This window comes from Spinacia oleracea, chromosome 5 (genome assembly GCF_020520425.1).
Source record: "Spinacia oleracea cultivar Varoflay chromosome 5, BTI_SOV_V1, whole genome shotgun sequence".
Classification (NCBI taxonomy): Eukaryota; Viridiplantae; Streptophyta; class Magnoliopsida; order Caryophyllales; family Amaranthaceae; genus Spinacia; species Spinacia oleracea.
Window position 1 is genome coordinate 61,754,323 of NC_079491.1, and position 72,089 is coordinate 61,826,411.

Here is a 72,089-nt window from a genome sequence, read left to right on the forward strand (position 1 = left end):
AGCAATCAACAAGAGAATTAAGGATCAAAGTAACTAAAGTAAAATCAAGAAGAATTCAAGAATTGAAGGAATTATAGAACAATCAACAATCACAACAAAAGCAAGAATTAAGAAATTGAATTGAATTGCACAAAATTAGAAGAAAAGTTTAGAGAATTACAAATTGATGCTTCAATGGAGGAGAGTTTCTCTCTCTACAAATGTTGAAAAACTAACTTTGAGAATCTAAAAATTGTCAACTAAAATTCTATACTTAACAAAATAATCGAAAAATCTATTTATAAGTTTCCCCAAATAGAAGCCAAAATTCGAATAAGAGCAGCCCGCGCAGCCATTCGGTCGCACAGACCCTTTGTGAGATCGAACGTAAAAGAACCATTCGAGCAAACACTGAGACCTGTGCGAGAGAAGGCAGCAAAGAACACTTCCTTCGTCATGTGCGACCGAACGAGGAACCCTGTTCGGTCGAATGGGGTTTCTTTGGCTCATATCTCCTCTGCAGCATGATTCGCTCGAACAAAAGGGCATGTGTGGGCGCACAACTCTTGTGCGGTCGAGTAGAGAACCTTGTGTGGTTACATCCCAAATTAGAGACATTCTGCCTCCAAAAATCAATCTTGTGCGACCGAACAACAGAGCACGTTCGATCGCACAAAACCTGTGTTGTCGAGTAGAAGATCTGTGCGGTCGCTTTCCAAATTTGAGATATTCTGCCTCCAAAAATCCATTCTGTGCGACCGAACAACAGAGCACGTTCGACCAGACATAACTGAATATTCCTTGATGCCCATTTGCAGTCCTCTGTTCGGGCGCACAAACCATCACTCGATCGCACAAGCCCTGTTTTGGCTTGATTCTACTTGTTTTCTATCACTTTTCATCATAATCACCTATAAAGCACAAGATGGAACAAAACTTATAAAATTCACACAAAAAGCTATAAAACTTTAAAAAAAAGTATAAAAACTAACATAAAATCCTAAGCTAAGAGCGACATAAATGTCGCTCATCAGGAATAAGCTAGGGGAATTGGGGATCAACTCGGTTTCAATGGGAAAAAGCGAATAGAATACGACCATGACAATGCAACACATGAAGTCAAGGGGGCAAACCAAATAATATAGCGTTTAACGCCTCTCGGTTAGAACGCAATGTCAAACTAATTCCAAGAGCACACTCTCGCGTTACCTCAAAACTAGCATGACTCATGAAACAACAAGTTCACTCATATGTTCTCACCAATTCTCAATCTCTTGACAAATTAGTAATCAAAACTCCAATCAAATAACCATCATAGCATTTGCAACCACTATTCAAGCTAAACATGGAAATCCTATCCAACACATCACAATTTAATCACAAAATCATCATCAATTCAATTCTAATTCCCCAAATACTTTCCAAGATTCACCGCTACCCCTAGCATGAAACTACTCAAGAGCCATGGAAATGATAATGAACATCAATCTAAGTATGGAATTCAAACAAAGAAGCATACTAATTAAGCAAAAACGAAATTGAAATCACCAAAATCAAACAAGCAAGCTTTTAGAGAATTCAAAGTATGAAGAAAATTAACAACAATAACAAAGAGAACAAAATTGAAGAGCAAAATTGAAAGAGCAAGATGAAAGAGGAAAGAAATTACTTTAAGTTTCAAAAGATTCTACACTTGAAGTTGGATTATCAAAGCAATAAAGCTAGACTAAGTGTTTCTTTCTCTAAAACTTCTAAAATCTGGAAAATAAGAACAATAATAGGATGTCCCCAAAAATTGGGGGGAAAAGGATCAATGGAATAATGCCCTTGGTCCAAGTTTGCATTTAATGCTAAGTCTAATAAATGCGGTTCATTTATCTAACCATGTCTATCAATTAACGATTCTAATCTAGCCACGACCTCAGTTGCTAGACTTCTTGTAAATGTCTCATTGGTCGCATTCATAATGTTTTTGATATCAATTATAATTCTACCTACCTACCTTGATATTGACTCCCTAGAGAATTTAGATAAATTATTCAGTATAATAGTGAAAGCTCTAGAAGTCTCCTTGGAAAACATTCTGTGGTTAAATTGAACTCTCTGACTCTCCCTAGTCTCAGCCAACATACCCTTTTACTATCTCTAAGTACCTTTTGTATAAGGTGCTTATCATATTTTTTGGCATTGACATAGTCATGACTCTTTCACATAGGAGAGGATTTGTTGGACACTTTTTTGGGATCATCTTGTGGCCTGTCATTTTCAAGGACATTTGGGGAAGAAGTATATCATCCTTATGAACAAGAGTTGTAGGTCTAGGGAGTTTCTCTAGAGGGATATCGTCATCCTCTGATTGATTTCCTCTCTTATTCCTCATATTCTTTGGTTGCATTTTTTATGAATTATTATGCTAATATTTTGTAAAATATTTCTTAAGTTGTTAATTATCTTTCCCACCATGGTCGCAAAAAACTTATTGATACTAACAACAAACAAACAATAACACCTTATCTTGTAGGGCGATCAAGGTTCCTAGGGGTATGCCCCTGGTGATGGATTCTCTTACGATGAGAGGTCTCGTTCGGGAACGAGTAATTTCTTGGGAAACTACCACTTTGAACCCAACAAGTACTAATAAATGCGTATGCTTAACAACAAATAAAGATGAAAAATATCATTGATTGATATGTAAAGAAAACTAGAAAAACATTAAATCACGAGGGCGTTATCTCCATGGTTGAATGCTTGGAAAAGTACATTGGCGTTGGAACTAGAGTTCTTCAATAGTCCCTCCGTCTGGAATACCCGCACTACTTTCCTTATAAAGTCGTCCCGAAATACTTGCACCGTTTCTATAAATGACAAATTTTCAAACTTTTTATTGTTTCTCTCACTTACCTAAGGTCCCACTTGTATTCCTAACATCTAAAAAAGGATTCAACCCCCCCAATCTCAAAAAGTTGGCACATTTCCCACTAACTATATTAAAAAAACATATTCAATATCAACTACCACCTAATTAAATAATAAGTCAATTAAATTGCCTTAAACTATGTGCCGGTCAAACTGGTGAGAGTATTCCGGACGGAGGGAGTACATTAAAACGCCAAGAACTAAGCTACACCATTGGTAGGCTACTAAACCTACGACCATGCTACACGCTAAGGCAAAAAAAGCTAGAGAAAAAAAAAAGAAATGTTATGTGTTGTTTGTTGGGTGTCCTTTACTCGATTTCTGTTGTTGGTTATTTATACTTCTCCTCTCTATACCGGTTAGGAGGGAGTTGTGGAAAGATGAAAGTTATCTCTCGACAACTGCCGTTGTGGGAAGCGGTTCCGGATACATGGCAGTTGTGGCCATGGTCATCCATTTCTCCTTCTTCTGACCTAGTCTTTATGGCCTTTGTGTTTTTTTTGTTGTTGGGTTCTGAATTTCTAGGCTTTTGTGGTTTTTATTGGGCAAACCTTGAGTCTCGCTTCTGGACTTCCGCGGATTTGGGCTTGATCTTTGTAGTCAGACGCAAGTCTTTGTTCATTGGGCCTTTAGGGAAACAATGTACCTTTCCTAAGGGTAAAGTTCAATTGTGTATAAGGATGAATTTATCCCTAGTATGAAGGGGAGTCTGGAGCCAAACTCTTGGATAATGTGATAAAAGACTACACCTACTCTGGAGGTTTGTTTGAAAATCACAGACTCACTCAAGACTTCACTTTTTCCTCCCACTAAATCAAATAATACCACATCATCAAACTTAATTATTATTTTTACCCCCCTAAAAAGATTTAATTATATTTTATTTATTTTAGATGCATTTAAACGACTATATTATTTTTGTTGCACTTCCGAATTCTTTATCAAACTCAATGTCATCAAGTTCATCGTGACTTAATGGAACACATTTGGTCACATTTTGGAGGAGATGCTAACTAAATTATTTTGCTTTATGTATTACTTGGTTTCATTTGCCTTTAACTTGATGCTCTAGATCTTTTTAATTTATCGTATTGTATTATTGTTTCTAATTTGTACGGAATATATTCCAATTTCCAAATTAATATTTAAGTGTTTTTTTTGTTTTTTTTTTCTTCTGAATTATAAATTACTTTATTGTATATAAGAAAACATAGTTTTAATATTATTTAGAAAATGTACCAAAAAATAGATATATACATAAAATATTATTTTAGGAGTTTAGGTGAGTTCGAGGATAATTTGTAAAAAGAATGAGAGTCTTGTGTGAGTTTGAATATTGGAAAGGTAGATAAAATTCAGTGGAAAGATGATGTGACAGAGTTTGAACATTGGTGTTGAATCTGTGGGATAAACTCACCCTAACAACGATATTATTCCAAGAGTCCGAGGCCTTGTTCTTTTGAGCTGAACTAAACTGAACTGGACTGAGTAATACTTAATAAATAATAAATAATACTCCCTCCGTTCCTAAATAAGTGTCACATTTCCATTTTTGACGTTCCCTTATAAGTGTCACATTTCTATTTTTGAACATGTACTTTTCCCACTTTTCCATACACTTTTCACACTTTTTCATACACTTTTCCCACTTTTCTATAAATCATAATTACTTTTACTTACACATTCTACACTTTTCCACTTTTCAATCCCCACATACACTTTTATTTGTACTTTATTCAATTAAACAATTATCTACTTTATCCTTTCCCCAAAAAAAACATTCTCAATCATTAACTCTTACACACTTTACAATTTTATTAATTACTGTGCCCGAGCCCAAATGTGACACTTATTTAGGAACGGAGGGAGTAAATAATAAATAACGGAAATGCTCACTAGGCACCCTGTTTTTAAATTAACATTTAGTTCAAATATAAAGAACATAGTTTTTATGGTAAATGAACATATAGTTCAAATCCGAAGAACATAAATTAAAATATTTCACTTGTATGCGTACATGGAAATTATTCTTCATGTTCATTAGGGTGCATAGTTGATATGTGCATTTAATATAGAGCTTTTCCCCCGTCCCTTAGTACTTTTTATGCATCAAATGAGCTCTTAGGAGCCGTTTTTAGTACTAATATGTGTTATTAAGTGTGCCTTGAGTTTCAGGATTACTTGGTGAGAAATTGGCCTTTTTAGGCTCGTTTCATGGTGATTTAGGCCACTACATGATCCCGTGGGAGTTCGGGACGACTATCGTCGACTTGCGGGAGCCTTAGATGCTTATGGTTGAGCCCCGGAAGTTAGACTCGGTGTGACGGGCGAGATTCGAGCTTTCCGCCCGGCGGGCGGATGTCTGCCCGACCGGGCGACGACAACCCTGGGCGGGCATTTCGCGGTTTTCTTTTGTTATTTTGGGCAAACTATAAATACTAAGCCCTATTTTTTTAGTTGGCATCTTTTATTCTAGTATTATACCCTTAGTTTATTTCTCTTAATCTAGTTTTCTCTCTAAATTGGTTCCAAAAACTTAGTTTTAATTTCTATCAAAATTCAAGCTTTCATATTTCATTGTTCTTCATTTAGGTATTATTTCTTACTTTGATTTATTATCTTGCTTTAATCATGTTTTCAATCATATTAATTGTTTTGTTCATTGATAAAATGTGGGAGTAGTCTATTTTCTAGGGTTTGGGGATCCATGAATTAATATGAAGGGATGATTGAATGTTGTTGATTGTTGGTATTGTGATTAATTCCTATTGATTGGTTTCATTTACTATCCAATTAGATTTTCGTAGGTTTAATTGTACTAGTCAAGCACTATCAAGTTAAGATTCGAGAGATGCAATTTGATGTTTAGGCTTGTGTCAATAGGTGGAATTAGGATTAATACGTAGCGAGAGCCCGTTAATTCTAAGTCTATGATTAGTATCGATTCGAGATAGCATGCTAGTCTAATTAATTGCTTTATTGATTATTGTCAATTGTTTATCATCTTGGATTGTTGTTCATTGGTGAACCTATGCCATAGATCTTTTAATATCTGAATCCTTATTTGTTTAATTATTGTCGCAGTCTTAGTACACAAATCAACCAAACTCTTGTTTCCCAATAGTCTAGACTAGTTGATTAATAGTAGAAAAAGCGCCTGTTTCCCTGTGGATACGATCCCTACTTCCCTTACTATTTTTTTAGTGGACTTAGGTTTATCTTTGATAAGGTGATACGACTTTAGCCTGTCAAAATTTGGCGTCGTTGCCGGGGAAACAGTTTTATTTTATGTTATTTATTGTTTATTCTAGATTATTGTTTGTTACTTCTCAAGGAACCCCCGTTCCTTGAGACCGGATCTCACACATGTTTGTAGTTTCTTTGTCTATGCCCAGGACCGTAGGTACTAGTAATCTTACTCCATTCGATCCTGAGCCCGAAAGGACCTTTCGTAGACGAAGAAATTTCATTGCACAGTGTGGGAATTACTCTGATTCTGATCATAATATTGGCGGTCTTTTTCCTTTAGATACAGATTCTGTTTCAGAGATAGAGATGGGTGACGAAACACCACCACCACCTGAGCCAAGGCTTACAGACTATTCTAAACCAAGCCTGTCTGTGCTACCAAAGGCAATCATGCCTTCTATTGCAGGTGAGACCTTCAAGATCGAGCCTGCATTGATTAACATGATTGAGAGACGCCAGTTCGATGGGGAAGTAGGTGAAGATCCAAATCTTCACATTCAGTCCTTCATCCAGTACTGCTCTACCATTAAGCAAAAGGGATTGACTCCGGAGCAGACTATGGAGATGCTTTTCCCGTTCTCTCTGAGTGGGAAAGCAAAGTTGTGGATCAATGGGTTGAATCGGGCAGCCATGAAAATCACTACTTGGGAGTCTTTGGCCCTTGCGTTCTATGTGAAATATTTTCCACCTGAGAAGACAGCTCGTCTGAGGGGTCAGATAATTTCTATTACTCAACAAGCAGATGAGAGTTTGTTCGAGGTCTGGGAGAGATTTAAGGATTTGCAGAGAGAGTGCCCGCACCATGGTTTGAGTGACTGGTTCTTGATTCAGCAGTTTTATAATGGTCTGGGTAATGAGTCTAGACTTATTTTGGATTCAGCTGCTAGTGGGAGATTCATGCAACTTGCTGTGACTAGAGCTATGGAGGTGATTGAGGAGATGGCCATTCATAATGCCCAGTATGGGAATCCTAGAGGCCTATCTAACAAGGGTGGTAAGCATGATTTGAATTCCATAGAACAATTAACTGCCCAATTGACTGCTTTACATTATAAGTTTGATAATATGCAAGCAGCAAATACTCAATCTGCTCAACCTGTTAGTGTAGCTGCAATGAATGCTCAAACTATCAATGTCTGTGATAGTTGTGGGATGTCTGGTCATTATGCACAGGAATGTAGAATCTCTATTGAACAATGTAATGCATTCCAGGCCTACAAACAGAATAACCCGTACTCCAACTCTTACAATGAGGGGTATAAAAACAATCCCCTACTATCCTACAGAAGTACTAATGTTCAGAACCCCCCATCAAGTCCAACACCCACCACCACAACAATAACCATACCAACCCCCACCACAACAATTGTACCAACCACGGAGCAACTACAACCAACAGTCTAGTGGACCACCTGGGTTCCCTAGACAACACACATCACCTCCACCACCACAACCTCAAACTATACAGTCTGACCCTATGCTAGTAGAGATGAGGAATATGATGTTACAGATGCAGAAATCTCTAAGTGAAAAGGATGCTAAAATTGATGCGCTTACTGCTCACAATAAGATAATTGATACACAGTTGGCACAGATGGCTACTACTCTTGCAGGGAGACCCCCGGGCCAACTCCCTTCACAGCCTAGGAAACTGCAAATGCTATTACATTGAGGAGTGGTAGGGGTTATGACGGTCCTTCTATACCCGTTGAGGTTGATTCTGGGGTGTCTGCTAGTGGTCTGGTTAGTGAGGAAATCCCAAAGATAGTAATGGATGATAAGGAAGTTGAGAAAGTAGTCTGTGAAAATGAGGCTACAACTGAGGTTAAGAAAGGGACAGATATTCAAGTACCACCTATTGTACTCCCCTTCCCAAACGGACAACTCAAGAATAAGCTAGACAAACAGTTTGGCAAATTCTTGAAAGTGGTCAAAAACTTGCAGGTAACGGTTCCTTTTACTGAATTAATTTTACAGGTTCCTGCATATGCTAAGTTTATGAAAGATATTTTGACCAGGAAACGTGCTTTTTGTGAGGTAGAGACTGTAGCTTTTATTGAGGAATGTAGTGCTTATTTACAACAAGTCTCCACCTAAACTTAAAGACCCCGGGAGTTTTTCCATCCGATGTAACATTGGCACTGTATTTATTGATAAGTCTTTATGTGATGTAGGTGCTAGTGTGTCTGTTATGCCTTTGTCTGTCTGTACTAAACTGAATATGGGTGAGCTTAAGGTTACCAATATCACTATGCAAATGGCCGACCGTTCTGTTAAATACCCCTTAGGTGTTTTAGAGGACGTCCCTGTTAGAGTAGGTAAATTTTATATACCTGTAGACTTTGTAGAACTGGACATGCAAGAAGACTCCCAAGTTCCCATTATCTTAGGTAGACCCTTCCTTCACACGGCGGGGGCGGTCATTGATGTTAAAAGTGGGAAATTGACTTTGTGTGTTGGGGATGATAAGGTGACTTTTAATCTGAATAGTGCCTTAAAGAGTCCCATACTAGAGGAAGAACAATGTTATCGAATTGATGTAGTTGATTTTATTATGCGTGATAACGTCTCCCAAGTTCTCGAAAGAGATCCTTTGGAGGCAGTGCTTTGTTGTGAATCTTCTGCAGGCGATAGCAGTTCTTGGAGTGCTGAAGTGGATGCTCTAGAGTTGTCTCTTGATGGTGGAGAGTCTGAACCCGAGGAGAGCACCAAATTGAGGAGGTTAGGTCGGTCGGTCTGTTCTGTAAAAGAGGTAAAGAAACCCGAACTCAAACCTCTTCCTGCTAATCTCAAATATGCATTTTTGGATGATGAAACACTAGTGGAAAAAACCCCTATTGCAGCCCCCTTGTTGAGGGGGGCATTTTAAACCGTGCCTCAACAACCACTAAGTCAACGCGGGTCAAAGACTTAATGAGATGTTGGGGCGGGTTTCTAAAACGTTCGCTTCAAGAGACTCTGTTGGGGCGGGCCGTGGTGTTGTACGCCCCAACAGATTAAGGCAGTTGAATGGGGCATTGTATTGTTCGCTTCAAGAGACTATGCTGAAGTGAACATACGTGGGCTATGCCCGCCTTAACGAATTCTCCAGCCCAGAAATACTCAATCCACCTCAACGAATGACAAAGTTTAGGGTTTCTTTATATCCTAAATTCCTCTTTACCCTTTATTCCCTTAGCCGTTTTTTAACATTATCTCCTCATTTTCAAGATCTTTTCTTATCTTGTCTCCTTCATTTTCTTGCGATTCCATTCTCTCTTGAAGAAAATCAACCATGGATTATACTTCCTCCACCCTCCCGTTATCTTCTCCAATTCGATATTTGCGATTCAAAAAATATGGAGAAATGTAAGCTTCGAATCGTCATCTCTATTATATCGAGATCTTAATACTAACAAGGTACCAATCTCCTTTTCGCATTAATTTTTTATTGTAATTTGTTTTTTGCCCTGTTTTTTCTTAATTTGTTCATGATTTCTTTGCTAATGTCAATTTCTTCACTAATTTTTGATTGAAATATGAAGAAAATCAGCCATGCTTCGATTTCTTCGCTAATGTTGACATTATGCTGCTTGTTCATTTAATTCGATTTTTTGGTGAAAATTGGTTGTTCTGCTTCTTGATTTAATTGGATCTTCAGCTTAATTCGATCTTCACTCAATGATGTTCGTCTCTGACGTGAGCGGTAACAAAAGGACAACGGCGTTAGGTTACCATCTGATATTCTTAGATCTAAATGAGCAAGTTTCATTGTATTGTCTTATTTTCTTCCAACAAAAAGTCATTTTAATGTTAATAAAAGTTTAGAATCTGAATATTTTTAAAAAATTAATTGTCTGATCTAGAGTTTAACTTATATCTAAATTGTTGGGTTGGTTCATTTTCAGATAATTCTTGGAAAAATAAAATAAAATTACTCTGTATTTTGTTTCTGGTTTATAATTGTTCATGAAAATTGTTTTATAATTTATTTTTCTTATTATCGCATGGTGTATATATTTCTTATTGTAAGGATCTTCAATTTCGTTTTACTGTTATTGTTCATTAGATGATGTGTTGTTTTTTTTTTCTTTTGCAGGTGTGTCATGGATGAGAGATTCATTCATTAGTTAGAAGACGGAAAACATACAATGTCAATTTGTTTAGTGCAGATTTGCTTACATTACTTAGATTTATTCAACTTTGTAAATAATACTGTGTATAATGTAATAGTATAGAAACTCAGATCTATAATTCTTGTACTCCTTATTTGATTAATAATAATTATATTTTCAATATTTCAAGAATTTTGTCTCCAAAACTTTAATACTTTGTATTATGTGCGCACTTATTAACACCCAAACAATAAGAAATATAAAGTAATTATACAAAAATGCAGCTTTCCCTCAATCTGTTGAGGCGGGCAAAATGTATGATACTGACTCAACAGGGCCCAATTATTATGCATAATAATGGGTTTGTAGAGGCGAACATTAGCTAACCCCCCTCAACAAGTCACCTATTGAGGCGAACAATGCCCGCCTCAATAGTTATGGACCTGTTGAAGCCCCCTCTGTTGAAGCGAACAATGCACGCCTCAACAAGGCCCAAAAGCCCGCCTCAACAGGGTTTTTTTCCACTAGTGAAAAACTTTGCCCTGTAATTGTCAGTACTGCACTTGATGCAGACCAGTTGTCCCAACTTCTTACTGTGTTGAAAAATCACAAAAAGGCCATTGGGTACATTATTGATGATTTAAAAGGTATTAGCTCTGATTTTTGTATGCATAGGATACATCTAGATGATAATAAAAAACCATGCATTCAACCCCAACGTCTTTTGAATCCCATCATGCAAGATGTTGTTAAAGCTGAAGTTATGAAATTGCTTGATGCGGGTATTGTTTATGTTGTGTCTGACTCTAAGTGGGTAAGTCCTGTTCAGGTAGTGCCAAAGAAAGGGGGGACAACTGTGGTTAAGAATGAGAAAAATGAGTTGATCCCAACTAGGGTAGTTACAGGTTGGCGCATGTGCATTGATTATAGGCGTCTAAATGTTGCTACTAAAAAGGACCATTTTCCCCTTCCCTTTATTGATCAAATGTTAGAAAGGCTAGCCTGTCACAAGTTTTTCTGTTATCTGGATGGTTACTCTGGTTTTTTCCAAATTCCCATACATCCAGACGACCAGGAAAAGACCACTTTTACCTGTCCCTATGGTACTTTTGCATATCGTAGGATGCACTTTGGTCTGTGTAATGCACCTGCTACTTTTCAACGATGCATGATGAGCATCTTTTCTGAGTTTATTGAGTCTATCATGGAAATGTTTATGGATGATTTTAGTGTCTATGGTACTTCTTTTGATTCCTGTTTGGTTAATCTGACTAAAGTCTTGAAAAGGTATGAAGAGTGTAACCTGGTCTTAAATTGGGAAAAGTGTCATTTCATGGTTACTGAAGGGGTGGTCTTGGGGCATTTAATATCTGATAAGGGCATCCAGGTGGATCGAGCTAAGGTCCAAGTGATTGAACAATTGCCCCCTCCAGTTAATGTGAAGGGTGTTAGAAGTTTTCTTGGTCATGCGGGGTTTTATCGCCGCTTTATCAAGGATTTTTCTAAGATTGTTAAACAACTATCCCAGCTCCTCCTCAAGGATGCCCCATTTGTGTTTACTAATGCTTGTCTCGAGGCTTTTGACAGGATTAAACAGGCACTGATTTCGGCTCCTATCATCCGTTCTCCCGAATGGGATCTTCTGTTCGAGATAATGTGTGATGCAAGTGACTATGCAGTTGGGGAAGTTTTGGGTCAAAGAAATGAAAAGTTCTTGCATGCCATCTACTATGCCAGTAAGACCTTAGATGAAGCTCAGGTTAACTATGCTACTACTGAGAAAGAGCTTCTAGCCATAGTCTATGCCTTGGACAAGTTTCGCGCTTATCTGATTGGGTCCAAGGTGATAGTCTATACTGACCATGCGACCCTTAAGTATCTTCTCTCTAAAAATGAAGCCAAGCCTAGGCTTATTCGATGGATACTACTTCTACAGGAGTTTGATCTAGAGATTCGCGACAAGAAAGGGGCTGAGAATTGGTTGCAGACCACTTGTCTAGATTGAGGTACGATGATGGTACAGTGTCTACACCGATCGATGATTCATTTTCGGATGATCACTTACTTGCACTTGCCAGTCAATCACCATGGTTCGCAGACTATGCGAACTACATTGTAGGAGGCATTCTTCCGTCCGATATTACATATCAACAGAAGAAGAAGTTCCTGCATGATGTTCGGTTCTATTTTTGGGATGATCCTTATTTGTTCCGGGAAACTACTGAAGGTTTGTACAAGCGATGTGTTCCAGAATGGGAAGTCCAGGGTATTATCAGTAGGTGTCACTCTTCACCTTATGGTGGTCACCATGGACCTTCAAAGACAAATGCTAAGTTGTCGCAATGCGATTTCTACTAGCCTACTATGTTCAAGGATGCACAGGCTTTTATTATGGCTTGTGATGCGTGCCAGAGGGCCGGCACTATCTCGGGGAGGTATGAGATGCCACCAACGGGATTCTTGAGGTCGAGATTTTTGATGTGTGGGGAATTGACAACATGGGACCATTCCCATCGTCCAAGGGTAATCTATATATCCTTGTTGCTGTAGATTATGTGTCCAAGTGGGTGGAAGCCGTTGCCTCGCCTACTAACGATGCTAAGACAGTCATTTCTCTATTCAAGAAAGTCATCTTCCCTAGGTTTGGAGTTCTGCGGGCTTTGATCAGTGACGGAGGATCACACTTCCATGAGAAGCATCTGGATGCGCTCCTGCGCAAGTATGGGGTCTATCATCGCACAAGACTAGCCTACCACCCTCAAACGAGTGGGAAAGTTGAGGTCTCCAACCGGGAGATCAAATCTGTACTTGAGAAAGTGGTGGCGAAGTCTACGAAGGATTGGAGCGATAAGCTGGATGATACTCTGTGGGCGTATAGAACTGCCTTCAAGACACCTATTGGTACCTCCCCGTATCGGTTGGTGTATGGCAAGGCGTGCCATTTGCCAGTAGAAATGGAGTATAAAGCTTATTGGGCAATCAAACAGCTCAATATGGATGCTAAGTTAGCCGGGGAGAAGCGGCTACTTCAATTGAGTGAGCTAGATGAGTTCCGACCACAGGCCTATGATAGTGCCCGAATCTACAAAGAAAAGACTAAGCGGTGGCACGATAGTCGCATTCTGCATAGAGAGTTCGTGGTGGGTGACAAAGTTCTATTATTCAATTCTAGACTTAAGTTGTTTCCTGGAAAACTCAAGTCTAGATGGTCTGGGCCGTTCACCGTGACTATGGTAAGCAAGTTTGGGTCAGTTGAGGTAGAAAACAATAATGGTGAGCGATTCAAAGTCAATGGGCAACGTCTGAAGTTGTACCATGATGGGGCTACTGTAGGAGTAGTTGTGGTTCGTCACCTCAATCCTTCCGCCCCATGATAGGCATACTTGAGGTAAAAGAGGTCGAGCGGGACCTAGAATTAAACCAGCGCTTTGCGGGAGGCAACCCGTACTTTATTGCTTTTGGTAGTGTAGTTTAATTGTGTGTGTTTCTTAGTATAATCCTTACATTAGAGAGGTGAGGAGAGGGATTTTTACTGTTTGGGTGTTTGATGATGTGCAGATTTTTGCTCCCCAAGTTCCAAAAGTTTGAAAATAAGTCGTAAAGACCGAGTGGAATTTCGCCGGGTGGGCATCGGGCGAAAGCCGCCCGACCGGGCGCGTGTTGAAGGATTCAAAGATATCTTTTCTCGCCCGGCGGGCGGACCGGTGCCCGTCGGGCGGGATTCGAGCTGCATGCCCGGCGGGCGAAGCTCTGCCCGGCGGGCGGTTGATTTTGGAGTTGAAGTGAGGCGAAGGAAGCAAATTTGCAAATCGCCCGGTGGGCTACCGGGCGCGTGCGGAAAGACTCAAAAATGTCGCTCTTCGTCCGGCGGGCGGACCTGTGCCCGTCGGGCAGGTTTGAGCAGTCCGCCCGACGGGCGGGCTTCGGCCCGGCGGGCGAGGAGAGAAAGGTCGAACAAAAGGCACGGTTTCATCACCAAACCCTCCACTTTTCTTTTTCTTCATCTTCTTCACTCTCTCACATCCTCCATTAAACCTCAAACCCTAAGATCTTCAAAGCTCCATATCTCCCTCATCTCTTACCCAAATTCATCACCCCACATACCAAAATCATCCTCATAACATCATATTCAACCTCCACCAAACCAATTCCACTATCACTCACTCCCTACAAAAAAACCCAAATTCCACCAAAACCCTCAAAAACTCTCACTCCATCAACCATGGGTTCTAGGCCAAAGAGGACTTGCAAGGGAGCTTCTAGGAGGCAAGAGGAGGCTTCCACAAGCCGTGCACCACCACCACCGCCACAGTTCGCACCCGATCCGGCGTTCCCGGACATTGTCCTTGTTAGTGAGGAACAACAAGCTAGGCTTGCACACCTCAAGCTTCGGAAGGTAGTCCCTACCCGTTTTATTTGTCAGAAAACTTTGAATGATGTGGGTATTGAAAGGGATGTTAAGAAATTATTCTATGGGGTGGGCATGAAGCATATGTTTTCCATGCTTAGGTTGACATTTAGAAATATTACTCTTGAATTTTTGAGCTCCTTTAATGTCAAACGAAATGGATACAAAGATGTTACTAGAGTGTCGTTTCGGTTGTTGAATATGAGTTTTGATATGCCTATTAAGGATTTTGGTATGATATTTGGTTTGTCTGTTGAGCCCACTAGGTACCCCGGGGAGGGGCATAATAATAGTGAAGTGTGGGGAAAGTTGACTGGGTAATTCAATCCCAATAGCATGCAACATTTGCACGCCTCTAGCGTGCAACACCCCGTCCCTTTTGTTTGGTTCCGGTTTATGGCATTTACAATTTTTGGGAGGGATCAAAAGGAGAATGTGAGAAGCACAGAGCTGGAGGTGCTTGGGGGATACTTGTTGGATGGGGATGATGGTTATAGGATGAACTTGTCCCATCTTTTGGCCAGTCACCTCCTTGCTACTACCACCCACCGCTATCTGACCGATATTGCTCTAGGGGGCCTTGTCACCCACATTGCCATAACGGTGGAAAACTTTGCTGAGAGGGACCATGCTGCTGTCCCGGGTAACAATCTGCTGGATTTGGAGTATTTTGGGAGTCTTTACAGGGTACACTCTGAGTACGGGACACTTCTTCCCGGTCAGATGTCATGGATGTTCCAGAGGAACACCCTTTTTACTCTACCTGACACTTCAGGGCTCACCCGTTTTGAGAGGGGCCAGACCCACTATCTGTATGTAGGTGAGAAGGCGCCACCCCTACCTGAGCCCCAGCCGCAGCCACAGCCCGAGCCCGTGCCTCGCACTTACTTCCGTAGGGGTGGGCGCAGAGAGAGGGAGGCGAGACAGAGTGGTAGTCCGACTCCACAGGGGGAGGTATTTGGAGGAGCGTATGGATAGGTTGGAGATTCGCTTTGATCACTTTGAGAGTGATCACCAGAGGGCCATGTTCCCCATCTATGACCACTTTGCTCGAGAGGGTGTCGACTGTCGTGCCTCAGGAGGCCCAGCATCCTTCATGGTTTGGATACCCGGCGGAGGGCTATGGAGTCCCGGGAGCTAGGGGCACCTTTACACCCACTCACTACTACGGTGAGTATGGAGAGGGCCCTAGTCACGGGCATGGTGATGACGATGATGATGGCCAGGGCCATCAGTGATGCTGTTGATGATGAGGATGGTTCGGTACCCCTTGAGCCAATGAGGACATTGTTTGATTTAGCTTGGGGAAGAGGGGTGTTTCACTTACATGTACATATTAGGTATGTTTTCTTTTCATTTCGTATTTTCTTATTTTGGTGTGTTTATTTTGGTGCGTTATTGCTTTCTAGATTAGTTTATCGCTTTGGAAAAAAAAAATTATACAAAAATACGCTCCGATGAATGCAAAATCATGCTTCCCTGTGCCCCTTTGATTGAAAATTGTTTTGATTCTTGGTATTTGATGACGAGCAATGTGGATGTGTTAGCCGTTGATATTCGATTACTTTGATGCCATGACATGAGTCAACTCTGACTAACTATTTGTGGACTTGGTGCTTGACTAGTTGACTTGGTTAGGAATGTGTGATAGTTCCTGGTGTGTCGTTGATTTTGAGTATTGGTTTGCAACTATTAGTAGTGTTTTATGATTCATATACATGCACATTGAGGAGGACGAATGCATTTTTCTATTTAGGTAGCCTTCAGATGAAATTAGATACATTTGTTCCCTCTTTTTCTACCCATGTTGTTGCTTGTGCCCTTTATTCGGTGACTAACCATATTACAAGCCCGTGAAAGCCCCATTGGTTACTAGTCCCAAGCCTAGCTTGGGGGAGCTGATAGTAGTGAGGTGAGGGAGTTGTAGTGTGGTACATTTCGAGCATAGTGAGTAGTGAAAAAAGGGATTTCTTCTTATCATGTTGGTTGTTTGAAAAAGAAAAAAATGAGTTGAAAAATGAAAGAGATGATAAGAATAGAATGTGAAGGTTTCTAAAAGAAAAAAAAACAGAGATGGAATAATAGATACAACCCTATTCTCTCTATTATCTCTCCTGTTTATTCATAACACGTTATCAGCACCAACCCTAACCGACTGAGCATCAGAAAGAAAGGAAGGCATCCATCGTTGAGGTAAATGTTATTATACCCACTAATCTTATTACTGAAAATTTGATATTTTTATAGGGTATATGCGGCAATGTGATTACTTTTGTATAATGTAATTTTTTTTGTTTGGAGTTAATCGATTGGACCGATAATCCGTTTGCCGCAATTGTCGAAAACTTATACTACTGCAATTGTCAAAAAAACTTATACTGCCGTAATGATATTCGCATATTTTTTTTTGTATTGTTGTCAATTCATTAGTCTATTTCATTATACAAATTAAGATTAATGTCCCCAAGTCTGAATTTTGTAAATAGAGATTCGTACCAATTTATCATTGGAAATTCTTTAGCATTAAATTTATTTTTAGACTTTCAGATTACTTTTGTGGGATAAACAGGATGCTATTCTGTAGGTAATCATTATGTATGATAGACTTGATTTCTCATACGAGGGTCTCGTCACTTTGTTTAATATTGGACTTGATTTCCTTTGTTCGTGCGATTAAAACATATTGTTATATTTCTTGAACTACGATATTGAATTACAATTTGATATGAATATGTTTATTATTTGAGTCCTAATTTACAATATTCAATTGTAGTGTGAATTATGTCGAATCTTACAAAATTTGAATTTGCGGCTCTTGATATTATTGGAAAGAATTATTTGTCTTGAGTGTTAGATATCGAAATTCACCTAGGTGCAAAATAATTTGGTTATACAATCAAAAGAAGTAAATAAATCTGGAAGTCAAAACAAGGCAAAGGCTATGATTTTTCTTCGTCATCACCTCCATTAGGGTCTTAGTATTTAGTATTTGGCCGTAAAAGATCCACAAGTCCTTTGGAGTAATCTAAAGGAAATGTATGACCACCAGAAAACTGTGATATTACCCAAAACTCGTTATGATTGGTTACTTTTAAGACTACAAGACTTTAAGTCTGTAAATGAATAGAACTCGGCTATGTTCAGAATTTTTTCACAGTTGAAATTATGTGGGGAGAAAATCATTGATGCAAAAAAAATGATAGAGAAAACCCTATTCTAACTTTCACTAAAATAAGTTGTCCTGCAGACACAATACAGTGAAAAGATATTAAGAAATATTTTGAACTTATATCTTGTCTCCTTGTGTTCACGTCCAACTGGTCCTGCTACATTCCCTTAAGCGAATGTGACATCCCATAATGGGAAAGAAAATACCACACAACAAAAGTGGTTGAGGACATGGTCATGGACGTGGGCGTGGATACGAATATGGTCGAGTTTGAGGCCGAGATCGTTCTCTAAATAACTCATATCCCCACCAGAAGTGGGACAAAGATGTCAACAAACAAGATAAAAATGATACTTGACCAATTTATGTTACCGCTATGGAGAAAAAAGGTATTGGTCTACTAAAACAAGTAGAATTTATAATAGAATTTACTAGATAATATTGAAGAACTTAAATATGTGGTCTTGCTCTTCCCTAAAGAAAATTATTTATCAAGGGTGTTATATGTTGAAATGCAAAGGTACCCTTGACTGTTGTTTATAAGTCAAAATAGGTTCACGACTTAAGTTTAGACTTTTGACTATTAAAGGACCGCAGACCTTTTGGAGAAGTACAAGAAAATATGACCCAGAAAACTATAATAGTTTATAAATCTTGTTGTCAAGATATCCTACATTTCTTTCATGAAACTAGCGTGGTCCTGCAGACACGATATTTTTTAGAGAGATTTAAGTGTGTTTTTAAATAATTATATATTGTCTTTTTGGTGGATGAGACAAATAATGAAATCCTGAAGAAAAGTACTATGATCACGTTCAATTAGATAAACCATTCCCAGAAGTGAATGAGAAATTGTATGACTAAAGATAGTGAAGATAATGTCAACAGTCATGATCGAGGATGTGAAAGTAAAATATAGTATAATCATGGGTGAATAAATGAGTACGAATGTAATTTCAAAATACACATATACACACCAGAAGTGAGATTGTAAATGATGAAAAGCATGTGAAAGTTAATGATGAGAAAATACAAATTTTATATTTTTGGTTGGTTGCAGAGGAAAAGGAACAAATGTTTGACCCATTACACCAAAGCATCTTGTTGAGATTTATTAGCACCCATCAAAAAGGAATAAATTGTAGATATACATGGTGTATGAAAATATATAGTCTAGTAAACATTGTAGCGCTCTCCAAACCAAATTTATACATGAATACATGCAAGGATTAGTGGGAAATAGCTCTCAACATAATAAAATTAGTAGTATATGATCAGGATTATAATGCAATATGTTAAACTTGGTACAAATACTTGATCATGTCTTATTGACTCGCTCTATGAGCATGAGTAATATACTACATTATGAAGATGTATACTTTTGTGATATGTACCAAAGTTGTAATGGATACTCTTGAAGAGTACAAGCTATCTTCCATAAGTTTTGTTTAGATTGTCTTGCCGTTATAATTGAGACACCAGTGTGTGCCGTTATATCACATCACAATATGTTCAAATTATAGTATTCTATAATTACAGTGATCACTTTGAGAAGATAACCAGCAGTTATCGAATGAAATATTTATATGATATTATATGCACATGATGTGACAATTCAGGCCATCCGGGTTTAAGAACACCCGTTATGAGAATTTGAAAATTCTTATCAAATAAAATTTTATGTGCTGACACTCCCTCATATGTTGTATATATCCAAAGGCAGGACAAAATGATGAGGTTGAGTTGTATTTCAATCGAATAGTTAAAATGAATCGATTGAGAAAATAAATACAAGAGATATTAATGATTTTGAAAATTTGTATAATGATAGGTGATTTGAAGTTCACCATGATAGTAACTGACCTGAAGTTCACCAGAATGATAGTAGGTGACTTGAAGATCACCAATAAGTTTACAAGTATTTTGTGATTGATTTAAGTATCATAAATAAGCATCATAAATCTCTTGATCGGGGCAATCATACATCAGCACGAAAAGAGAAAATATAAAGAAAACAACTGCATATTATATCTACTCCCCATAATCAATGTTGATCTCCAGAAGAGAACAAAAGTATGTAATATTTATCAAAATACACGTTGAAAAGTGTATTATTTAGTTGGTGAAATTTTTTATGCCCCATAACATATTGAAAATATTTTCCCAACTTAGGGGGAGACGAGCAAGAATAAGTTGGCAAAATTGAAAGATAATAAATTGATCCCCATATGAGTAAGTGTACATGCCACCTTTATGTCCTCGAAGTATGTTTGGACATAAATATCTATGACTTGATTGTGTTAAATTGTTACATGTTCAAAGGCATAAATGTGTATGATAGTCATAGTGCTCGATGTTAATATAGTAAGTGTTGAGAAATATATATCTTGCCAATATTTATTTAAATCTCTACACCCGAAGTGTAGATTATATATACGGTTCCAACATAATGATGAGATATATATATTTATTTATATGAAAAGGGCAAGATAATGCAGTTGATGATATTATTGAAAATAAAGAAAACACTAATATATAGTGTATGAAATACCCTTGAAGTGGTATCGATATCTGAACTATAATAGATGGCCCGTGAGAAAAGATGAATGGTACCTATTGAATAATTATTCAGATATCATTGATGAATAGCATGCGAAGTATATGTTGAAGAATTTTGATGATACCGGTATATGATGGAACCGAAATATAATGCATATGCGAGAAATAATGGATTGAATAGGGGATTGTAAATTTATGTCTATTTCGATGTAGACATCATTATAATGATCAAATGAGCTCATGGACCTGAAGTCCAACAAGATATGGATTTAAAATATCCACACTGTACAGTGTTTTGCATTTTGAGTCTTATTCGTATACATGTGTAGTTAATATGTAAATGCATCATTCATCATACATTTAGTTTGTTTTGTGTTTTATCATGATTGATTTTCATTTATCAAGTTATATATGTTTCAAAATTATTATGATGTCATATATGAATATGCATCCAAAGAATAGTAAGACGGATTTGCAACTTTATGAATATTATAAGAGGAGTTTCTTACTCCAATGGGCGAATAGTTGCGAAAGAAGTATATATATATAATATTGATTTAATAGCATGTTATGAATCATGCAATAAGAAGAGTTCCTGAAGAACTTATACATGATGTTCTTACACATCTAGCCCTTTAAGTTTTACATATGAATGTCATAACATTGATCAAATATTATCTAAACTCTTGAAGAGTGTTTTTGAACTGTCGTTTCAACCAGTAGTTTGAGTACTTGAGAATTATGAAATATACATATTAGTTTATTTACGGAAGAATTCTTGTACAAATATGAGTTGATTCAAAATTTTAAGATAAGAGTATGTAATGTCCTTACATTGAGTTTATTTTATGGTCCAGAAGAACCATAAATTACATTATACCCTTAGTTGGACAGTGATATTATTATTTATCATGTATTATCATGAAAGTATGACTAGAGAAATTTTGATCAACATTGATGACTACTACTTATAACCTCCAGAAGAAGGTTTATATTTGTCCAATATTTAAGGATACATTTTGTAATATTATGTACAAGAAAATATATTTATTTCAGGTATTATTGTCAAAAGTCTGGTGATATAAATACTCACCTAGTGCATACAAGTGAACGTTTGAAAATACAGAATATTTCTTGGCGTTCCATGAAGCAAACTATTGCAGCTACTTCTTCTAACCATGCAGAAATTTTAGCTATCCACGAAGCTAGTCGTGAATGTGTATGGTTAAGGTCTGTAATTCAACATATACGAGAAGATTGTGGCATATCCACAGGGAAAGAAGCTCCAACAGTTATGTATGAAGATAATGCAGCATGCATTGCACAGCTCAAGGATGGATACATCAAAGAATGGTGATGTACAGGTTCTGCAGATTCGTTCAAGTGAAAATTTGGCAGACCTATTTACCAAGGCGCTTCCAACTGCTACTTTCAAGAAATTAGTTTACCAGATTGGATTGCGTCGTATCAAAGATCTCAAGTTATGTAATCATGAGGGGGAGTAGATGCGCGCTGTACTCTTTTTCCCTTAACCATGGTTTTTTCCCACTGGGTTTTCCTGGTAAGGTTTTTAATGAGGCAGCATCGTTCGCGTATTAGGCAATATTTTATTTTAAGAGAGAAATTTTATTTTTGTATAATGGACATCCAAGGGGAGTGTTATGAAATATAATATGGATGCCCATTATACCCCCATTAGTATTTCCGGAATATTTTAGGGTTCAGTCAAACCCTAACTATTGTATCCTATATATACCCAGTATTATATGGAACTAGTCTTATATGCACGCGATGCGTGCGAATATAAAAAAAGTAAATTTGATCTCCTTAAGCAAGCATAGTGTAAGATCAAGATCAAATCATCAATATTAACAAATAACACAAAAATTTGTTATTGATTGGGTTTGCTGAAGGTTTTGGGTTAATCGTTTTTTTTAAATGATTTTCCTGATTTGTTGAATTAAGTTTTTAAAATGAATTAATATCCAACATTTTTTAAATCAGTATATAATCAGATTTTGAATTGAATTTAGTTGTGCAAGTATAGAGGGTATATTAGTATTTTTGATTGGGGACACCAAAAGCGTGATTACGCAAATAACCCTCCCCTCTTCCCTTATGTAATAGAGATAATAGATACAACCCTATTCTCTCTATTATCTCTCCTGTTTATTCATAACAAAAGTAGAATTAAAAATGTCGTTACACAGAAGCATAGTCGCAAAACTTGCCAATATTGAGATCTGACTCCGCTCTCATTTCATTATACTCTGCTCTCTGTTCAAATCAATCTCATCTTCTTTGGATTCTCTCTGAAAACTGAAAAGCAATGGATTCTTTCAGAAGACAAGCCAGCAAATTACGAGATCAAGTTGCAAAGCAGCAACAGGTTTTACCAAATTCATACTTCATCAATTGTTCATTTCTTCTTTCAATTCATTCAGTTAATATAGTGTAGTTGAGTTGCCAAATTACCTCATCAATAATAGGTGATAAATTTGTTCATATGGGTTTTATTTTAATTTCTAATTTTTTTATTTATGAAATGGCGATTGAATATCTGGGTTCTACATATGTGAATATAAATGATAAAAAGGGGTATTGTTACTTACAAAATGTAATTTATCAAACCCGTTTCTTTACACAAATTCTTATTTACAAAGGTTGTACACCAGAGTAAAAGTTAACTCAAAATGCTTAAAAGTTAAACTTATATATGTAAAAGTTATCTATTTTTAAGTAATTTTTTTTTCATTTTAATAAAACTTATTTCTTCTAAATCACTAATAATGTATAAAAATAATCATTTAACACTTTAAAATATTTATCTATCAAATTTTTTTTACTAATATAAAAGTTAATCAAAACTAGGTTAAAGTTACACAAAAATGAGTAAAAGTTATTTTGATGTACAATAAATTTATTGTACACCTTGTGCGCACAAGACCTTTTGTTTTCTTTATTAGTTTATTTCTCCATGTCTATCAATATGACACTGGATTTTTTGGGTTGAGATTGAGGAAATTGGGTAAGTTGGAGTTGATAATGATTTTGTGTATAGGGAATCAACTACAGATTATTACGGGTTTATAGAAAGATGTCCGTTTCTAGGATATCGTGATATTGGAATTGGACTTTCATTGTTTCCTAAGCTGATCAAATTTTAGGACCAGACGAAAAAGAAGAGCTTACAAATTTCTCGGAGGATTCTTAGAGCATCCTCAAATGGTAAGCTAATTGTTGAATTAGCTTGTCATGCCAACTAAGATTTTAAGCTAATTTATATTTTACTCTCTCCGTTCCAAAATGATCTTTACGTATTCTATTTTGGGTATCCTAAAATATTCTTTACATTTCCTTTTATATTATCACATATATGTTTTAATATTCTATCAAAATTTGTGTCCAACGATTATTTTAACCAATTAAATTTATTGGGTATTTAATCTCTCGCACTTTTCTATTGGGGCACTAAATCCTTTCCATTTTCAACAATGTCAGATTTTTGATAAAAGTGAAAACATTACAGATAAACGTAATTTGCCTAGTTTAAATAAAAGTAATAGAAAAATCTCAATGTACATTAATTAGTCGCTAAAACGCGTGCAACCTATCAAACGTAAAGAATATTTCGGGACGGATGGAGTAGCTAGTTTATGTCCCAATGGCAAGCTAATTTACCAAACTAGCTTGCTATTAAATTAGGTTCACTTTTCAATTAATCATTTAATTTAAACTTTATTTTAATTAAAACTTACATTCCAATTGGTCAGATTTTTCCCAAGCAAATTAGCTTGGACAAGCTAATTTATCAAAATCACTCCAATGGTTAAGCTAGTAGCTTGAGACTTTTGCAAATTGCAAGTAAGTCCCTAGCTACAACCATTGGAGATGCTCTTAATGCATCATTCATTTGACATAGTACTAATTTAGCTAGTTACTTGGAAAGATGAGTGCAATGTGTGTGTGTGGGGGGGGGGTCGGGGGGTGTGGGAGGAGGGTCTATAATATGGGGATTTTCTAGCTTGGTTGATTCCTTTACTAACATTTATGTGAAGGATATGATTATGTATGGTTAGTTTGTCGCGTTTTTTGAGTTGAGAATTTGAGCTTCAGCTTGACGTGGCCACGTTAGGGGCATACTTTTTTGTCTGTCTATTCAACTCATGAACAATATTTAGAAGGTCTGGATTTGATGAACTCCATATGATATCTCTTTGCATTAATTAGATCAAACATATATGATAGTGCACTCTTCACTGTTTCTGGTGCCTTTTGTCTTCCCTTTCACGGCCTCTGCGAGAGACTTAGTATGTTGGGCCTTGTGGCAATCAACTTGTAAAAATGTGTTAAATAAAAGGAAACCGTTCTTAACTGAGATTTTATGAGTCAAATGAGCATATTAGACTTGAGTTCTTATTGGCAATTAAGTTGTCATTGTTTACAGCTTGTGATACTCTAGATCCTGGATGATATTCTACTGCTTGATGCATGTCCTCAGTCAATTATTTGGTGATTTTGTGATGCTTTCTTGGTGTACCATCTGCAGTACTTTTAAATAACTTGTGAAATCTCTGTCAATCTGGATTTTTTAGGCTGTAATAAAGCACATCAGTGGGCCTGGCTACGAGAGCTCAGATAGTGTGGTCATTGATGAAGTTGAGTTGCAGAGACATCAACAACTCGACAAGCTGTACAAATCCACTCGGTCAGGAAGGGTAAGTAGCTTCTTCTTATCTTCCCTCTCTTGATGTCTGTGTTGATTGTATTTTGGTTTTGCGTTGCTGTCGCACCCTTTGTGATTCATGCGATACCTGATTTACTGAGGGCTTTTAAACTCTCGAACCTTTTATGGGGCCAAAGTTATGGCTGGAGCCTCTCCTAAGCTGGCATAAAGAGGACCGTACTCCTTAGATTGCAATACAGAAGCTTTTCAGCATTCTATCTCCTTATAATTGTTTATTTATTTATTTTGAAGGGATGGTATGTCCATTTCCGATGGAGCCAAATATTCATTTGTTCTTTTGGTTGTGGGATGTAATGGACTAAATCAAAATGGCTCTTAAAACCTCTTCGCTTCCTTTCCATGAAGTAGAAGATGGTCTTCCCGTTGTCGTCCCGTTATCGCTTTTGGGTCAATTGGAAACAACCTCTCTGCAATTGCAGGGGTAAGGTTGTGTACACCCGACCCCTCCTTACCCCGCTTCTTGCGGGAGCCTCTTTGAGGCAATGGGGTAATGATAATGATAATGATGAATGCAAAAGGTGGTCAATAGAGAGTATCAGACACAAGGAACACCTCCATGCTTTAACTAGTAGGTGTAAGTTTTAAATATTTGCAGGAATGAAAGTGGGGGGCTCTTATATTAGCTTGATGTATCCTGCTATTATTCCTTTTCTTGAAAGTCTCCTATAGAGAAGGTAAGCTAAGAAGTGTGATATTGGCAAATAGTCAGCAAGATATAGCTTTTCTACTGAACGCAGAACTAGTTCACGGGCCTGTGTAAACACTGTTTATGTGAATGCAACACTTATTATCATGGTTTGAAAAGCATTATATATGCGGCACTGTTGTTGGGTAACTGGTGAGAAGAGAGTTTAGGGAGAGACTGAAAGAGATTCTACATTGGGGAAATGAAGTATTGGAGTTAGTCAGAGGTGAGTATGAACACTGTGTAATTGTTCTTACTGTCATTTTATCCCATTTTTGTCTTCAAGGAATATTGACTTGCCAAATTTTTTGTGAATGATGTCAAGAGTTACTTCTTGGGACAATGGCTGCAGTTTAGTGCTCTAGAATCATGATCTGTATTTCAACCTACCGATCGTGACTCATCCCGTAGGCAAAGAAAGAGATTAGTTGAAAGCCATTTATCCTTCTCAGACATGAGGTCATAGTGTAGGACAGTTGTAGGCTTGCTAGACTGATGGACTGCTGTAGGCCCCTGTTTTTACGTTTATCTCATTTATCTTATTGGCTGTAGGATAGGTGTAGGCCTCTAAATTTTTTTCCTGCATTACTTAGATTTTTGTTTTTTTTTTAAAAAAAAAACTTTTGACGTCTACCCCACAATTAAAACTAGCGAACCTAAAATTAGCTACATGCGAACCGCGAACCCGAACCCGTACCCCGTACCGAAGCGAACCATGAACCAGGTAACTCTGGGTCATACGTTCATGCGTTTTTGCAGTCATTTGTGTAAAACTGAGGCTGAATGAGGGTGCCATGTGTAGAGACTGTAGTGTAGACTGTAGAGGTGTCCGACGCATTCTAATCGTTTGGTATAGATACATTAGTTTTGCAAAGGATGAGAAGCTTTTCAGGCTTGATTCAAAGTACTAATTTCTAATGAATGAACGTGAATTTTTGTGGCTAGTTTATACATCACTTGCATAAATATTTAGATGATAACTTTGTATCATGAAACTCACCTCTACATATGGGGGGTTATGCATTACGTTTCTATTTGACCTTGAATTTTTAAATGACAATGAGTACTGTTTTGACTGACATACATCAAGAAGAATAACGGAATGATGGGTTTCTTGGTATTCTGAGAAAGTGTTGAACTGTTGCAAAAGATAGAGTAACAAACAAGTTTGAAGATGTGCTTCGTGTTTTTAAACCATGAATATCCTCTTAGGACCTAGGAAAGGGTAACAGTGTCAGGCTTATGCTAGGAAAAAGAACGTTCTATCTCAAAATGAGTGTGGAAGTACAATTGTATTTTTTTTAAATTATGATTTTCATATGGCACACTTACTTGACCTTTTATATTACACATGAAATTTCAGGATTTTCAGAAAGAGATTGTTAAAGCTGCTGAAGTATTTGCTACCCTTGGCTACAGAAAAATCGAAGCAGGTGAAGGAGTTCTTTCATGTTTCTAGAATAGATATCTGTTGTTGCATTTCTGCCTTTTTCTATTGGGTCAATACACATGAGATGTTTCAATCTTTTCTGGAGACCACATAATTCTCGTATAGCTTGTAGTTTCTACCATCGGCTTGAATCTTTGATGCATATGATAATTTCGTCTACGTTGATTCCGTTGTCCTAAAGGGAGAGGATTTCCATTTGTTACCCTTCATGTGGCCACATGGGGCACACCATCATGTGTTCCTATTCGCTAACATATTAGACTTTTCTGTGAAGAAAAGGAAAGAGTTCTCCTGTAAGAAAGAGTCCAAAGTAACTTAAGAAACAAACCAACGGAAAGACACTAAGAAACCGACAAACTTAAAAAAAGATGAGAAGAAACAAAGTTAGAAAGCCTCAATATAGAGATCCAAATGTCGAAAGAGGATAATGAATTGAAGTGTAGGAATTAGTGGAAGAAATTTAACAAAAGAATTCCAACAAAAGAATTCCAACCAAATTAAAGTGTGGGAGCCAAGCTTAAGAAGAATGAGCCCTCAAAAAAAGCAGAATGTAGTGTGCTTTAAGCCTCCAAACCATTCCCATCCTAACTAAGCATCCTTGACCGACGACCCTAAGTTACTCTTATTTTCAGCTGTATATCTATGCTGCAACTAAAATGAAATATGTGGGAATTGAAAGCTCACTCACTGGAAAGATGAGGTATAGGATTATCAAGAAGAAGAGAGTGAGATAGTTGATTTGCATCGACATTAATTATTATGCTTTCTTGTAAATCGGCTGGCAGCTCTTAATTTGCATGATCCTTTGGGATAGAATAACTTGTATAGCATCTTTGTAGGCTAACTGTTTGAAGTGGAGGGTGCTTTTGACAGTTACTCAGTGAAAAATTCAATGAAACTGGGCTAATTTGTATCTGATCCTGTTACTGTGCTGCTTGTGCGGACAACTTGCCCTCTGGTTTTAGTTTTGTTTCTGCTATTCATATTCTTTATAAAAAAAGGTTCATCTAGTTTCTTCTTTGCTATTTCTTGAGCTTCTTCTCTTGCTGGAGTTTTGAGAGTCTTACCTCTACAGAGTTGCTTGCTAAACTAGCTAATTGACTTCTCTGCAACATCTATTTAAAACTGATAAATGCTTGCCTTTGAAATGACTCTTTTTCAGATTATTTAGAAGGCTAACCCTCAAAATAAATAACTTGGCAGAAGCCGCAGAACAAAGAAATAACGCTCAAGATCACTATGCCTAGATCTGGATGTTAAAGATCTTGACACCATCTGATAATTTATTTTCATCAAATTAGAGGCCAGGTTATCTAGCCGACTAAGAAACTTGGCTGTCACCTCAGATCAGCATGTATCTGGATGTTAAAGATCTTGACCCCATCTGATCACGTGTCTTCGTCATACTAGAAAGTAGAAACCAGGTTGTCCGGCGGACTAAGAAACTTAGCTGTCACCTATTCACCTTGCATGTAATTTGGCATGCATTTAAATGGTCATGTCCTTTTTGTTCTAAAATAGCTTGAAATCATCCGAACTGATAGTTCTCGAGAAAACAGCAAAATGTCTCTAAATCAGATAGCGCTTGAAAACCTGTTTCAATACTTCACAAAGAGACCTTAGGATAATTTCGTATTCTCATAATGTTTTATGCATCCTATGATTTAATCCGATCAGATAGCGCTTGAAAACCTGTTTCAATACTGGATAGATAATTCGTAGAATGAGGTTTCAAATGAAATATTTGCAATGGTCTTGCAGGCCCTGTCACAGTTTCACAACAACATACACACACATTAAAGATATAGGTTGGGGAAAGGTTGAAGCTTTCATTCACAAAATACCCGGAGCTATAAACCGTACAACAGATAGCTTGAGGCTATTACTCTCCAAGTAACTTTAGGTTACCAATCTCCAAAAGACACACAAATACATAATAGCTTTCTCTATCCTTTACTTCTTTATTTAAGCACTAAAAGACTGCATAGTACAATTCATTAAATGCTACTGCTGCTCTTGTCTTCTAGCTTTCTTGTCTCTAGCTTGGCAACAGCTCTTAGCCACTTTCCTCGCTTTGTGCTGGATGTTCTCTGCAGTAGCTGCTCCTTGGTTCTGCTTTTGGCTCCTCCTGTAAACTAAGTGGACCCGGGGTGTGTTAATTTGATTCATCACAATATTATAGGCCCAAAATTAATTATAACGGGAGATACAAGCCTTTTACCAAAACTATTTAACAACTGATGCATGCTTTGGAAATTATCTCCTCATAACATCATATCAATGCAAGATCAGTTACCTTTCAAAGTAGACTCAATAAACTTTGTAATGGTATAATATATACCCAAAATGAAGTTTTAGGTCATTAACTATGGCTAAAATGGAGCATCAATCTGCTATGGAGGCTTCCTTAATCATGGCATAGGTAGTACCATGTTTTATGCTTCACACGTCAGCTTGGGACCTCAGAGTACATATCAGGACTAGGGGTGACACTACCCATCTAGTACCACTCTAGACACTTTTGTTATCATGAACCTCAGGTATGCAATTTTTGGCATATATAATTTATTTTCTTGCATGAAAGTGACCCTATGATTTTCCCTTACAGATACTATCCCTAATCCATCCATTCAATTTCTATTGCCATCAAAAACAGAAGAAACAATAGTTCAATACACTTCAAAACCATATCTAAGATCCTTACGATCAGTTTTAAAGCTCCTAAGAACAAAACCCTTGATTTATCAGCTCAAAGTAACCATACCCTGGAGTGACATCACCTCCCAGGCTCCCAGTCTTACCTCACACAGATCCTTGATTCCCAGGGTTCACCCCTTTGAATCACTATCCTTTGAGTTTTCTTCTGCTTTTTCTTCTTCAATTTGATCATCATAATCATCACTTTGTATTTGAAGGATGTATAGAAGGCGTTCCTTTCAATCTGCAGGAGCTGAGAGTTGCAAAGGTCCATTAGTAGAAGAGAGTCATTGAGAGAAGGAAAAGAGAGAGGTGAGGAGAGAAAGAAAAGGAGATACAGTAGAAAAAGAGCCATTAAGATATTGATTCCCTCCGTTTTGAAATTAATTGTTTGAAGCCAGTCAAATAAATAACGAACGAAGATGGCAAAGGTATAAGGTATTGTAAATGGTTTTTGGTCCAAGGGCTAGTCAGTAACGTGGTTGAAGGTTTGGAGCATTGTGTAGGATGGTCAATGTTACTTAGGTGGTCTTTGATTTAAAGACCTTTGTCGGACATTATTATTTTCCTTTTGCTGCAGCTTCACATCTTTGTTTTCATTTCTATACTCCTGCAATGGTAGTCATTTCTTCATTTTGTTTGGAGAAGGTTTCCCTTTCTCTAACTAATAATTACTTAAAATTATTGTTGAATTCTGGAATGTGTCCTCCTGTATGGATCACCAAGTCCAGATTTTACCTAAAAGAATGCTGTGTGGTTGATATGGGGTAAGCCATGATGGGTACAGTGTAAAATTAGAGATTGGAGGTGTAGTGTATGTGTAACGTGCTTTATCACCGAGATTTTTTATGTATCTCACTACAAGGATATTGTTGATAAATAATTTATACTTTTGAGTCCATAAGTTAAAGGTTGAGGAATTTATGATGGACGTGACTCTTATATTTGGTGGAGTTATACATGCTTGCGTGCATAAACAATTTATCACTTCATGGATGTTTAGACTCTAAAATCTTTTCTAATGTCAGGTACTAAATTGTCTGATGAGTGTTGCAAATATGGAGCTGAGAATATTGAAGACAACATTTTGGCTAAGGCTGCATCAATATATGGTGATGCTCGTAAACATGTAGAGAAGGAGCAGGAAGATTTGAATAGACTGCTATTATCTCAGGTGGGTTTAGTTCTTTTTTATAGCCTTGGGCCGTGGCACTGCTTAAGTCAAGCATTTAATTTTCTTATGTTTACAACAGCTCTTTTTAATGGTGAAAGGGGTGAAATGCTCTGTGATTAGCTAGGTGTTTACTCTTTTATATGCGCTTTTTACCTATTTATATGCTTTGAGTCCCTTGTAACGGTGGGGTATTAGGTTGTCGTCTTTTCCTTTTTTATGTTTGTACTTTGATTCCCTTGTACCTACATGGAAAATTCGCCCCCCCTGTAATCACATTACTCTGTGAGGTTAACTTTTCAAGTTCCTATCCCCACTTCAAGTTCCTATTGGCATCGTTGACTGATTTTTTTGTTCATATTTTGCCAGAACATCAGAAATTGTTTCTATCTTCTGTAATTGAATACTAACTAACTGTTAAGATCAGTAAGAAACCAAGAACTACTCCCTCTGTATTTTCTTTTTCTGTCAAAATCTCTTTTTCAGATGATTTGAAATGTCTTATTAAGTTTCTATTTGTAAATGCAAAAGATGCCACAAATCTAAATGATGACTGGATAAAAGTGCAAGAGAAGTGAGAGTGTGAGACTGTCGGAATCATAATTAGTTATCTATCTTTTCCTAAACATGATAAGTAATGAAAGATGGAGGGATGACTTGTGTTTGTTAGAATTTCGGAAAGCTAGATAGCCGAGGTGGGCAGTTGCTTATTTTGGATAGCAAGTGTGAACATATGCAGGAAACAAGAAAGGCCTTGACATTTTTCTGGTCAACTTTTATAATTTCTGTGCCATTATTTCCAGATTGGAATTAAGACCCTAGTTTTATACTTCGTATTGCTAAGGTATCCCATCAGATATGTTGGAGTTCTTAGTTATGCTTGCATGTTGTAAGAAGCAAATGTCTGCATGTGTCTTTTGATGTGCTTTAGTTCACTTTCATAACCAGTAACTTTGTTCTTCTTCATTACTTGACTTCTGGGCTGATAATCCTAATGTTAATTACTTGATTGGGTATGAGCATTTAATTCTTCCCAGACCCTTATATGTGAACTTTTTATCCATTGCCTGCTTTGTTTTATAAGCACTTGATGGAATACATAGTTTGTGATATATCTCTGCTCTCCTGATTTTATAGACATACCATCATGGAGTTTTTCTTTATAGGTGTTAGATCCCCTGAGGCAAATGAGTACTGGTACTCCTCTAGAGGATGCTCGTCATCTTGCACAACGATATAGTCGTATGAGACAGGAAGCTGAAACACAGGTATGTGGTCATCCCTCTTTTTTTAGTGCTTCTTTGCTTATTATCTACTGCCACCATTTGTTTAAAAATCTTTGTTTCAGCTACGGTTTGATCCCTTTGTCTGTGCACAATATTTATTGAATGAAGTTCTCTTTTAAGTTTTCTAATTCCTTCCCTATATTAAAGTTAATTACTTAACTATTAACAATTTAAGAATTTTGTGATGTAAAAGTAGAATGTTTGAATTGCCAACGTATTCTTTTGTTGGCTGTTTCTTTTTATCTCATTATTTGAACTGATTTATCATTGAAGCAAAACAGGCAGCTGAGGTCAATCGAAGGCGGGCACGTGTTAGGGAGGCTCCAACCCACGAAAATTCAGCAAAGCTACAAGCAGCAGAAGCTAGAATGCAAGAGCTGAAAGCTAACATGGCAGTTTTAGGCAAAGAAGCAGCTGGTGCTTTATCTGCTGTTGAGTCGCAGCAGCAAAGATTGACATTTCAAAGGCTTGTATCACTGGTATATATTTTTTTTTGGTGAAGCGTATCACTGGTATATAAGACTATGTATACCTATTGAACAATGCCTGTTTACCTTAGAATAAAAAAAGTCTGTTGCTCTAGTTCCTGTAACTTACAAGTTTATGCACCTCTTGAAGGTCGAAGGGGAAAAGAATTACCATCTTAGAATAGCAACAATTCTTAATGAGGTTGAAGCTGAGGTAAAAGCGTAGTTACTGTCTGAAGATTTGATTTTACTTTTAATCCTCCAATGAAAATGTTATATATGTCCACCTTTCCTCTGTTTCAGATGGTGTCTGAGAAGCAGCAGAAAGAATCCGCTCCTACTGTCCTCTCAATAGAGAACAATTCAGAGAAAAAGATGTTCTGCTTAGCTGAAGTATGTAAAAACATATCTGGTTTCCTGTGGCCTCATTGTTTCCTTATTTCTTTCACCAAAGGCCTTAACTTTTAGAATACGTATATCTTTCCCAAAACTCCTTTAGGGGAGAAAGAAGTCAACTTGGTCTATACACTCGAGTTCAGCGTTTTCTGTTTTTTTGCATGATAGGCCTAGTTCCATGAAACTTTACGTCTTTTAGAGCTATTAGTCACCAGGGTACAATGTTTCTTTTGCCCGATTGCTTGGTTTTGCAGAAAACTCAACTTTTTTTCATTCAAGTGGCTGAATATTAAAATCGATTATTACTGCAGAGTATTATGTAGTCAATTTTTTTTTGGTTCCCTGGGAGCTTATCAATTCAAGTTAAGACTTTTTATTACCTTGAGTCGAGCTTGAACTCGAGTGGTGTTTCGGCCATTGAGTAGCTCGTGAGTTCTTGTCTTATAATCTCAGTGCCTATTTTTGTTGAGGGCTTCACATTGTATGTAGTTGGATATTTTCCTATACATTATGTGGAAGTTTATTCTTCTCTTTCAGGCAGTCCATCCGTTCTATGCCGAAACTGAGAAAGAGCTGAGTCTTGCAGTTGGCGATTACGTTGTTGTACGCAAGGTATTTTTATCTTTATTTCAATCTTACCTTGTTTCTTGTTATTGTTGATCCTTCACTTGACTTCCAGTTATTGTTGATCCTATCACTGAAAAAAAAAGAAGATGAAAAAAAAAAAATATTCCACCCGTTCTTAGGAGTTGCGGTTAGAGTTAGAAGTAGCAAAGTTTTTATGGCATGCTGCTTTACCAATTGTTGCTAAGATGGCCCTTTTGGTTATCATGTTATTACTTCAATTATTAGTTTATGCCCACACTCTGTTATTACTATTCAGGTAATCCCGTCTGGCTGGTCTGAAGGAGAATGTAAGGGCAAAGCAGGTTGGTTTCCAACAGCTTATGTCGAGAATCGTCAGAGGATTCCAGCGAGGAACGCTGTTGCTGAGGCTTACTAGACGTCAATCATCTTTCCTACCTTTCAATTCATTGAGCCCTGCATTTTTTGAACAATACGGAAGATCAAATCAGCTATTTCCATATCTATGACAAGCACAAGCCAAGTTACGAGCCCTGTATCAAGTTTGAATGTTTGTGTCTGGTTTGTTTGAGTAGTGTCGAATTTATATTAGGTTTTTAAAATGTAATGTAACTTTTACTCTGCTAGCTTGTGAATGGTATATTTGCGAGTTCACGGTGAATGAAAAGTTAATGTTGTTGAGGGTGTTGCTTGTTTTTGTGCTTGTACTAAAAGTTCATTTTAAACTCTTGACACGACACCCCCTCTTAACCTGAAGGAGCAACGAGGTGAACAGTAACTGTAAGCGAATAGTCAGGTTCTGAGTCATGTATTTGGTTAATTATCCTTCTACTTTGGTGAAAGGCCCTTAAATTGTTGCTTGCACTGGAGCTGATTAGCTGAATGAAATCTTCTTCAATATATTTCATAAAAATTCAGAAGAAGAAAAAAAATGAAGAAAGACAATAATTGTCAGGTTTAAATCACCAAAGCATTCTAATTACATATATCTTCAATTGTTTACAAAAAACTTTGCAGACAAAACGTTCTAAGTGAACTCTATGTGGTAGAAGTAGAAGTAGAAGTAGCGGTAGCATGAAGAGCAACAAGTGAAGCATAAGCTCCCTCAGTAATTTTCATGAGGTCGTCATGTTTACCCTTTTCAGCAATGACACCATTCTTGACTACAGCAATAATATCAGCATTCTTTACTGTGACCAACCGATGAGCGACAACCACAGTTGTCCGATCCACCATTACACTATCCAAAGCATCTTGCACGATGCGTTCTGACTCAGCATCAAGAGCACTAGTGGCTTCATCAAGCAAAAGGATCTTAGGATTCTTTAGAATCGCTCGTGCAATGGCTATCCTCTGTTTCTGCCCGCCTGACAACTGCACACCTCTCTCTCCCACTGAGGTGTCATACCCTTGTGGAAGTCCTGAGATGAAGTTGTGTGCATTTGCAGATTTTGCAGCTTCAATGATCTCATTCTCGGTCGCACCTCCATGCTTTCCATATGATATGTTTGCACGGATGCTCTCGTTGAACAGTATTGGTTCCTGGCTCACTAACCCCATTTGTTGTCTAAGCCAACTTAATTTGAACTTCTGAAGCTCTACCCCATCTAGGAACACTTTACCTTTTTCTGGTTCATAGAACCTCTCAATCATGCTTATTACTGTCGATTTTCCACTTCCACTTTCTCCCACAAGTGCAACAGTCTACAAAGTGTCAACAATGAATAACATGAGAATTGTAACTAACAGAATTCACCCATCAGAAACTTAATATAAGTACCTTTGTAGATGGAATAAACAAGCTCAAGTCACTGAATATTTGAATATCTGGCCGAGTTGGATATCTGAAGCTAACATGACTCAACTCGATATCACCCTTGACACTTTCCTGTGTTATCCCTTCTTCGCTGCTTGAGTCAATGCTAGGTTTGCTATCAATTATCTTGAAGATTGAGACAGCTGAGTCCTTGGCTTTGTTTTTGTCCATAGCCAAGCTGCTGCTTTGGGATAAACCTACTGCTGAGATTGTTAATGCAAAGAAAACCTGCAACACAAAACTGTCTATCAGTCCCAAAGTCCAACAAAAACATACCAAAAAAATTAACAATACTAAAAATGTTGTTTTACCTTGAAAACTTCTGCAAATGTAGCTTTACGATGATGAATAAGGATAGCCCCGATGTAGAAGCAAAAGGCATTCGTGCAGTAAAGGGCGAGGAATGATAAACCAAAGCCTACACCACTAATGAATCCTAAACGAATACCATTTTTTACCGGAGCCTCACATTTCTTTTGATACAAATCCATCACCTTTTTCTCTGCACAGAAGGATGCAACTGTTCTGATACTTCCAACTGCATCATTTGCAACTTGGCTTGCATCTTCATACATTAGCTGCAAAATTACATGTAATATAAGCGTCTAAAAATCACATTCGAAAGAAAAAAAGAAAGGGAACATTTTGTGGGGGTTAACCTTAGCATCTGCACTAAATCCCTTCATAAATTTGCCTTGAAGGTATCCCTGAGCAAACATAAAGGGTGCCACAGCAAGAATAATGAGTGCTAGCATCCAGTTAGCAGTAAAAGCTATTAGAAGACCAGCAGCTACTGTTGCTATATTCTGCACATATAAAGCTAACTGATCCCCTACAAGGCTCCTAACATTTGCTGCATCTGTTGCCAACCTCGCGCCAAGTGATCCACTAATCATAAAATACAAGTCCTGAAGTTAGATATGTGAAATAGTTTATGCAATCTAACCAGTAGTAATAGAATTAACCAACCTTGAATTTGCAGGATCGTCAAACCATTTAATTTCTTGGTGAACAACCTTTTCAAAGGTCATGAAACGAATTCTTCGAATCAATCTCCCTCCTGCAATTGCAAAACAAAAATTCTGGAAAGGTATTGCTACAAGACTAGCAACACCTAAAGACAAATAAATAAGTGCCCATTTTCTTGAATCCCTGCGAAGCAAACGTGGTGGTTCATAGAAGATTTTGATGACAGAGGAGATAAGGTATCCAAACAAAGGAAAGATAATTCCATGTACACAAGCACCAAAGCTTCCAAGCAGCAGGATAGGGATTTCCGGCTTATTTAAGTAAGCCAAACGTGTCATGGAAACACTTCTGCTTTTCTCTCTTTTCGCCTCTTCATCAGGTTTTTGAGTTTTCTCATAATCACCATCATCAAAATAAACATCCTCTTCATTAGTCTCGTGAATATTTACATGACCGGGAACACTAAAGCTGATGGAGATGGAGTTTCTGCCACTGGAGGAACCTCTACTTGCTGATCTCCTCATTGAAAATCTTTGACTTGCTGATCTACTCATTGCCCTTTCAAGATTACTCGTATCAAGACTACTAGGATCCATAAGGGCAGCTTCTTCTTCGCTGGCCCCTTCTTGAAGTCTAACCAATTGTGAGTAACCCCCTTCCGGGTCTTTGATCAACTCCTCATGAGAACCTGAATTAACATATAGTCAAAAAAGTTCAATTTCTTTTCAATTTAAATGGTTTAGTGAATGCATAGCCTTCAGGAATCAGGAGGGGGAAGTTTAAAATTATAAACAAGTAAAAAGGGCATGCATGTTACCTTTCTCTACGATTTTCCCTTGATGAACGACTGCTATCGTATCAGCATTCTTGATGGTAGTCAATCGATGTGCAACAATGACGGTAGTCCTATTTGACATTATTCTGTCTAGTGCATCTTGTACAACGCGTTCAGATTCAGCATCAAGGGCACTAGTAGCCTCATCTAGGAGGAGGATTCTTGGGTTTTTCAGAATAGCTCGAGCAATGGCTATTCTTTGCTTTTGACCACCAGAAAGTTGGGTTCCTCTCTCCCCAACCATTGTGTCCAATCCCTGAAAAACAAAACATCCATCTTAACACCCTCCTCTTTGGCTTGCTGTGAAGCAAAATCTCATCTAGGCAAGCATAACAAATGAAACTTTAGGATTACCTTTGGAAGCTTGTCAATGAATTTTGCGGCATTAGCAAGCTCAATAGCTGTCCTAATTGCCGCATCAGTAGCACCTTCCTTTCCGTAAGCTATGTTTTCTTTTAAAGTAGTAGTAAAGAGTACTGGTTCCTGACTGACTAATCCAATCTTCTGTCTGATCCAAGCTAACTGAAGCTGCTTCAAGTTAACACCGTCAATGAGAACCTCACCTGAATCAGGATCATAGAATCTCTCTATGAGGCTAACAACTGTGGATTTTCCACTCCCACTTTGTCCAACTAGAGCAACAGTTGTTCCACTAGAAATTTGCAAATTAAATCCAGCAAATATTAGCACATCAGGCCTTGCTGGGTAACGAAAATATACATCTTTCAGCTCAATTTCACCCTTGATATCTTCCAATACAATGCCTTCTGTGCTTGAGGCATCTATTTTTGGCGACCTGTTTATCGCCGCAAACATCTTGTATGCTGCTGCTTGCCCTGCTGCAAATGCATTTAGACATGGAGATGTCTGTCCAAGTGACCTGGTCAAGATTCAAGTATGCTATAAGTATACGAAAATCCCCCAAACTAAGAAGATGGTTAATGTTTTAAACTTTTAATTATGTGTCAATTATTTATTGTCTAAGGAAATTTTAAAGACCTAGTTACACAGTGATTACACCATTTCCCTAAAGAAAGAAGAGAGGAGGAAAAACTTGCATTCCGCCAGTCATCATGGCCATGATCACATTGAGGACTTCCCCGCCATTGTAACTCTTTTCCATGATCAGTTTGGCACCATACCATACAGCAAGAGCATATGTGGACATTATTACGAAAACTAATGCACCAAGCCCTAATCCTGAAGCTAGGCCTTGTTTAGCGGCAGCTTTATACGCAATTATAAGCTTGCTATCATACTTTTCAATTGCATCTTTTTCACCTGTAAATGATGCAACCTGAATCATATACATGAAAGAAAGATAATTAGGAAATATATGGTTTGTTAGTAAAACACACAGGAAGGAACTCGGAAGGAACTGCATGTATCTTAAGAAGAAACTTACTGTTCTGATGGCACTAACAGTCTGCTCAACAACATTACCAGCTTCAGCATAGGCCATTTGAGCGCGACTTGACATTTTCATCATCAACAATGCCATGGTAGCACCAGCAATTACAATGGCTGGGATGCATACCATCAAAACTAAGGCTAAAAGCCATCCTTTTATGAAGGCAATTGCTATCCCTCCAACAAATGTTGCTGTTAACTGTGTGAACTTACCAACTTTCTCCCCCATAGCATCCTGAATTAGAACAGTGTCCCCTGACATCCTACTAATCACTTCCCCAGTAGTTGTTTCAGTGTCAAAGAAGGCTATATCTTGCCTTAGAATCGTCTTTAAGTAAAGTCCTCGGATTTTTGCTGCTTGCCTTTCTCCAGTTACAATCCAGCATGTTACCTCTATTGTCCAACCAACACATATATTTACATCAACATCACACAAATTAAGGAATTTATTATGCACACTTCGAACAATACATACGTTTCATCATTATTAATACATAAATTTAAATGTCATTTTTACAAAATGATTTCTAGATTGCATATTTTCTTTCAAATGTCCAGGAGATACACCAGTTATATATATAATATATTTTAAATGAAGGAATTATGCACACTTCGACAGTATATTGTGTTTCATCACTTAACGTCCATAATATTTCTTGTGCGTTTGCTTCGTTTCACTTGTTTAAATTATGGAAAAGATGAACTAGTAAGATGATACTTACGTAGGAAGCAAGCTATGCCGGTATATATGGCCAGGTATAAAAACTTCAAAGATACCTGTAATAAAAAATAGGTAACACAATTAGTGAATAATTAGAGGATAATTATTTATAGTTATTAAATTCGCCAACTCATTTGGAATATGTTTTTAGGACAAAAAAATAAAAAATAAAAAATAAACAATCACAAATTCACAGCTGAATTGGAACACTCTTTGAATGTATGACACAGAAAATAAATAAAAATTAAAAAGAAAATTTGCGAGCAAGAACAATTATAGTACAACTTTAAGTTGTAACCATCCCTTTTAATTAAACACTTAATTAAATATTGATAATCATTCTCTTTGGGTCACCAAAGAAGGATAATCATTCTCTTCTGTGCTTAAATTTGTTAATGACTTGTTGTCAAATTATATTCCTGCCTTGTTAGTTTTCATTACCAACATATGCAATAAAAGTCATTATAGGAAATCATACTGCAATGTCAGTACATACAATTTAATCCTTATTTGGTATGGAGTTTATGATCACATTTGAAACTAAGCAAAGTACTTAGTATAACTCCAATGTGAAACTGCATAGAGATAACTCAAGTTCGGAAAAAAATAGTCATGTTTGTGTCTAGGTCTCATACTCTCGTAGGGAACCCTTAATCGGAGAACCTAACATTATATCTAGAAGGTAAAAATGTATCGGACCTCAACCAAAGACCTTACGGTTGGAAGGAAGAAACTCTACCGTTGAACGCTTACTTAATTAATCCTAGACTACAAAATACTTTATTTAAAAGAACATTAAAGTGAATGATTGAGTAAGCAACATGAAAAAGCATTAACCAAACTGAATTATCAATAAGAAAAGTGTAAGTCGTACATGTGCACAACTAAACATAATTAATCAAAAAAAAGTTTGAGCATAATCATCATGAAAATATAACACGGCAAATAGCAGTAATTTGAAGTGCACCCGTCCAAATTGTAAGACCCATTATATTAATATAACAACAACATATGCCCCTTTTATATTTGTCGGCCACTTCAATATCAAAACCTTAGTTTCTTTCTTCCTTAAGTTAAGGCCAAGAGGTATCCTTTTTTCCTATTTCAAGTATTTAAAGTTCTTACATTAACTTTCTAATTGGTGGATAAGATAACAAAATTCCAAAAATAAAGAAAAACAAAGAAAAAATTTGCTAAAAATAAACCAATAAACATTCAAAAAGAAAAAGGAACCTTTTTTTTTTTTGGTAGTTGTCAAATCTTGATTTGTTAATCAATTTATCACTAGTTTTGTAACACCCTGGAAGAATAAAGTCCCTTTCGATCAATTGAGTGGACTCTTGTTCATTGATGAACTGTCTTTTTTTTTCCCTCAAGTTCTCAAATTCACACTCAAGAAATGGAGAATTGTTGAGCTAAAAAAACAATAACAAATGTAAACGGTTTAAATAAGATATTCGATTTTTTATATTATGAACGGAAAGACACAAGCAACCATTTCCGGTAATTGACATCTACAATAACCACATATAATTATAAAGAGTTATAGACACTAATGATTAAAGTAGAGTATTAACAAACGAGAAAGTCAAAACATATACAAATAGGATAAGAAAGAGACTATAAATTTTGAAAAATAATGTTTACAACCTCGTGTAAAGGAGGAGAAAATATACTTCCTCATTTTCAAAATAGTTGCAACACTTTGTTTTTTGCATTATTCACATAATCTACTTTGTTTATTTTTTATGATCTATACTTTAAAAAAAACATATTCATATGGGAACTTGCTAGATTCGCCTTAATGTATATTTTGCGAAAATCAATTTTTTTTTAATAATTTTTACTTATTGTTAATTAAATACTCCCGTCTTCCCAGATTAGTTGTTACACTTTTATTTTTTGTCCGTCTCAGATTAGTCGTTACACTTCTAAATTAAGAATGACCCCACAATTATTATATTGTCTCTCTTTCCACTAATTTTTATTTTTCCACACACTCACTCATTCAATTAAAAAATACATACTAACTTCCATCACATCTATTTTTACAATGAAATAACAATTGATAACCAAACAACCATTTATCACCTAAAATTTTGTACAAAGGTAAATATAACAATTAATCTGGGACGAATGGAGTATATTAATTGTTCAAGATATACATTGACAAACTTAAAAAAGAAAATGTTGTAACTAAAAAGAATCGGAGGAGGTAAGTATCAATCAAACATCAATTTCGTTGATCATCAAATCATCAATACGTGATTTTGACATATATTCACAAAAGGTATAAGAACAACTATGTAGTTAACAACTTAACACTCAACCATTATACTTGGTAGATAACTTTTACTAGTACGTCCTTATCTTTTATGCGGAGTAGTATATTAGTAGTCGATACTGAAAACAATAACAAGTCTGACCCTAGAATTCATCACTATTATTAATGATACATAAGATCAGAGTGGATTATAAGAATACACGTTATATATATATATATATATATATATATATATATATATATATATATTATATTGTAAATATTAGAACCATAAGTTTAACGACCTAATGTTTCCGTTTTCATCGTTCACGCTCTATAAATGACATGCCCAAGTCAAATTTGGAATCTTAACTCAGTTAAAATACTAGGAAAAGGGGTATGGTGGCATGGGCCCATGCCCATGGGGGACGTGTGGCTTTTCTGTTGCTAATAATCTTATTACACCATTAATAGTCCATAAAGTATGATGTATACACTTTAGTATAGGATCTCATTTACGTTTTTTTTTTTTTTTAAATATCATGATCCCTTCTTGAATAAAATAAGTCTTGAACAGATTTAAAGTTATAAGGTAAAACCTCTACCTGCCATGTCAAATACTCACAACAATGTATATTGAATTAAATTTCATATTCCCGAGTCTAGGTAATCAAGGACTCAAGACGTTAAACAATCAAGCTAGTTGGATTTTTCACAGGTAAATATTGATATTGTTGTAATCTTTCCTTGGAAGTTAAGTAGTATAGGTTTATTTGATGAATCCGTTATTAGTCATTTACTGAACATTTCCATGCAACTTTCACAGTATATATGAACTTGTCACCCACCAAGACATTATTTTAAAGCCAAGTTTGCGGGATTTAATTAAAACATTTCTTTCTATAAACATAAAGGAATGGGAGAATTAAAAATAAATAACACTTAATAACATATTCAAGTGATTATTAGTCTAATCCTTGTTTGGTCTTTATTATTAGCAATTAAATGATTCTCAACATCTCATTAATTATTGTTTTTCTTGACAAGTACTCCGTACATACCAAATTATTTCCTAGTTTCTTAATAGTATTTTATTTCATTAACATTTTGTTGGTATGGAGAAATTTTAAAAGTGACTCGATAAACTTTTTTTTTTATTTAGGAAACTTGATAACCTCCTAACACTTGTCAATTCGTCATGTTCATTAGACAACTTTAAAATGAGAGATAGATGAACAACTAAATAATGGGTTTTTTTTGTTAATTCTGTAATTCGATGATTTATTTTTAATTTTTTAATGTTTACTTTTACGATGAACTAATATTACGTCACATTTAAGTCAAGGTTCATTTATACAATTTCTAGATACATTCAATTCAAAGTGCAAACATCATAGTAAACACTCTTCTCCCAAAAGGGAAAAAAAGAGAAGGAAATCATGCCAAAACAAAATGAAATCCTCATAAAAAGAAAATTTTCTACGTAAGGGAATACCAACTAAATTGACAAATCATTAAGATAAATCGTGTAAATAAACACATTTCTTTTTGGAATCAAGTTTAAAAATTAAAAAAAGTGACACAATATTCTCCTAAACTTTAAGGACTTGTTATTGTGAACTTGTGAATATATCTCATATAATCTCGAACACACTTTTATAAAATGAAGATGCGATTCTATGTTCAATTTTTTTTGCTACTTTTCGATGAACTAATACTACAAAGTAAATAATACGACAAAATATGAGTTATATACAGAAAATCAATTATCATGATAAATGGACAAAAGGTCTTACGCACATCTGATGTACCATTATTATTTTTTGTAATTTTGATGGATTAACTTTTTCTAAGGTTCATGGTTTCATTTTAGATTAACTTAATATTTATTGTGTTATCACGAACGCCTGAATTTTTTTCATAACCCTAATAAGTAATAACTACCCCGTCACAAAGGTTTCCATTCCCCAAGCTCTCCAAAAACGTCCTTAATTTCAGCCATCCCAAAATAAATGATGTAAGCATAAATAAACAAATACCGAGTATAAAAAATCTACACCTGAAAATAATAATGTTTTTCAATTGATAGTTGATAAATGATAATCCGTTCGTTTAGAATTAATCGCAATGAGTTGACTAGGGTGAAACAACCCAATGGAAAAAAATCAATATAAAGACGGGAACCATCAAACAAAATTAGAAAACCCGATAGAATCAAAACATGCATAAACAGAAATAAAATATAAAAATTACCTTAGAAACCTCATGAACAACATGTTCGCGACTAGAAATCCCAAAAGAATTAATAATCTGACCCAAAATAAGAGTCATCAATGGCGGCGCAATTCCATTAGCAATAGCGGAAATACTCCCAACAATCATCAATATCAAATCCCATCGATCAGCAAAACTAAACATTTTGTAGAATGGAACTTTATCCAATTCTTTGTTGTTTCCACCATTATTACTATTACTACCATGTTCATCATCTCCCATATCTCTCTTTATTTTCTCTCTCTCTCTCTCTGCAAAAAAAAGTTTCCTTGAGAGAGAAAATTAATAATATGACGCAAAAAAAGAAAATCAGTGAAGTGGGGTTTTGATATAGTTATTTTGACAGACAGGAAAACGAAAAAGATGAAATTATTAGAAAGATTTACGTGTTGGCGAAGGATATATCCCTGTTATTGTATCGGGATTGGACCTGTCAGATCATCTAATATAAGATTTTTTTCGGTTATTTGGGTTTGTGTAAATTTTTGTTTGGTGGGGGCGTACCGTGTATATATTTGATTAAAGCGAGTAATTGAGTAGAGCACAACAAACTGTGAGAAGTAATCGGGTGTGAGAGAAAGCTAACAGAATGTGTGCTGTGTAAAACAGCTGAATTTGCCTATAAATACGGCCGGAGTTAGAATGCCAAAAGATAAATTAAATTAAAACAAAATCATGCAAATCTGGCTTTCTTTTTTATCAAACTCATTTTATTTTACTTCTAGAAGATTTTGTTTCTTTAATATTAAAATTAAATGCAAATAAAATCTCTATGTTGGGTATATTTGATGTTTCGGGGATTTTGAGATTTAATACGTGAGGTGAGGTGAGGTGAGGTGAGGTGAGGGTGTGAGACTATCCAAAGTCATACTCTCAAGATTTTATTTTTAATTTATTAAAAATCGTAACATATCATATGACTTACGTCAGTATATCGATCAATGGACAATGGTCATAGATTGATTAGATTCATTTCCCTTAAAAAGTTGCCAAGTTGGTCATTGAATTTTTTTTTTTTTTTTTTGTGAGATAAAAAAAAAGTTGGTCATTGGTTTATTAGTTTAACAACATAAATCATTTTTTTGCATGAAAGATTTATGCCAACATTGTCGGGTTAATAGGTCTCTATGGATTTGGGTTAGATTTTTTCGTAGTTACAAAGTGCTAGTAAGATCAAATAGGGGCTCAAACGGAAAAAACAAATGTCGTTAAAGAGGACTCATATTAGACGAGTTATAAAAATGACCTCATTTATATAACTTTTTCCTAAAGTTTTTTTTCCTTTGTATAACGAAAGTGTATTGAAATAAAATTATGCCTCTATTTTGTAGATGAAAGATTTATGCCAACATGGTCAGGTCAAATGGTCCACCCTTAGCTTGTTTCGGTCGATTTGGGTTAGGTTTTATCGTAGATATTACTTAAGGTGCAACTCTTGTTTTGATAGTATAAACTCTGATAACATGTGATATGATATACTCGGTACTAGGCCTCAAACTCTTACCACCAAAAATCATTTATTTTTTCAAATAATGTTATTTCAAATTTAATCAGATTTAAATTTCGAGTAGCATTATTTGCAAAATCCCTTTGCATTGTTTTTTTAGCAAAATCCCTTTGAATGTTATTGTGTTTTTATTTAATGTGAGTCAGCCCTAAATTGCCAACTATCAAGTCAACTACTCAACTCTGGAAAAAAAAAAAAAAAACACACACACACACACAAACTGCAATAATTTTTTGGTGCACAATTTTCATATTTTTCTTCGTTCCTTAAATATTGCTTTATTTTGTTTTTTACACTATTTACAATAAAATTTGTGTCAATCTCATAGGTAACAAAAAGTATAATCATGTGATGTCTTGTTAAATTAGTATCAATATATATTTTCGAAATATCACTTATTCATAATTTTTACTTATACATAATTTGTGATATTAAGAGTCAAAGTGATGCGATGGAAAGCGTGAAGTCAACCATGATGCATTATTTAAGGAAATGTTTACTGTTTTGGTGCAAAATTTGGGTACAAGGGCGGAGAGGCCCATATCAGATATGTGCCTCCAGCCTCCAAACACATATATGAGGGTACAATGGTAATTGCACCATTTTTTTGAAAGTGTCATGTAAACTTCTGATTACCATATTTGAAAAATAAACACCATATGTGAACTTCTGAATACCATATTTAAAAAGTGAGTACCATATTTGAACTTATGAGTACATAACTCTAATCCATTTCCTAATATATTATACCATTTTTATTTTATTTTTGTCTGATATATTTTTATAGAAACATATATGAGATTGAAATATAATTCCTCTTTTATCCCTTGATGGCATGGGTAGTATGGCTCTATTAACTGAATGATTCGACAAAAATGGACTATTAAAGGAAAGGTGCATATATCATTAAAGTTCAATGATTTTTTTATTAAAGGAAATAATTAAAGTGCAATTATTAACCGGGTCATCTAAATTAGGAGTTTAGGACCCCTTGAGCCTTGACAATATTTCACCTACTGGGCCAGGACAGGAGTAGGACCAGTAATACAAGGAAAAAATGACCCATTGTATAGATTACTACTCCTGTACTCCCTCCGTTCCGGAATACTTGACTTGTTTTCCTTATCGGGTCGTCCCTTAATACTTGACCTGTTTCTAAAAATGGAAATATTCTAACAATATTATTTTATTTCTCACTCCACCCCTATTAACCCACCTACTCCCTACTCCATACAAAAAATAATTAAAAATTCAATCCCTACTCTCCCTCAACCACACCTCTTAACCCACCTCCCATTAACTATATTAAAACAATACCTCACTATCAACTACTACCTATTAAATTAAAGGAAAATTTGTCAAATACAATCTAATAAAGTTCTCTATTTGCCAATTACAACCTCAAATTTCTATTTTTGCCAATTACAACCTTAAATTTATACGTCCATTTTAAATTACAACCCGAAATTATTTTCCGGCAAAAATCACCGGAAGATGATGTCATAATGTTATTAAAAAAATAGTTATATATTTTCTATAAAAAAATTAAATCGATAAATAAGAATTAAAACAAAAAAAATAAAATAATGGATTTTTTTTTTGTTTTACAAATATTATATACTTAATAATTTTTTGAATAACGTTATGACATCATCTTTCGGTGATTTTTGTCGGAAAATGGTTTTGGGTTGTAATTTAAAATAGATGTACAAGTTTAAGGTTGTAATTGGCAAAATTAAAAATTTGAGGTTGTAATTGGCAAATATAGAACTTTATTAGGTTGTATTTGGCAAATTTTCCTAAATTAAATAAGTCAATTTAAGTTCCTTAAACTCTGTGCCGGTCAAACCGGGTCGAGTATTCCGGGACGGAGGGAGTATCTTATTCGATATATTATTTGTAGAATTACACCTAAACTAAGTAGTACAAAGTACAAGACAATCATAGAATTTATAATACGGAGTAACCAGTAAAGTAACAAGGTAGTTATATTTGCTTCTTTCTCTTGCTCCCTACCAAGGATAATCCACATGACTCCATTTCTATATAAAACAAAACACATAATAATAAAAAATAAAAAATAAAAAAAACATAGCATAAGCTAGAATGAAATCAAAATCTAGCAGCAGACATAACATAAGCTCGTAATAGTGGGATCCTCACGGGGCTTTGAAGATGCTACATACGGACTACGGAGTACTTCGGAGGCGGTGGCAACAATATTGCTTGAATTGATTTCCCACCAAAAATATAAATTAAAAATAAATTAAAAAACAACTCCAACTATATATGTGCTTACTACGAAGTATCATCAAAACAAAATAACTTACAAAGAAGTATCATTGATATGTTCATATTTTATAGTGTTTTTACCCCGTCACTCAGTACTTTTTGATCTCAAATGAGTTATTTGGAGCCATTTTTAGTACTAATGTGCTCCTTGTAGTGTGTTTGTAGTTTCAGGTTTATCATTGTAGAAATTAGCATATTTGAATGCATTTCCTACTCATTTGAACCATTGAAATTGGTGATGTACTTTAGAGAGCACGAACATTGAGTTGGATTTTGAAGCAAAGCGAATAACGAAAGAAGTAGAAAAATGACTGCAGTCCACTATTTTAATCATAACTCAAGTTCTACAAATTCAAATGCAATGATTCTAATTGGGTTGGATTTTATACTTCAAGGGCTTTCCAATGAGTGGTCACTCGCCTAATTCCGACTTATAACGAAGGAGATATGGAATTTTGAAGATAGGGGACCGTGTAGTTTAATTCCGCCCACGAGCGGATGCCTGCCCGTCGGGCGGGTTACAAGTTGTTCTCCCGATCGGGCGGCCCAATGCCCGATTGGGCGAAGACAACCCCTGGGCGCGAATTATTCCGTTTATTTCCCTTTTTGTTTTGATTTTTGATTTTGGACAAGACTATAAATATAAGCCCTTAGTTATTTGTGAGGGCATCTTATTTTCAGCATTAGTTTATTTTTCTCCAAAACTTTGTTAAACATTTATTTTAATTTCAATTCAAGTTTCATTATTTTGATTATTTCCTTGTTCTTCAATTAGGTATTCATTCATTCCTTGTCTTTATTATTCAATTTCAATTCGTTCTTTATTTTGTTATTTGTTTTTAATCATGCTTTCATTAATCATGTTTATTTTGCTTAATTTAAATACGTGTGAGTAGTCTATTTTCTAGGGTTTAGGGGATCCATGAATGCATGATTGGGATTGGATTTGGACTTTATTATTGATTCATTGATTATAATTTCTATAGCTTGTTTTAATTGTTCGTCAATTCTGTTCGGCAGGACTATTTTGATTGAGTTTGATGAATCTTAGATAATGCGCCGAGAGGTATAAATCTGATGTTCATGATCTGTGGCTATTAGATATGAATTGTTTCTAGCACATTGCGAGGGCCTGCTAGTTTTTCTTCCTAAAGAATTCATAAGATTTGAGAGATGCATGATTTCCTAGTTATGATTGTTTATTGATTGTTGTTGTCCGTTGTCCAATCCTGGTCTGCATTTGTGGTGAACCGTTGCCCTAGATTCTTTTAATATTGATATTCTCCTATTTAATTATTGTCATAGTTATAGTCATAAAAACCAACACTTTAATTTTATCTATTTCCCAATAGTCTAGACCTTTATTTTAATTGTGGAAAGAACGTTGTTACCTTGTGGATACGATCCCTACTTCCCTTGCTATATTTTTAGTTGGTGAACGTTAGGTTTATATTTGATTGGAGTGCGATTTAGCCTCTCAAATTTTGGCGTCATTGCCCAGGAAACGGTTTTTTTTTCTGTTATTGATTTTGTTCTAAATTATTCTCTATATCTCAAGGGACACTCGTTCCTTGAGACCAGATCTCACTATTGTTTGTAGTTTTAGTTTTTTATGCGCAGAACCGCAGGTACTAAGGATTTTATTCCAGACGATCCTGAACCTGAAAGGAGCTTCCGTAGACGAAGAAAATTCATCAAACAAGCAATAGATCTATTTGACTCTGAATCTAACCATCTGCATGACATATTTTCTATTCCAGACTCAGAGATGGGTGACGAAATAGAGCTGAGGCTTACATACTACTCTAAGCCAAGTATGTCTGTGCTACCCAAGGCGATCATGCCTACTATTGCAGCCGAAAGCTTCAAAATCGAGCCTGCTTTGATAAATATGATTGAGAGGCACCAATTTGGCGAGGAGAGGGGTGAAGACCCTAATCTTCATATTCAGTCTTTCATTCAATATTTCTCTACTATCACGCAGAAGAATGTAACACGAGAGCAGACTATAGAGATGCTCTTCCCATTTTCTCTGAGTGGGAAGGCAAGCTATGGATTAATGGGCTCAATCGAGCAGCTATGAAAATCACTGACTGGGAATCTTTGGCTCTTGCTTTCCATGTGAAATATTTCCCACCTAAGAAGACAACCCGTCTGGGAAGCTAGATCATTTCTATTACACAACAAGAAGATGAGAGCTTGTTTGAAGTTTGGGAAAGATTCAAGGATTTGCATAGAGAATGCCCGCACCATAGTCTACAACCGTGGTTCTTAATCCAATAGTTTTACAATGGTCTGGGTAACGATTCTAGGCTTATTTTGGATTCTGCGGCTAATGCGAGGTTTATGCAACTTCTTGTGTCTAGATGCCCAGTATGGGAATCCTAGGGGCCTGCCTAACAAGGGTGGTAAGCACGAGATTAATTCCATTGAGTTACTTACTGCACAATTGACTGCTTTACACCACAAGCTCGATAACATGCAAGCGGCATCATCTCATTCTGCCCAACCTATTAGTGTAGCTGCAATGAATGCCCAAACTGTGAATGTATGTGATAGTTATGGGGTGTCTAGCCATTATGCACAGGAGTGTAGAAGTGCCATTAAGAAATGTAATGCATTTCAGGCCTACAAGCAGAACAACCCGTACTCCAATTCTTACAATGAGGGATACAAAAATAATTCCCTTCTATCCTACAGGAGTGCTAATGTTCAGAATCCACATCAGATTCAACACCCTCCACCACCTCAGCAACAATATAAAAAACGGGGCAACTATAATCAACCACAACATTCTGGCAGGCCACCTGGGTTCCCTAAACCATTGGCACAGATTCCACCATCACAGCCTCAGGCCCCTCGGTCTGACCCTATGTTGGTGGAGATGCAGAATATGATGCTCCAGATGAAAAACTCTCTTATGGAAAAGGATGCAAAAATTGATACTCTTGCTGCTCATAACAAGATCATTGATAACCAATTAGCCCAGATGGGTACTAGTCTAGCGGGGAAGACTCCTGGTCAACTCCCTTCACAACCTCAAAACATGGAGACTACTAATGCAATCACCCTTGAGAGTGGTTATGAGTATGATGGGCCGCCTATGTCTATTAAGGGCGATGTTGGAGCGTCTGCTAGTGATGCCGTGGGAAAAGAAGCTGAGAAAGTAGTCAAGGAGAAGGAGGCTAACACTAAGGTAGAGAAGAAAGTTGAGATACAAGTCTCTGTTAGGTTATGAATAATATAAACAATATAATTCATGCGGGAAAACCATAAAGCCAGGAATCCAAATTAATTGCCACATAGTCAATTAGCATAATTTAGTATACATACTATGTGATGCGTGCCTTCCCTAGCTGCTCCCGAACCGAACAAGAACAAGTACAAGACTCCAAATGTTGCCCCTCAGTACATAGTCCATAGCACGTTCTGATCCGCCTTAGATTCAACCAACTAGAATATTCTCTAAGGTTTTATGTGCACTCGGGAAACTCATAATGGTGATAGGCAATTATTAAATTCTCCCTTGAATTTAATGTGTTGGAATAGAATTAATAAATTGTGATCATGAACCACATATTTATAGGGTGGAAATAAGGAATTACAATCCTACTAGGAATCAATAACTAAATCTATTAGGACTCTAGTTAATGAATAATATTAGAATTCTAGGGACAATCAAATACTAAGTATTTCAGATCTACACTTAATATCTAATTTTAGTAGAATTAGGAAAACTATAACCTGTGGCCCAAACTACTTGCCGCGCAAGTAGCTTGGCGCACAAGCTTGCTTAGCGTGCAAGCAACTGCCCGGCCAAGGGCCTTGCAGCGTGTGGCCTAAGACCACGTTTGTTGCGCATTGCTTAGCGACAAGCCACAGCACGCGGCCCATGAGCTGGGCGCTGCTGCTCTTGCTCGGCCCAAGCTGAAGGAAATAGTGCCCTTGGTCCAAGTATGCATATAATATTAAGTCTAATAAATGCGGTTCAGTATTAATTAACAAGTTAATAATTCAGTGAGATCAAGTGAGCTGAATGCCTGACTAGAGGCCGCTTCAGTTCAAGGGGAATTAATTATATTAATCCACAGCTTACTCTTGACTGAACCCGTAGGGTCACACAAATAGTACGTAAACGGATCAAGTATTTAATGGCATTAAATACTCCATCTATGGATATTCGGAATCGACGGATCTTGGTTTCAGTGGGAGCTGAGATCGTCACAGGCAAGAAATGAATACTCCGGAAACGATGATATTGCCAGAAACGGAAACATGGATCGTATCGGAAATATAAATATTATCCAAGTCGTAGATGTTGCCGGAAACGGAAACATGGTACGTATCGGAAAATATTATCGGAAATGGAAATATTGCCGGAATCGGAAATATTGCTGGAAACGGAAATATTGTCAGAATCGGAAATATTATCGGAATCGGAAAATAATTCCGGAAACGGAAATATTAAATATTTGTTCGAAACGGAAATTAATTCCGGAATCGGAAATATTAAATGTTGTTCGTATCGGAAATGAATTCCGGAATCGGGAATTTAATCGGAAGCGTATCGTACGAATTAGCATCGGACGAGGCCCGCTAGACGAAGGCCCAGCACGAAGCCAGGCCATCGCCCAGCGAGCCGCACGTAGCAACGCACGCCTCGACCAGGCCCAGCGCAAGGCCAGGCCCAGCCAAGGGCGCGCGCGCACGCAGCACCGCACATGGGCTGTGCGCTTGTCGTGGGCCGCAAGGCCTGCGCGGGTGCACGGCTTGTACGATGCGTGTGCGGGAAATCCTAATCCTATTAGGATTCGTGCGAAGATTAAAATCCTAATCCTATTAGATTTGCTTTGTTATTTAGAGTCCTAATAAAGTTCTAATTAACAAATCCACATCCTAGTAGGATTACAATTCCTTTTCCATACCTCTATAAATAAGGGCCTAGGGTCATTATTTGTATAAACGATTCAAGTATTCAAAAGTGATTTTTGAGAGCAAAAATTCAGTCATAAAATTGTCTACAATAGCCGAAAATTCTAAGTACCTTAAGGGCGATTCTAGTTGGTCAAGCTTAAGGCGGATCCGGACGTGTTGTGGACTATCTACGGAGGGACGACATTTGGAGTCCTAAAGACTTGTTCTTGTTCGGTTCGGGCGCAGCTAGGGAAGGCACGCAACAAAGTGTATGCATCTAAACTATGCTAAATGATTATGTGTAAATAATATGCTTTCCTGGCTTTATGGTTTTTCCGCATGATTTATGAATTGTCATATGTATTATAACCTAACAGTGGTATCACGAGCCTCTTATTATTTTCATAATCTAAATTGCATAAACATGGTTAAATATTACAAATTTGCAAGAATTAAAAGGGGTGATTAATTTTCGTAATTGTTAATTAATTGCAAATTGCGTTTATTTAATTATACGTATGCAGTTTTTCGGCAGTTTCTTCGTTACTCATCCAAATCGAGTGATTTTTGTGTCAATTCCGCATGTAAAAGGCATTCTAAACTTTTGACAAAAGCAAAGCAATGGACGCTACGTGTTACCCTTAAGGGGTGTTGTATAGTGCGGGCATGTGACGACGAGCAAGGGAGCTCGTCGCCCATGCGGTACGAATGCAATGAGCAAGGCCATGGTGCACGAGCACAAGGCAGCAGCCCTGCCTTGTGTCGTGGGCTGTGTGCGATGGGCGAATGGGCGAGGGCGAGAGCAAGGCACGAGCAGTCGCGTGTGGGCAGCAAGCGAGCTGCGCCACAGCGCGCACTGCCTCGCGCAAGTGTGCGGAGCCTCGCGCGCAGCGAGCGCAAGCTCGCGTGCCACGAGTGCTACGCCCAGCATCGATCGCTCGCGCGCAGCGAGCGCCAGCTCGCATGCCACTGCCTCGTGCGACGAGGGCAGGCGCGCAGCGAGCCAGAGGCCAAGCATGCCTCGGATGCCTTGCGATGGAATGCAGCAGCAATGCGACGCAGCGCATGGGCTGCGCGCACATGGCCAGCGATGGCTGCGTGCGTGTGGCCTATGGCTGTGCGTTGCGTGGGGTTGTTGCGTTACGATTAGATCGTTTTAAAATTTTAATTTGAAATTTTCAGTTTTCGTAATTTTAATTAATTTTAAAATTAATAATTTAAATTGTTTTCTTGGATTTTAATTTTGAATATTATAATTATAATAAATTTTATTTATTCTAGTTATTTTACTAAAATTAAAATCATGAATTAATTTAAATACGACTGAAATTAAATTAAATTTATGGATTCAATTATAAATTTATATGAGCTTTAAATTTTAATTAAATTTGTATGTTTCCGGTTAGACTAGAAATACATTTTTATGTTTAAAATTAGTAAAGCATATGAATTTATTGGTTTAAGTGGGAGCCCTTATAGTCATAAACTCTTGATTAGGTCTACAAATCCTTAAGGTTAAAACAACTTGATTAGAATTAATAAGGACTGAATAATTGGTAGATTATTGGTGCCCTTGATTAATTGCTGCAAATATTTACGTGATGCATAATGTGTTTTACTAACCAGCTATGTGGGCCATTCATGTTAATGAATGGGTGAATGGTATATATTGTATATGTACTGTTTTGCAGGTTATGAAGTGACTAGTATGGCCCAAATAGGATAGAAAATATGGTCTGCGTACCATTAATTTGAATGTAATTGGTCTAAAGTACCAAAGTTGTTTTTCAATTCAAATATGGTCTGCGTACCATCAAATAGTTGTAATTAGTTTTAATTATAGCTTATCCTATTTGAAGAAAATAGTGCCTCCCACGGAGATTTTCAAGACGGACTTTGAAGTTAAAACTTCAAGATGAAGTCGGGCCATACTAGATCACATTTATCTTATGCATGCTTTAAGTTATTTATTGCTTTAAATATGTCTTAAATATGCATGAGATCAAAGCTTGATTATGTTGCATGATTAAGGATTTTAGTTCACTTAAAATCTAACCAACATAGTAAGAGCCTTAAGTTCCAAACTTAAAAATTGAGTTAAAAGGTGCCATGCCAAAATATACACTTGCTTGGATATCCTTTACATCAATCTAGTAATAGTTTTCGCTCAGCGAGGTGTTACTTATTGGTCCTAAAGGGGCAAGGTACACAAATAATTGTGAGTACATGTTAGTTTTGGTGAAACTCAACGATATAAGTAAGGAGTCTTTTTATGTCGTGGCAAAATCGATAGGTTTACCTAATAAGTTCTTAGACGTACCTATCAACCAAGAATAGTTTCTAGACTATTAGCAAAAGGCTTTTGCTTACCTAAGATGTTTTAGGATTAAGTCGACAAACTGTGCTTAATTCTTCAATGATTTTAGGATCTTGGAATCATTTTATTCACACCTGCCGGAACAATAAATTCGAATAAAATGCTAATAACTTGTTGAAATTGCATGATTGCTTTAATTTTCAAGTTATTACTCATGATAAATGTTTAGACTTTGCATGCTTCAATGTATGTTTTAATTATTGTTTATAATTAAATATCTTGCACTGCAGTAAATCCTTTTAGAAAGGTAACAGTAAATTTCCTCGATTGGTAGTGAATCCAAGAACGATTCACGGAAATGAGAGAAAATGAGCAATTTAAAATGTACGTTTCTTTTAGCGACTTTTATGGTTGTTTTCGAATATCAAAATCGAATGGCAAACCAATTGGTGCTTGTGAATTCAAAATACAATGTAGTTTTGAGATCATAAAGCATTGAGTTTAAACGCTCAGCTTTACCAATGGTTAACAACCTAAAATATTTTTTCCATTTAATTCTCGAATGAGTCTAGTCCCTAGACATTCGAGTAGATCGATGCTTAGAGAACTTTAGAAGCTTCTAGTAAGATCATCTAGTTGAAACAAAATATTCAACATAAATTAAAATGGTAAAGAACCTTGTTGGTGACATTGGACATGTCTAACAAAGTATAAAAGTCAACACTAAAGAATTCAATTCTTAAGACTATAAGAAAGGGTACAAGAAATAGGAAAACAAAGGAACAGATGACAGGAATTTACAATTCCGTTTCTACCTATAAGTGTATGTTTAAAGAGAAGTGACCTAGGAATCAAACTTCCTTGGTATCATATACCGCTTGAGGTTCTTACTTCGGTAATAACTCAAATAATGGAAGCTAGGCTACACTAATGGCCTACAAGTGGGAAATGAAGCATGGCAATGCTACATTAGCTGTAGGGTCATCTAGGTTGTTTTAAGTCCTTTCAAGGCTGGAACTAAATGGCTATTTTGTTCCATAATCAACATACCTAAATTTCTACTTCAAACACAGAAAGACTAACATTCAGAAGAACAAAAACAATTCTTGTTTGTTTGTTTATTTGAATGAAATGGTCATTTACGGGTTGAGTCAATTTGCTTGATTAAAACAAACAACTCTTTAACAATAAAAACTTTACTAGGTTCAAATCAAACCCTTGATTTGAGTTCCACTAATCTTTGGCATTGTTGCTTAGACCATGTCAACAAGTTAACATTCACAAGCTCTATTTTAATGGACTTTTGAAAGTTGGTTGATTTCTAGATCAACTTAAGACAAGCTAGTCTTACTTGTTGAAAGTAACAAAGAATATGAACTATTGTTAGAACGCCTAGACGATAGAGTTCAAAGCTAAAGAAAGGTTTTATGACTTTATTATTTCACATGGATTTGAGTGAATATAGGTTTATTTACTCAAATGTGATATAAGTTGAATCTGTTTGGCTAGTTCAAAGATTCAGAAGTATAAAATCCACTTGGCAAGAAATCATAAAGATCTAGGTTAGATCATGTTGATGATTACTTGAGACCAAATATGATCATCAATGATTGTGTGTTGTAATTTCACAATCTAGGTCCATAAGATATGGCATATCTTAGTTGGAATAATCAAAGTCAATTAGTACTTGATTCGATCAATGATGGATCATAAAGACTTTTCCTATAATTTCTAAAACAAAATGCTCAACTACCACCAAACTAAACCAAATTCGTCAAAGCTATTGAAAAGTAATTTCAAAATATCTTTTCATAATATATCTAAAGAGTTCCTAAACTCAGTGGGAGCTTAGTGTTTGTTATTCAACAAACTAAGGCCCCAAGTATAGATATATGTTTCATTGTGATTTATTCAAATGAGACACAAGGGTATTGTTTCTACCACGAATTTTTGAGAACATAATGTTTGTTTGCTCGAAATGATGTCCTTTTGGAGATTCGTTTCCAAAATGATAAGTGGGAGAAAATAGGCCTCGAAAGTCTTCGAGGCGAACAACAAACATAGACGGACATTCCGGAGGATTTTCGAAGTTCTTTAGAAAATCCGAACACGTATTCTTTAAGGACTTTAGAAGTGGCTTTAAAGAATAGACATCTCTTAGAAGACTTTACAAGTGCTTCAAGGAGAACAGAATATTCAAAGGACTCTCAAAGTGCCTGTTGATATTCTATTGTTTGATACCCAAGTAGGCATAGAGTTCAGGTCAATGAAACTATGAGATTCTTCTATTAATAGTGAAGAAACCTACAACTTGCAGTCAAACTATTAATGAGTTTGTGACCTGTAAGAAAGCTATGACGAAACCCAGATTCCCTAAAATGGTTAGAGGCCATATATAGACTCAAATGTTTTAGATGGTTAAAGGCCATAAAACATAACCAATGTTTTGATGACAAAATTGAAATTTTGTTGATTTGCAAGAATAGTTTCACACCTATTGGTTGCAAGTTTGTTTTAAGGATAAAAACCATCAAACATGGAATTATGTTCACACACAAAGCTAGATTAGTTGCTAAAGGTTACAAGCAAATTCATGGCATGGATTATGTTGAAACCTCATGCATAATCGTAATGCTCAAGTCTATAACTCAAGCAATGATTGCATATTGGTACATATGACAATTGGATGACAAAACGTATTCCTCAATCAAATGTTGGAAGAAAACTATGTACATGGCATGTCATAGGATTTGTGGATCCAAATAAATGCTTGAAAAGGAATGCTAACTTATGAAATCTAAGTACAGATTTAAGCAAGCAATTGGGAATTGGAACTGTATTTTAGTGAAGCTAATAAGCATTTTAGTTTCATAAAATATACATGATTCTTATAGATATATAAGAAGTTTAGTGGGAGTACGTAAAACTTATTTGGTCCTATGTGTATCACACATATCTCTCTATTGTGAAATAACATTCAAATGCTAATGACTTAGGTTTGAAATTATTCATCAATGATGGACCAAGGCGAAATTTAGTACATACTGGGTATTAAGATCTATTTACAAAGATCTTATGATATTGTTTAGTAATGGCATTTACTAAATCAAACACGAAAGACTCCATTGGAGATATTCGATCCATATGAATAAATCTAAGTAATGAATGTTTGAACTATGTATAAGCATTTACTAAGTTAAACATCAAAGAATCTAATGAGATTCTTCACCTATATTATATGTCAAAGAATTTAGTTGGATTCAGTATCTACTGTAACTGAATGAGCTAAAGTTACATGAATAGAATTCAATTGGGAATTATTCTGCAAAAGAATTTATCATGTATATAATATAATATGAGGATCGCCAAAAACGTATCGTATGACTTTAGGCATGACGAACATATACCAATCTCTATTGATCTAAGTGAAGATCAACTAGATTGAGATCAAGAACACTTATGGTACTTGAAAAGGTACATAGGAATAGTTCTTGATTCAAGGAAATAAAGATATGCTAAATATTGATGCTACACGCATAAACACTGGCAAAGGATCAAGCAAGACCCTTTGGAGTTAACCATTGACAAGGACGAGCTAAAGAGCATCGTGTTTTGAAATGGCAACATGGATTGAAGACCATGAGTTGTTGCGTGGGAAATTAAAATAACAATTTCTATGTTCTAAGATATAGTTGGAGAGTCTTCCACATATCTGTGAACTGCTTGGATAAGTAGATCCAAACAAAGCATCACTAGCAACCTATACAGTTGAAGTAAAAGTAATTATTGCCTAAGAAGCAATAAAATAGAGTTGTTTATATGAGTTCTTCATTGAACTTGGGAAGATCACATGTCTGTTGACTTAATGGTTCTTCATTGCAAAATGCGTAGAACCACTAATGTAGCAAGAAAGACTAGATCACAAAATAAACATACTCAAAAGTTCTTATCATCATATCTCGAAGAACATTCGATGAAAAGGATGTTAAGATTGGCAAAGCGTGATAACTAAACCTATGCAACAAGTGAGAAGCAACACTCACGTTGTAGCACTGGAAATCAAGCATAGCTTTGAATTCCATGAACTGTTTTAAAGATGGGTTTGAGGCCCATGGTTGTAAAACAATGGGGTTGAACATTTATCATATATGAAATGTATTTTCATATTCCATTTAATCTTGGTTTAGTATTAAATGATGAGTCCCTTCAATTTGACGATATATTCAAGATAGACTGTCAGGACCAGTCCTGTGACTAAGAAATGTCTATCAAGTGAACTTGAATGTCAAAGGTTGAAAATGGTCCCTAGTCGGAGTTTTCTATAAAATTGGACGCATAGAAAACGTTAGACGATTAGAATGCAAGATGACTAGTAGTTCTGTTTCTTGAACTATGTGGACATGGCAATGTCATAATCATTTGCATAGATACTTACTTTGGGAAGACTAGTATCGGACAAGACCTATGAAACTTTACTGTAAGAGATGAAAATCTATCATAAGTAAATTTCATTAAAATTATTAGACACTAAATCCTCAATACCTGAGTGATTTGAGATTACTTGTTTGAGAACTGGTTGCTTTGACGTTGACCAACCGTCGCACCGTAAAAGGAGGCTATAAAGGCAACGCTCAGGTAATCACCTATCAAACGAAGTCTAATCTCAAGATCGCAAGATTGAGATTGTCCTCCCATAAATCGGGATGAGATGCTTAAAAGTTGTACAAGGCCACTCGGAGAGCTAGAAACTGTGAAATGCATGGCCGTGCTCGGATGAATCATAGGCTATGATTATCTGTTTATTTGATCAGTTGAACTCTGAAACCGAGGAACACCTCTGGACATAATAAGGATGACAACTCTTACCTTATGTTCAAGAGCAAGCATCGAGCGACAAAGGAATTAGGAAATGCACACTTGTCCCTAAGGACAAGTGGTAGACTGAAGGAAATAGTGCCCTTGGTCCAAGTATGCATATAATATTAAGTCTAATAAATGCGGTTCAGTATTAATTAACAAGTTAATAATTCAGTGAGATCAAGTGAGCTGAATGCCTGACTAGAGGCCGCTTCAGTTCAAGTGGAATTAACTATATTAATCCACAGCTTACTCTTGACTGAACCCGTAGGGTCACACAAATAGTACGTAAACGGATCAAGTATTTAATGGCATTAAATACTCCATCTATGGATATTCGGAATCGACGGATCTTGGTTTCAGTGGGAGCTGAGATCGTCACAGGCAAGAAATGAATACTCCGGAAACGATGATATTGCCGGAAACGGAAACATGGATCGTATCGGAAATATAAATATTATCCAAGTCGTAGATGTTGCCGGAAACGGAAACATGGTACGTATCGGAAAATATTATCGGAAATGGAAATATTGCCGGAATCGGAAATATTGCCGGAAACGGAAATATTGTCAGAATCGGAAATATTATCGGAATCGGAAAATAATTCCGGAAACGGAAATATAAATATTAGTTCGAAACGGAAATTAATTCCGGAATCGGAAATATTAAATGTGTGTTATCTTCCTGGTGAAAGAAATAATTCCCTTGGTCCAAGTTTGCATTTAATGCTATGTCTAATAAATGTGGTTCAGTAATAATTAACAAGTTAATAATTCAGTGAGATCAAGTGATCTGAATGCCTGGCTAGAGGCCGCTTCAGTTCGAGTAGAATTAATAATATTAATCCACAACTTACTCTTGACTGAATTCGTAGGGTCACACAAATAGTAAGTAAACGGATCAGGTATTTAATTGAATATAATATTCATAAAGTACTCTATTTATGGTCATTCGGAAATGATGAATCTTGGTTCCAGTGGGAGCTAAAATCATCACAAGGAAAATAACGGGTATTTCCGGAAATGAAGATATATCCGGAAACGGAAATATTGTTCATAACGGATATATAAATATTATCCAAGTCGAAGATATTTCCGTAAATGGAAATATGGTTCGAATCTGAAAATATTATCGGAAATAGAAATATTGCCGGAATCGGAAAATTGCCGGAAACGCAAATATTAACTGAATCGGAAAAATTGCCGGAATCGAAAATAATGCCGGAATTGGAAATATTAACGGAAACGTAAATATTGTTCGAAACGGAAATAAATTTGGGAATCGGAAAACAAATGGGAAGCGCGACGAGCGACAAGCTGGCAAGCGAGCCGGCCTATCGCTCGACGAGCAAAGGCTGCACGCACAGCGCAAGGCACAACCCAACGCCAACGCCGAGCACGAGGCCCAGCGCTAGCGCTAGGCCAAGTGCCCAGCAATGGCAGCTGGCCTTTTGTGTGATAGGCCGAAGCAAGCAGCAGCGAAGCAATGGGCCAAGGCATGCAACGAGCACTCGCTTGGGCCGAGCCAAGGGAGAGCGCCAGCGTGGCCTCCAAGGCTGCGTTGGTGGTGAGTTCCTGTGCACCAATGCTTGTTTGATTACTTAGGCGCCAAGTAACTTGGGCCTTAAGAAATTGGTTTTCCTATTTCTACTAAGATTGGATATTTGGGATAGATCTGAAACACCTAAAGTTTGATTAATCCTAAAATTCTAATGCTACTAATTAACTAGAGTCCTAATAGGATTAGTTTAATTTATTCCTAGTAGAATACTAATTCCTTATTTCCCACCCTATAAATACGTGGTTCATAATCACAATTTATACATCAAGTATTATAATTACTATTTGTTAGGTTATGAATAATACAACAATATAATTCATGCGGAAAATCCATAAAGCCAGAATCCAAATTAATTGCCACATAGTCAATTAGAATAATTTAGGTGACATACAATGTGATGTGTGCCATCCCTAGCTACTCCCGAACCGAACAAGAACAAGTCTTTAGAGTCCTGTTTCCAATTATAGTCTTGTTTCCAATTTTGGTTATTAAGGTCCCCACTTTCTCATATAGTATATTAATTAAAATTGTATTAAAACCCCATCCATGTACTATATTCCACTTTCATATGTACTATATGTACGGGAATACAGTTAAACATACATAACATGTGCGAACATCCCCAAAGCCAGGAAACATGTATAAAGCACAATTTAAGCAAACTTACATTCGAAGCATGTTTTCCCGAGTATTGTATCAACGAACACGAACAAAGAAATCCACTTGTTGTTCCTCTACTTGGTTCACCGACACGTTCAGATCCGTCTTGATTATTGTAGCTTAGACAATGCACAAGATATTTGCTTTTTGATATGTGCGTTTTATATAATATTTTCACCCCCGTCCCTTAGTACTTTTATGCGTCAAATGAGCTCCTAGGAGCCATTTTAGTACTAATCTGTGTATTTTAGTGTGCCGTGAGTTTCAGGAATACTTAGTGAGAAATTGGTCTTTTTAGGCCCGTTTCTTGATGATTTAGGCCACTACAGGATCCCGAGGGAGTTCGGGACGACTTTTGTCGACTTACGGGAGCCCTAGATGTTCATGATCGAGCTCCGGAAGTTAGAATCGGTGTTGTGGACGAAGGGCGGATCACTTAGCCCTCCGCCCGGTGGATTGCCCCTCGCCCATCGGGCGAGCAAGCAGAGGAACAGTTCGTCAGAGGGCGCCCGACGGGCGGAGTTTCGCCCGGTGCCCACCGGGCGCCCATCAGAAGCAGCAGCAGCAGAAATCGCTCTCCGCCCGACGGGCTAGAGCCGCCCGACCGGGCGCGCGGAGAAGGTTTCCTGAAAGTCGCCCTACGCCCGTCGGGCAGCCCTGTGCCCGTCGGGCGGACTTCGAGCTTCTCGCCCGTCGGGCGGAGAGCCGCCCGACCGGGCGACGACAACCCAAGGCGCTGTGCGCGCGCGACCTTCTTTTTTCTTTTCCGGTAGTTTGGAAATATCAAGTTAAGATTCGAGAGATGCAATTTGATGTTTAGGCTTGTGTCAATAGGTGGAATTAGGATTAATACGTAGCGAGAGCCCGTTAATTCTAAGTCTATGATTAGTATCGATTCGAGAGAGCATGCTAGTCTAATTGATTGTTTTGTTGATTATTGTGATTGTTTATCGTCTTGGATTGTTATTTGTTGGTGAACCTATGCCCTAGATCCTTTAATTCCTGAATTCTTAATTGTGTAATTATCGTTCGTAGTCTTAGCATACAAACCAACCAATTCTTGTTTCCCAATAGTCTAATTTAGTTGATTAATAGTAGAAAAGAACACTGTTTCCCTGTGGATTCGATCCTGACTTCCCTTGCTACCTAGCTAGTGGACCTTAGGTTATTTTTTATTAGGTAATACGACTTTAGCCTGTCAAAATTTGGCGCCGTTGCCGAGGAAACGGTTCTATTTTCTGTTGTTGATCGCTTATCCTAGATTATTGTTTGTTACTACTGTGAGTTCCTTGAGACTGGATCTCACATTGTTTTGTTAGTCTTTGTCTATGCCCAGGACCGTAGGTACTAGTAATCTTACTCCATTCGATCCTGAGCCCGAAAGAACCTTTCGTAGACGAAGAACTTTCATTGCACAGTGTGGGAATTACTCTGATTCTGATCATAATATTGGCGATCTTTTTCCTTCAGATACAGATTCAGTTTCAGAGATAGAGATGGGTGACGAAAATCTGATACCGCCACCTACTCCACGGCTTACAGATTACTCTAAGCCAAGTCTGTCCGTGCTACCGAAGGCGATCATGCCTTCTATTGCAGCTGAGACCTTCAAGATTGAGCCTGCATTGATTAACATGATCGAGAGACGTCAGTACGGTGGGGAACCAGGTGAAGATCCGAATCTTCACATTCAGTCCTTTATTCAATATTGTTCCACCATCAAGCAAAAGGGATTGACTCCGGAGCAGACTATGGAGATACTTTTCCCGTTCTCCTTGAGTGGGAAAGCTAAACTGTGGATTAATGGGCTGAATCGGGCGGCTTTGAAAATCAATAATTGGGAATCCTTGGCTCTTGCTTTTTATGTTAAATATTTTCCACCTGAGAAAATGGCTCGTCTGAGGGGTCAGATATTAGGTATCTCACAACAAGCGGATGAGAGTCTGTTCGAGGTTTGGGAGAGATTCAAGGATTTGCAAAGAGAGTGCCCGCACTATGGTTTGGAAGATTGGTTCTTGATCCAGCAGTTTTATAATGGTTTGGGCAATGAGTCTAGATGTTTGTTGGATTCAGCTGCAAGTGGGAGGTTCATGCAACTTGAGGTGCCTAGAGCTATGGAGGTGATTGAGGAGATAGCCATTCACAATGCCCAGTATGGAAATCCTAGAGGTCTATCTAACAGGGGTGGTAAGCATGATTTAAATTCTATTGAACAATTAACTGCCCAATTGACTGCTTTACATTATAAGTTTGATAATATGCAAGCGGCCAATGCTCAATCTGCCTAACCTATTAGTGTAGCTGCTATGAGTGCCCAACCTACTACTATTTGTGAAAGTTGTGGAATGTCTGGTCATTATGCACAGGAATGTAGGAGCTCTATTGAACAATGTAATGCATTTCAATCTTACAAACAAAACAACCCTTTCTCCAACTCTTACAATGAGGGCTACAAAAATAACCCTCTGCTTTCCTACAGGAGCAACAATATCCAAAACCCTCACCAAGTTCAACATCCACCACCACAACCATATCAACCCCCACACCAACAATCTTACCAACCCCGAAAGAACTACAACCAGCAGTCTAGTGGGCCACCTGGGTTCTCTAGACAACACACATCACCCCCACAACCACAACCTCAAGCCACACAGCCTGACCCTATGCTAGTAGAGATGAGAAACATGATGCTACAAATGCAAAAATCTCTAAGTGAAAAGGATGCAAAAATCGATGCTCTTACTGCTCATAATAAGATCATTGATACACAGTTGGCACAGATGGCTACTACTATTGCAGGGAGGCCACCAGGCCAACTTCCTTCACAACCCGAAAATAGGGAGACTGCTAATGCAATTACATTGAGGAGTGGTAGGGATTATGATGGTCCTTCTATGCCGGTTGAGGTTGATTCCGGGGTGTCTGTTAGTGATCTGGTCAGTGAGGAAATCCCGAAGATAGTAATGGGTGAAAAGGAAGCTGAAAAGGTAGTCAATGAGAATGAGGCTACAACTGAGGTTAAGAAGGGGGCGGATATTCAAGTACCACCTATTGCACTCCCCTTCCCAAACCGACAACTCAAGAAGAAGCTAGACAAGCAGTTTGGCAGATTCTTGGAAGTGGTCAAAAATTTGCAGGTAACGGTTCCTTTTACTGAATTAATTTTACAGGTTCCTGCTTATGCTAAATTCATGAAAGATATTTTGACCAGAAAACGTGCTTTTTGTGAGGTAGAGACTGTAGCTTTTACTGAGGAATGTAGTGCTTATTTGCAAAACAAGTGTCCACCTAAACTTAAGGACCCCGGGAGTTTTTCCATCCCATGTAACATTGGCACCGTATTTATTGATAAAGCTTTATGTGTTCTAGGTGCTAGTGTGTCTGTCATGCCTTTGTCTGTTTGTACTAAACTGAATATGGGTGAGCTTAAGGTTACCAATATCACTCTACAAATGGCCGACCGTTCTGTCAAATGCCCCTTAGGTGTTTTAGAGGACGTCCGTGTTAGAGTAGGTAAATTCTATATACCTGTAGACTTTGTAGTATTAGACATGCAGGAGGATTCTCAAATTCCCATAATCTTAGGTAGACCCTTCCTTCACACGGCGGGGGCGGTAATTGATGTTAAAAGTGGGAAATTGACATTGTCTGTTGGGGATGATAAGGTGACTTTTAATCTAAACAGTGCTTTAAAAAGTCCCATGCTAGAGGAGGAACAATGCTATCGCATAGATGTAGTTGACCTTATTACTCGTGATAACGTCTCCCAAGCTCTCGAAAGAGACCCTTTGGAGGCAGTGCTTTGTTGTGAGTCTTCTGCAGGTGATAGCAGTTCTTGGAGTGCTGAAGTGGATGCTCTGGATTTGGCTCTTAATGGTGGAGAATCTGAGCCGGAGAGCATCAAATTGAAGAGGTTAGTTCGGCCGGTTTGTTCTGTTAAAGAGGTAAAGAAACCCGAACTTAAGCCTCTTCCTGCTAACCTTAAGTATGCGTTTTTAGATAATGAACAACTTTGCCCTGTGATCGTTAGTACTGCACTTGATGCAGACCAGTTATCCCAACTTCTTATTGTGTTGAAAAGGCACAAAAAGGCCATTGGATACAGTATTGATGATTTAAAGGGTATTAGCCCTAACTTTTGTATGCATAGGATACATCTAGATGAGAATCATAAACCATGCATCCAACCCCAGCGTCGTTTGAACCCTGTCATGCAAGATATTGTAAAAGCTGAAGTTATGAAATTGCTTGATGCGGGTATAGTGTATGCTGTGTCTGATTCTAAGTGGGTGAGTCCCGTTCAAGTAGTGCCTAAGAAAGGGGGGACAACTGTGGTGAGGAATGAAAAAAATGAGTTAATACCAACTAGGGTAGTCACAGGTTGGCGCATGTGCATTGATTATAGGCGTCTTAATGTTGCTACTAAAAAGGACCATTTTCCCCTTCCCTTCATTGATCAAATGTTAGAAAGGCTAGCCTGTCACAAGTTTTTCTGTTATCTGGATGGTTATTCTGGTTTCTTTCAAATTCCCATACATCCGGACGACCAGGAAAAGACCACCTTCACCTGTCCCTATGGTACCTTTGCCTATCGTAGGATGCCTTTTGGTCTGTGTAATGCACCTGCTACTTTCCAACGTTGCATGATGAGTATCTTTTCTGATTTTATTGAGTCTATCATGGAAGTGTTTATGGATGATTTTAGCGTCTATGGTACTTTTTTCGATTCTTGTTTGCTAAATTTGACTAAAGTTTTGAAAAGATGTGAAGAGTGCAATTTAGTCTTGAACTGGGAAAAGTGTCATTTCATGGTTACTGAAGGGGTGGTTTTGGGACATTTGATATCTGATAAGGGCATTCAGGTGGATCGAGCTAAGGTCCAAGTGATTGAACAATTACCCCCTCCAGTTAATGTGAAGGGTGTTAGAAGTTTTCTTGGTCATGCGGGGTTTTATCGCCGCTTTATCAAGGATTTTTCTAAAATTGTTAAACCACTTACCCATCTCCTCCTCAAGGATGCCCCGTTTGTGTTTACTGATGCTTGTCTTGAAGCCTTTGACAGGATTAAACAGGCACTGATTTCGGCTCCCATCATTCGTTCTCCCGAATGGGATCTTCCGTTCGAGATAATGTGTGATGCAAGTGATTATGCAGTTGGGGCAGTCCTGGGTCAGAGAAAGGAGAAGGATTTACATGCCATCTATTATGCAAGTAAGACCTTAGATGAAGCTCAAGTTAATTATGCTACTACTGAGAAGGAGCTTCTAGCTATAGTCTATGCCTTGGATAAATTCCGCACCTATCTGATTGGATCCAAGGTGATAGTCTATACTGATCATGCGGCCCTTAAGTATCTGCTCTCTAAGAAGGAAGCCAAGCCTAGGCTTATTTAATGGATACTACTGCTACAGGAGTTCGATCTAGAGATCCGCGACAAGAAAGGGGCTGAGAATGTGGTTGCAGATCACTTGTCTAGATTGAGGTATGACGATGGTAAGGGATCTACACCGATTGATGATTCATTTCCGGATGATCATTTACTTGCACTTGCCAGTCAGTCACCATGGTTCGCAGATTTTGCTAACTACATTGTAGGAAGAATTCTTCCGGCCGATCTGTCATATCAACAGAAGAAGAAATTCCTACATGATGTCCGATTCTACTTTTGGGACGACCCTTATTTGTTTCGTGAGACTGCTGAAGGGTTGTACAAGCGTTGTATTCCAGAATGGGAAGTTCAAGGTGTTATCAGTAGGTGTCATTCTTCACCTTATGGTGGTCACCATGGACCGTCTAAAACAAACGCTAAGTTGTCACAATGTGGTTTTTACTGGCCTACTATGTTCAAGGATGCACAGGCTTTTATTATGGCTTGTGATGCGTGCCAGAGGGCCGGCACTATTTCTAGGAGGTATGAGATGCCACAGAACGGGATCCTTGAGGTTGAGATTTTTGATGTATGGGGAATTATATGGGACCATTCCCATCGTCCAAGGGTAACTTGTATATCCTTGTTGCTGTAGATTATGTGTCAAAGTGGGTGGAAGCCGTTGCCTCACCTACTAACGATGCTAAGACAGTCATCTCCCTGTTCAAGAAGATCATTTTTCCTAGATTTGGGGTTCCGCGCGCTTTGATCAGTGATGGAGGGTCACACTTCCATGAGAAGCATCTGGATGCGCTCCTGCGCAAGTATGGAGTTTATCACCGCACTGGACTATCCTACCACCCTCAGACGAGTGGTCAAGTTGAGGTCTCCAACCGAGAGATCAAATCTATCCTTGAGAAAGTGGTGGCGAAGTCTAGGAAGGATTGGAGCGATAAGCTAGATGATACTCTATGGGCATACAGAACCGCCTTTAAGACACCTATTGGTACCTCCCCGTATCGGTTGGTGTATGGCAAAGCGTGTCACTTACCAGTAGAAATGGAGTACAAGGCTTATTGGGCAATCAAACAGCTCAACATGGATGCAAAGCTAGCCGGTGAGAAGCGGTTACTTCAATTGGACGAGCTCGATGAATTCCGACTACAAGCTTATGATAGTGCCCGGATTTACAAGGAAAAGACCAAGAAGTGGCACGACAATCACATTTTGCATAGAGAGTTCGCGGTGGGCGACAAGGTTTTACTTTTTAACTCTAGGCTTAAGTTATTTTCTGGAAAACTTAAGTCTAGGTGGTCTGGGCCGTTCACCGTGACTATGGTAAGCAAATTTGGGTCTATTGAAGTAGAGAATGAGAATGGTGAACGATTCAAGGTTAACGGGCAACGTCTGAAGTTGTATCATGATGAGGCTACTGTAGGAGTGGTTGAGGTCCATCACCTCAACCCCTTCGCCTCATAGACGGCATATTCAAGGTAACAAGGTCGAGCGGGACCTATGAATAAACCAGCGCTTTGCGGGAGGCAACCCGTATTTCATTGCTTTCAATAGTTTAGTTTTGTTTTGTGTGTTTTGTAGTCTAGTTTCTTTGTTCATGAGTGGTGAGGAGAGAGCGTTTTACGGTCATTGCGTGTTTAATGATGTACAGGTTCAGCTTCTAAGCACGAAAAGATAGAAAAAATCCATAGGAGCAAAAATCGCAAACCGCCCGACAGGCGATAGCCGCCCGACCGGGCGCGCAGAGAAAGAATTGGAAAATCTCTGTTCGCCCGACGGGCAGCCAAGCGCTCGACGGGCGGCTCACTACGGAGCTGCTGGAAGTGTCGCCCTAAGCCCAACGGGCGAGGAGCGCCCGACCGGGCGCGTGCGCAGAGTTTTGGAAGTGTCGCCATACGCCCGACGGGCGATAGCCGCCCGACCGGGCGCGCGGAGAAAAATACTCAAGTGTCGCCTTTCGCCCGACGGGCGGACCTGTGCCCGTCGGGAGGCTTACGAGCTGCTGGCCCGTCGGGCGGGCGTTGGCCCGTCGGGCGAAGGGAGAAAATCAGATTAAAAGAGCACGAGCTCCTCTATTCTTCTTCACTTCACCTCTCAATCATCTTCTTCATTCTCTCACATACTCCATTAAACCCCAAACCCTAAGAACTTCAACTCTCCATATCTCCCTCATCTCTCACTCAAATTCATCAAGCTACACACCAAAATCATCCTCATCACATCCTCTTCAACCTCCACCAAACAATTTTCACTCTTCCTCACTCTCCACAAAAAACCCAATTTCACCAAAAAAATTTGAAAACTCAAAATCATCTTCAACAATGGGTTCAAGGCCAAAAAGAACTTGCACGGGAGCAACAAGGAGACAAGAGGAGGCTTCCACAAGCCGTCCACCACCACCACCTCAATTTGCACCGGATTCGGCTTTCCCGAACATGATTCTCGCTAGTGAGGAGCAACAAACCCGCATTGCACACCTCAAGCTACGGAAGGTAGTCCCTACTCGATTTATTTGTCAGAAAACTTTGAATGATATGGGTATTGAGAGGGATGTTAGGAGATTATTTCATGGGGTGGGCATGAAACATATGTTTTCCATGACTAGGTTGACATTTAGGGATCTTACTCTTGAATTCCTTAGCTCGTTTAATGTCCGAAAGAATGGTTACAAAGATGTCACTAGAGTTTCTTTTAGATTGTTCAATAATGATTATGATTTGCCTATCAAGGATTTTGGTGCTATTTTTGGTTTGAATGTGGAGTATAACAGGTTCCCTGGGGAGGGGCATAACAATAGTGAGGTATGGGGGAAATTGACTGGGATTTTAATCCCGGTAGCATGCAACATTTGCACGCCTCTAGCGTGCAACACCCCGTCCCCTTTGTTTGGTTCAGATTTATGGCTTTTACAATCTTTGGGAGGGACCAAAAGGAGAATGTGAGGAGCACGGAGTTGGAGGTGCTCGGGGGGTATTTGTTAGATGGTGATGACAGTTACAGGATGAATTTGGCCCATCACTTGGCCATGCAACTGCTTACTACCGCCACCCACCGCTACTCGACCGATATTGCTTTGGGTGGTCTGATCACCCACATTGTCGTAGCAGTGGCAAACTTTGTTGAGAGGGACCATGCTGCGGTCCGGGAAAACAACCTATTGGATATTGAATATTTTGGGAGCCTTTACAGGGTGCACTCTGAGTACGGGGGACTTCTCCCCTGTCAGATGTCATGGATGTTCCAAAGGAACGCTCTCTTTACTCTCCCGGACACCACCGGGCTCACCAGTTTTACTAGGGGTCAGCCCCATTACATATATGTAGGTGAGCATGCAGCACCCTTAGCCCAACCCCAGCCACAGCCCGAGGCCGCGCCTCGCACCCACCACAGGAGGGGAGGGCGTAGAGAGAGGGGGTCGGGACAGAGAGGTAGTCCGGCTCCACAGGAGGAGCATGAGTCTTCAGAGGAGTTAGGGGCCATTCATGAGAGGCTGGGCAGACTTGAGCTCGGTTTCCACGATTTTGCCGCGGATCACCAGAGGACTATGTTCCCCTTCTATGATCAGAACGACAGGCAGGGCTACATTTCCCCAGATCATCAGCACCCTTCCTGGTTTACTTACCCCACAGAGGGGTACGGAGCCCCCGGTTCCATGGGCACCTTCACGCCCACCCACTACGGGGGGTTTGGAGCGGGCAGCAGCGGCTATGGTGGCCAAGGTGGCCACGGTGGCCATGGTGATGATGGTGATGATGGTGATGATGGCCAAGGTCATCAGTGATGCTGTTGATGATGATGATGGTTCGGTACCCTTGAGCCAATGAGGACATTGTCTGATTTGGTTTGGGGGGGTTCACATTACCTGTATATACTAGGTATGTTTTTCTTTTCTTTTCGTATTTCTTTATTTTTGTGTGTTTCTTTGGTGTGTTTAATGCTTTCTAGATTAGTTTATTGCTTTGGAAAAAAAAAATACAAAAATACGTTCCGATGAATACAATATCATGCTTCCCTGTGCCCCTTGAGCGGAAATTGTTTTGATTCTTGGTATTTGATGATGGGCAATGTAGATGTGTTAGCCATGATTTGATATTCGATTGCTTTGATGCCTAAACATGAGTCAACTCCGACTAACTGCTTGTGGACTTGGTGCTTGACTAGTTGACTTGGTTAGGATGTGTGTTAGCTTCCTGGTGTGTCGTCGATTTTGAGTATTGGTTTGCAACTATTAGTAATGTTTTATGACTCATATACATGCACATTGTGGAGGACGAAGGCATTTTTCTATTTAGGTAGCCTTCAGATGAAATTAGATACATTTGTTCCCTCTTTTTCTACCCATGTTGTGCTTGTGCCATTTATTCGGTGACTAACCACATTACAAGCCCGTAAATTCCCCATTGGTTACTAGTCCCAAGCCTAGCTTGGGGGAGCTAATAGTAGTGAGGTGAGG

The 72,089-nt window shown here is 37.6% G+C and overlaps 2 protein-coding genes, 1 long non-coding RNA gene and 3 other non-coding genes across 6 annotated transcripts; 2 read left to right on the top strand and 4 right to left on the bottom strand.

Annotated features, from left to right (window-relative positions):
* Positions 1-6,846: 6,846 nt before the first annotated feature.
* LOC130462194 (small nucleolar RNA R71) lies at positions 6,847-6,953 on the bottom strand. Its single transcript, XR_008922320.1, has one exon. It is a non-coding gene; the product is annotated as a small nucleolar RNA R71 (small nucleolar RNA).
* A 2,310-nt stretch (positions 6,954-9,263) lies between these two features.
* Positions 9,264-10,421, top strand: LOC130460680 (uncharacterized). The gene is made up of 2 exons (XR_008920658.1): positions 9,264-9,543; positions 10,223-10,421. It is a non-coding gene; the product is annotated as an uncharacterized lncRNA (long non-coding RNA).
* Positions 10,422-22,525: 12,104 nt separating this feature from the next.
* On the top strand, positions 22,526-34,539 carry LOC110798684 (SH3 domain-containing protein 3). The gene is made up of 10 exons (XM_022003871.2): positions 22,526-22,763; positions 24,970-25,092; positions 27,170-27,239; positions 30,982-31,127; positions 32,291-32,392; positions 32,692-32,889; positions 33,029-33,091; positions 33,181-33,270; positions 33,811-33,885; positions 34,157-34,539. Exons 1-10 carry the CDS (start codon positions 22,704-22,706, stop codon positions 34,274-34,276), a joined length of 1,047 nt encoding a protein of 348 aa, XP_021859563.1. The 5' UTR covers positions 22,526-22,703; the 3' UTR covers positions 34,277-34,539.
* A 193-nt stretch (positions 34,540-34,732) lies between these two features.
* On the bottom strand, positions 34,733-44,755 carry LOC110798683 (ABC transporter B family member 9). Its single transcript, XM_056828953.1, has 11 exons — positions 44,126-44,755; positions 39,611-39,665; positions 38,884-39,281; positions 38,537-38,775; positions 37,833-38,358; positions 37,461-37,734; positions 36,644-37,331; positions 36,334-36,562; positions 35,986-36,252; positions 35,639-35,902; positions 34,733-35,562 (listed from the first exon to the last, which is right to left on the bottom strand). Exons 1-11 carry the CDS (start codon positions 44,366-44,368, stop codon positions 34,897-34,899), a joined length of 3,849 nt encoding a protein of 1,282 aa, XP_056684931.1. The 5' UTR covers positions 44,369-44,755; the 3' UTR covers positions 34,733-34,896.
* A 5,342-nt stretch (positions 44,756-50,097) lies between these two features.
* Positions 50,098-50,202, bottom strand: LOC130462140 (small nucleolar RNA R71). The gene has a single exon (XR_008922281.1). It is a non-coding gene; the product is annotated as a small nucleolar RNA R71 (small nucleolar RNA).
* Positions 50,203-64,148: 13,946 nt separating this feature from the next.
* LOC130462174 (small nucleolar RNA R71) lies at positions 64,149-64,255 on the bottom strand. The gene has a single exon (XR_008922309.1). It is a non-coding gene; the product is annotated as a small nucleolar RNA R71 (small nucleolar RNA).
* Positions 64,256-72,089: the final 7,834 nt, after the last annotated feature.

Bases quoted from the DNA above. Each gene is read 5' to 3' on its own strand.
- LOC110798684 (XM_022003871.2), top strand. From the start codon at position 22,704: ATGGATTCTTTCAGAAGACAAGCCAGCAAATTACGAGATCAAGTTGCA. The intron at 31,128-32,290 runs GTGGGTTTAGTT...TTTTCTTTATAG, and splicing joins ATAGACTGCTATTATCTCAG to GTGTTAGATCCCCTGAGGCA. The intron at 33,271-33,810 runs GTATGTAAAAAC...CTTCTCTTTCAG, and splicing joins AGATGTTCTGCTTAGCTGAA to GCAGTCCATCCGTTCTATGC.
- LOC110798683 (XM_056828953.1), bottom strand. From the start codon at position 44,368: ATGGGAGATGATGAACATGGTAGTAATAGTAATAATGGTGGAAACAAC. The intron at 38,776-38,883 runs GTAAGTTTCTTC...TATATGATTCAG, and splicing joins CTGTTAGTGCCATCAGAACA to GTTGCATCATTTACAGGTGA. The intron at 36,563-36,643 runs GTTGGTTAATTC...TTTTATGATTAG, and splicing joins GACGATCCTGCAAATTCAAG to TGGATCACTTGGCGCGAGGT.